This window comes from Bufo bufo, chromosome 6 (genome assembly GCF_905171765.1).
Source record: "Bufo bufo chromosome 6, aBufBuf1.1, whole genome shotgun sequence".
NCBI classification, from domain to species: Eukaryota; Metazoa; Chordata; class Amphibia; order Anura; family Bufonidae; genus Bufo; species Bufo bufo.
This window is the reverse complement of record NC_053394.1, coordinates 298,297,076-298,369,164: the sequence shown is the minus strand read 5'-3', so window position 1 is coordinate 298,369,164 and position 72,089 is coordinate 298,297,076. Positions and strand designations below refer to the sequence as shown.

Genomic DNA, 72,089 nt, shown 5'->3' with positions numbered 1-72,089 from the left:
AGAAAGCCAGACACATAAAGAACATGAGCCCATAAAACAGAGGTTCACAACATCCAAAAAATATTTTTTATTATAGATGACTCACAACAGAAAAAAAGCCACAATCAATTGTGCTGGGGCATTAGGGCCTAGTTCCCTGAGCTAACAGTGTTCAGAAGGCTAGAATACACTATCATACACGCCAAGAGAAAGGGGGGCTCTGTACCCCAAAATTAATGGGGAAGCTCATCTCTATGCACTAGCGAAGATAGCTGTGTACGGTGTTCTGCTATTTCTGGCAGTCCTATAGAGAATGAATAGAGCGGTAGGGCACATGCTTGTCTCTTTTCTGGGTGGGAGGCCTCATTCTTATGATGGGTGGTGGTGCCAGAAGTCAGACCCCTACCAATCTAAAATATTTCTCCTATTTACTTCTCTAAAGTATAACTAAAATGTATTCCAGCTTCTTAGCTAATGCAGGTTTCAGTTTCTGGCCAACAGATATTAGGCTACTTTCACACTTGCGTTCGGAGCGGATCCGTCTGGTGTCTGTACAGACGGATCCGCTCCTATAATGCAAACGCTTGCATCCGTTCAGAACGGATCCGTCTGCATAACTGTTTTTTTCAGATCTGATTTTTCACTTCGTGAAAACTCAGATCCGACAGTATATTCTAACACAGAGGCGTTCCCATGGTTATGGGGACGCTTCAAGTTAGAATATACTAAAAGAACAGTGTACATGACTGCCCCCTGCTGCCTGGCAGCAGGGGGCAGACCCCCCCTCCCTCCCCTGTATTTAACTCATTGGTGGCCAGTGCGGCCCCCCTCCCCTGTATTTAACTCATTGGTGGCCAGTGCGGCCCCCCTCCCTCCCCTGTATTTAACTCATTGGTGGCCAGTGCGGCCGGCCCTCCCCTGCATTTAACTCATTGGTGGCCAGTGTGGTCGGCCCCCCCTCCCTCCCCTGTATTTAACTCATTAGTGGCCAGTGCGGCCGGCCCCCCCTCCCTCCCCTGTATTTAACTCATTAGTGGCCAGTGCGGCCGGCCCCCCCCCTCCCTCCCCTGTATTTAACTCATTAGTTGGCCAATGCGGCTGGCCACGCCTCCCACCCCACCCCTAATTAAAATGACCGACCCCCCATCATTGGTGGCAGTGGAGAGTTCCGATCGGAGTCCCAGTTTAATCGCTGGGACTCCGATTGGTAACAATGGCAAGCAGGACGCTACTGCAGTCCTGGCTGACATGGTTACTTAGCAATTTTAGAAGCATTATACGTACCTGCGATGTCTGTGACCGGCCGGGCGCTCCTCCTACTGGTAAGTGAAAGGTCTGTGCTATAAGCAATGCGCCGCACAGACCTTTCACTTAATAGTAGGAGGAGCGCTCGGCCGGTCACAGACATCGCAGGTAAGTATAATGCTTCTAAAATTGCTAAGTAACCATGGCAGCCAGGACTGCAGTAGCGTCTTGGCTGCCATGGTAACCAATCGGAGCCCCAGCGATTAAACTGGGACTCCGATCGGAACTCTCTGCTGCCACCAATGATGGGGGTCGGTCATTTTAATTAGGGGGGGAGGGAGGGGGGGCCGGCCGCACTGGCCACCAATGAGTTAAATACAGGGGAGGGAGGGGGCACCAGCCGCACTGGCCACCAATGAGTTAAATACAGGGGAGGGGGGGTCTGCCCCCTGCTGCCTGGCAGCACCTGCCAGGCAGCAGGGGGCAGTCATGTACACAGTTCTTTTAGTATATTCTAACTTGAAGCGTCCCCATCACCATGGGAACGCCTCTGTGTTAGAATATACTGTCGGATCTGAGTTTCACGATCTAACTCAAATCCGATGGTATATTCTAACATAGAGACGTTCCCATGGTGATGGGGACGCTTCAAGTTAAAATATACCATCGGATTGGAGAAAACTCTGATCCGATGGTATATTAATAGGGACTCCTGACTTTACATTGAAAGTCAATGGGGGACGGATCCGTTTGCAATTACACCATATTGTGTCAACGTCAAACGGATCCGTCCCCATTGACTTGCATTGTAAGTCTGGACGGATCCGTTTGATAAGAGGAGAAGGAAGCATCATTCTATTATAAAGATGATTACAAAGTTTCTTATATTCACCTGTACTATAAAAAAAAAACATATCAGTTTTTCTTGCAGCCATCTGTTTATTTTTTTTTTACCAAGACTGCTATGTGAAATGCCAGTATTTGGTAAATGAGCCCCATTTTGTCTATTGACAATTTTAGTGAGGTTCGTAAAAGTTATACATTAAAGTGAAGCAGAAAACGTGACTCGTCAAAGAAAGCAACCTTTTGCCAGTCAGCGGAGGTCCAATTCACATACTGCAGCGAAAATTGAAGCCTTTTCTGCCGATGCAGCTTCATTAGTAGAGGTGCAGTGACCATCCATCTGCTTTGGAGACCCATACGCAGTAAGCAGCAGTGAAGTGTTGTTTTAGTCGCACGTCCGGTTGCCCCCTGGTTCATTTTGGCAGTGAGCTGCTCCACTGTAGCATGTTGGTCCGCCCTCATGCACCTTCCTAGCTGACATTCACCTCTCACACAGCTGGTGAGCCACGGTATGCCCATCACTGGACTAGCTGCTTACAAGGAATCCTGATCTTGATTTATGAGATGATGGTAAGAACTAACAGAAAGACAGTTAAGCAGGTTTCTTTTCATCAACGGTCTTCTTATTTTCTGAGAGATTGTGATTAATGTGCTAGAGAGCTGAGACCTGGTCTAAAACCTTCCCAGACACCTGATGTACATGTGTGCCAAATTTCGTGATTGTAAATGCGACGTTGCGGATTCCTTTAGCGGACATACACCCACAGATACATACACTTAGCTTTATCTCTTACTAGCAGAAGGACCCGACTTCGCACGGGTATATTTCATCTATTTCATTTTATGTTTCCGTGTGTTGTAAAAAAATATCAACAGTTTCCCCCATAACAGTGACCTCTACAGTGCCCGCCCCTTTAACTGTGACTTTCACTGTGACTGCCCCTTTAACTGTGATATTCACAGTGACCGCGGTCACAGTGAAAGTCACTGTTAAAGGGGCAGTCACAGTGAAAGTCACTGTTAAAGGGGCGGTCACAGTGAAAGTCACTGTTAAAGGGGCGGTCACAGTGAAAGTCACTGTTAAAGGGGCGGTCACAGTGAAAGTCACTGTTAAAAGGGAGGTCACAGTGAAAGTCACTGTTAAAGGGGCGGCTACTGTGAAAGTCACTGTTAAAGGGGCGGCTACTGTAAAAGTCACTGTTAAAGGGGCGGTCACTGTAAGTCACTGTTAACCTGTTCTGGACATAGGGTGTACATGTACGCGCTGATGTCCTGGTACTTAAGAACACAGGGTGTACCTGTAAGTCCTGAGAAGTTCCGATCAAAGCCGCACGGCGGGCGGTGATCGGAACTGGGTGCAGGCTCAAATCATTGAGCAGGCACCCTGGGACAATGCGCTGTGACCCCCCTCTGTGTCGGCAATCGCAGAAAACCGCAGGTCAATTCAGACCTGCAGTTTGCTGCGTTTCCGGGTTATTCGCTGGGGACCCGATAACCCGGAACAGGATGGTGATCGGTGGTGTGATAATACACCACCAATCACCATCCTGCGATCCTGAAAGGTGGTGACATCACCTCTCAGGATCGCCTCTCATTGGTCGGGCGGGCATTTCAAATTACAGCTGCACGTCAGATCCTTCACAGATCATCAGCCAGCACCCCCATCTGTGCACCACCTGCGAGGTATTTAGGGAAGGGTTAGGGACAGGTTAGGTTGGGCAGGGATACTCAGGGAAAGTTAGTGGAAGTTTTTGATTGCATCACCCTAAATCAGGTGTCTGGGGTCCACAGCACAGCAGTGTGACCCTAGACCCCCCCAGGGGTGCTGCAGCTTGCCCCCCACCCCCAACTTTTTTTTGGGGCGCAAGCAGTTTTTTTTTTTCTTTTCTGCGTACGCCGACTGTGGATGGCACTCTTACCGTCCGGCCACTGTTAGCGCATCGCACACCCTACTGCTGATCAACATCGTGGCTCGTACTAGTTTTCTGGCCCACCAGTTAAGTGCACTGGAGCCCCCTGCCGGTGAACTTGTCTGGTGTACCCCAGAGCATTTTGAGCCCCCGATTCCTGATTTTGTAGGCCAACCAGGAATACAGATTTCCACAGTGGGCTTCACTAATTACGACCACTTTGTAAACCTGATGGTGGAGCAGACGAACCTGTACGCCCAACAGTTTGTTGCTCAACACCTGGGCTCCTTTTTGGCTAGGGCCGGTGGCTGGACTCCGGTCAGTGCAGCCGAGATGAGGACGTTTTGGGGCCTCGTGCTGCACATAGGCCTAGTCAAAAAGCCTAGTGTCAGGCATTACTGGAGCGGGGACATCCTCTACCAGACCCCACTTTACAGTACGGCCATGACACGTACCCGGTTTGAGGCCATCAGGAAATGCCTGCATTATGCAGATAATGCAGCATGTCTCCCCCCCCCCCCTTCTCCCCCCGAGGTGATCCTTCCCTACCTGGAAGGGAGGTGGATGAGTCTCTCATTGCTTTCAAGGGGAGACTCATTTTCCGCCAGTATGTTCCCTCTTAGCAGGGCGAGGTATGGCGTGAAGCTGTACAAACTTTGTGAGAGTACCTCAGGGTACACTTACAAGTTTTGTGTGTACGAGGGGCGAGATTCCCGTATTCAACCCCCAGAATGTCCCCCACTCTGGGTGTTAGCGGGAAACTTATGTGAGACCTTATGCACCCACTGCTAGATAAGGGTTACCACCTGTACGTGGATAACTTTTATACTAGTATCCCCTTGTTCCAATCCCTCGCCGCCAGATCCACGTCCGCTTGTGGGACCGTGCAGAAAAATCAACGTGGCCTCCCTACTCACCCCCTCCAGGTACCTATCCCCAGGGGTGCGACACGTGCCCTTACCAGTGGAAACCTGTTGCTGGTCAGATATAAGGACAAGAGGGATGTCCTTGTACTGTCCACAATTCATGGTAACTGCATCAACCCTGTCCCTGTGCGTGGTACCGCGGCAACGGTCCTCAAGCCCAATTGTATCGTCGACTACAATTGGTATATGGGAGGAGTTGATCTCTCTGATCAAGTCCTCAAGCCATATAATGCCATGCGCAAAACCCGGGCATGGCACAAAAAAGTTGCGGTCTACTTGGTACAGGTTGCCTTGTACAACTCTTTTGTGCTGTCCCGGAGCACTGGCAACACAGGGACATTCCTTCAGTTCTATGATGCAGTCCTCAAGGCCCTGATCTTTTCTGACCGGGAAAGAGCAGGCCGGAGTACCTTGGGAACTGGAGGCGCCCGGATCGTCCCTGGCCAACACTTTCCAGGTGTGGTCCCCCATACTGGAAAGAAGGCACGGACCCCAAAAAAGTGCAGAGTGTGTCACAGGTGGGGGATACGGAAGGACACCACTACTCAGTGTGACAAGAGCCCCGATCATCCGGGCCTCTGCATTGACGGTTGCTTCAGGGAGTACCACACTTCCATGGAGTACTAAATTTATATCCCAATTTAGCCACTGACAATCGGATTAAAAAACTATGGTTCTCAGACTTCAGACACTAAAACAAAAAAAATTAATTCAAAAATGATTTTGTCAAACTAAAATAAATTAAAAAAGACATTAGGTATTGCCACGTCCGTAAGAATCTGCTCTATAAAAATACCCCATGACCTAACCCCTCAGATGAACACTGTCAAAAAAATAAAATAAAAACGGTGCAAAAAAAGGTTGTTTTTATTTGTCACCTTACATCACAAAAATTGCAATAAGCGATCAAAAAGTCATATGCCCCCCAAAATAGTGCCAATAAAACTGTCCTCTCATCCCGCAAAAAATGAGCCCCTACCTAAGATAATCGGCTAAAAACTTTAAAAAAAACTGATTCAGACTATGGAGATACTAAAATGTTTTTTTTTTTTTTTTAAAGGATAATATAGTGTAAAACATAAATAAATATATGAACATATTAGGTATTGCCGCGTCCCTAAGAATCTGCTCTATAAAAAAAATACCCCATGACCTAACCCCTCAGATGAACACGGTCCAATTTTTTTCTTATAAAAACGGTGCCAAAACAGCAATTTTTGGGCAAATTTTGCATTTTAATCCATTTTTTTTCCAGTAACAAAGCAAGGGTTAACAGCCAAACAAAACTTAATATTTATTACCCTGATTCTGCAGTTTACAGAAACACCACATATGTGGTCGTAAACTGCTGTATGACCAAACAGCAGGGCGCAGAAGGAAAGGAACGCCGTATGGTTTCTGGAAGGCAATTTTGATGGCCTTTTTTTTTTGGGCACCATGTCCCATTTGAAGCCCCCCTGATGCACCCGTAGAGTAGAAACTCCATAAAAGTGACCCCATCTAAGAAACTACACCCCTCAAGGTATTCAAAACTGATTTTACAAACTTTATTAACCCTTTAGGTGTTCCTCAACAGTTTATGGCAAATGGAGATGAAATTTCTGAATTTCTATTTTTGGTAACCTTGCCTCACAAAAATGTAATATAGATAAACCAAAATCATATGTACCCTAAAAATAGTCCCAAAAAAACTGCCACCTTATCCCGTAGTTTCCAAAATGGGGTCACTTTTATGGAGTTTCTACTCTAGGGGGGCTTCAAATGGGACATGGTGTAAATAAACCAGTCCAGCAAAATCTGCCTTCCAAAAACCACACAGCGCACCTTTCCCTCTCTGTAGTTTCTAGAATGAGGTCATTTTTGGGTGGTTTCTATTATGTAAGACTCACAAAGTGACAAAAAATTGAAATTCTCAAATTTCATCTCCATTTGCCAATAACTCTTGTGCAACACCTAAAGGGTTAACAACATTTGTAAAACCAGTTTTGAATACCTTGAGGGGTGTAGTTTTTTAGATGGGGTCACTTTTATAGAGTTTCTACTCTGGGGGTGCATCAGGGGAGCTTCAAATAGGACATGGTGTAAATAAACAAGTCCAGCAAAATCTGCCTTCCAAAAACCACACAGCGCACCTTTCCCTCTACGCCCTACCGTGTGCCCGTACAGTAGCTTACGGCCACATATGGGGGGTTTCTGCAAACTACAGAATCGGGGCAATAAATATAGCATTTTGTTTGGCTGTTAACCCTTACTTTGTTACTAGAGAAAATGGATTAAAATGGAAAATTTGCCAAAATATCTAAATTCTGAAATGTTATCTCCATTTGCCATTAACTCTTGTGGAATACCTAAAGGGTTAACGATGTTTGTAAAATCAGTTTTGAATACCTTGAGGGGTGTAGTTTCTAGAATGAGGTCATTTTTGGGTGGTTTCTATTATGTAAGACTCACAAAGTGACTTCAGACCTGAACTGACCCTAAAAATTGGGTTTTTGAAAATTTCAAGATTTGCTTCTAAACTTCTAAGCCTTGTAACATCCCCAAAAACTAAAATGTAATTCCCAAAATGATCCAAACATGAAGTAGACATATGGGGAATATAAAGTAATAACTATTTTTGGAGGTATTACTATGTATTATACAAGTAGAGAAATAGAAATTTAGAAATTTGCTAATTTTTCCAAAATTTTTGTAAATTTAGTATTTTTTTTATAAATAAAAAATTTTCTTTACTTCATTTTGCCAGTGTCATGAAGTACAATATGTGACTAAAAAACATTTTCATAATGGCCTGGATAAGTCAAAGCATTTTAAAGTTATCACCACTTAAAGTGACACTGGTCAGATTTGCAAAAAATGGCCTGGTCCTTAAAGGGATTCTGTCACCAAGTTTTGGGCTATAGAGCTACGGACATGCACGGCTAGATCGCCGCTAGCATGTCCGCAATATACAGGTCCTATAGGGCTGTGTGCTTTTATTTTCTTTAAAAAAGGATTTTAGAGATATGTAAATTAGTCTTGTATGTGTCCAAGGGGCTGTACGAACCTTCCTGGAGCCCAGCCACTCCCGCCTGTGAAGGAGCCCAGCACCGCCTATGTCCTCCGAATCTCCTCCTTTCATCAACGATAGATTGCCGTAATCTCGCGATGCACAGTTCTTTCCCTGAGGCTGATGCACAGCACAGCACAGGGAAGGAACACTATACAGGCACTGCACATCGCGAGATTACGACAATCTATCGTTGATGAAAGGAGGAGATTCGGAGGACATAGGCAGAGATGGGCTCCTTCACAGGCTGGCGTGGCTGGGCTCCAGGAAGGTTCGTACAGCCCCTTGGACACATACAAGACTAATTTACATATCTCTAAAATCCTTTTTTAAAGAAAATAAAAGCACACAGCCCTATAGGACCGGTATATTGCGGACATGCTAGTGGCGATCTAGCCGTGCATGTCTGCAGCTCTATAGCCCAAAACTTGGTGACAGAATCCCTTTAAAGTGGTGTTCTCATCTTCCCTTTTCATACTTACCTTCCTTGAGCAGGACGTTCACTTCCTGGGCTGCGCTTGCGCAGAAGACTGAAGATTTTCTCCAGGCCGGGCAGCGCAATGTCCTGAACGCGCACGCCGCCGCGCATGCGCAATGGTGACTTATTCGTGGCCTGTATAGTACAGAGCCGGCGTGCGCGTTCGCGGCTCTGTACTATACTGGCCAGGAAGAAGTCATCATGGCGCATGCGCATTCAGGACATTGCGTGGCTCGGCCGGGAGAGAATCTTCAGTCTTCTGCGCAAACGCGGGCCGGCGGGATTTGATAGGAGAGGTGGCCGTAACCAGGGGAGACCAAAGACAACATCAGGTAAGAGGGGACTTATTTTCTAAAAAAGGGTGGGAATTGGGTGATAACATGTATTTAGAAAAATAATCACTGTCAAATCATTAACAGATTTAACAGTGATCATTAAGATGAGAATACCCCTTTAAGGTGAAATATGGCTGTGTCCTAAAGGGGTTAAAGGGGGGGTCACTGTGAAATTCACTGTTAAAGGGGCGGCCACTGTGAAGGTCACTGTTAAAGGGGCGGCCACTATGAAGATCACTGTTAAAGGGGTGGTCAATGCTAAAGGGGCAGTCACTGTTAGAGGGACGGTCACTGTTAAAGGGGCGGTCACTGTTAAAGGGGCGGTCACTGTTAAAGGGGCGATCACTGTTAAAGGGGCGGTCACTGTTAAAGGGGCGGTCACCACTGTGGAGGTCACTGTTAAAGGGGCGGGCACTCTGAAGGTAACTGTTAAAGGGGCGGCCACTATGAAGGTCACTGTTAAAGGGGTGGTCAATGCTAAAGGAGCGGTCACTGTGGAGGTCATTGTTAAAGGGGTGGGCACTGTGGAGGTCAATTTTAAAGGGGTGGGTACTGTAGAGGTCACTGTTATGGGGAAAACTGTCTATCTTTTTACGGCACATGGAAACATAAAATAAAATAGATTAAATATACCTGTGCGAAGCCGTGTCCTTCTGCTAGTAAATATATATATATATATATATAGATAGAGAGAGAGAGAGAGAGAGAGAGCGAGCAGTGTATTGATATGACACATACAAGCTATAATAGATGCAGTGTGTACAGACATATGTGGTAAGTTATGTATTTATGGTCACTATGTGTGAGGTAAATGAGGTAATGATGATTGTAACTGTCTGCAGTATTATATATGAGTGAGCAATGTGTAAAAACAGGGCATAGGTGGGGGGGAATGAAGAGAAAAGGGGAGGACATCAATGGATCAATGCAGAGCACATTGTTCACTTCTAATCCTCGCTGTTAGGGTTGAAGGGCCTGTGATTATGTCATCACAGGTCGTGGCAGATTTCAAACCTGGAAGCTACACTATTCTCGGTGCAGTTCCCTTGCTAGATGTACAGGATCTATGATGACATCATCAAAGGTCCTTTAGCTTTCTACATTGCCGATTTTAGACTGAAGATGGATGGCAGCCAGTATTGAAGGTAATTATGGGGCGGGGCCTATCCTCCACTGCGGGCCCCCTTCCCCACAGGCCCCATAGCAGCTGCATAGTCTGCCTGTATGGGAGGTACACCAATGCCACCAATTTCAATTTTTAAGAAATGAAAGATATACATGGTATATACCTGGAAATATTGAGACAGGGTGTTGATATAATTGATATAATTTGGGGGGGGGGGGGTATTTATAAAGACTGGTGTTTCATACAGAGTGCGTTAGAGTAAGATGTGCCAAGTCTAATAAGAGGTGCAGTCACTGGGTCATTTATCATGGTTTCCAGGGCCCCTGCACTCAATTGTGTCTGGGATTTTCATTTAAATTTCTGCTCATTCTGGGTTTGAAGTCAAGGAGATGGTCCTATCAGTGATTGACGGCCTTCCCCCTATGAGTGTGTATACTGAGGTAGCTGTCATCATGAATAGGACCACCTACTGGACATCAAAGCCCAGAATGAGCAGGAATTTATACGTATAAAATATTAGTTAGGGTACGGTCATACAGTCAGGTTTCTGAACGCAGTTTTGAAAGCCAAAATCAGGAGTGGATCATAAAAGAAGAGAAAGTATAAAGGACAAACCTAAAAAACGGACTGTGTGGCCATACCCGTATACTGAATCTTTTACTACAACACTATATATAAATCTGCTCAGCTCCTCCTGCTCTATAATATGCTGTTGGCACACTACTTTGCATTTTCATCCTTTAAAAGGGAATATGTCATCAGAAAATAAAGTATGATGTTACTCAATTTTCCATGTCAAAATCAATGTCATTCTAAGGCTACTTTCACACTTGCGTTGTTGTTTTTCGGTTTTGAGATCCGGCAGAGGATCTCAATACTGGCAAAAAAAAATCTGTTTAGTCCTCATGCATTCTGAATGGAAAGAGATCCGTTCTGGATGCATCAGGATCTCTTCCGTTCCGGCAGCATTCCGTTTTGTGACTGGATTAAAAACCGCAGCAAGCTGTGGTTTTGTGTCTGGTCATAAAAACTGAACTGAAAACAATGTAAATCAATGGTAACGGATCTGTTTATTTAAGAGCCTATAAAAACGGATCCGTCACCCATTGACTTTCAATGTATTTAGTGACGGATCCGTTTTGATTTCACACAACAGCATCCTAACAGAACAGATGCATCCTTATGTGCAAAATTGACACGGATCCATTTAATTAACAACGTAAGTGTGAAAGTAGCCTAATCCTGCCTTTAATGATGTCTCCTCTGAGTATAGAGCTCATCTATTCTTTCCTTGTACACTGATCTCTGCACAGGTCACAGATCATACCTAGAAAACTCTCCCATAGTAGTCAATGAGGTCCCTCCTGACCATTGCGTCTATGGACCATGGGACTGCCAAAAGAAAATTTCTTAATGTTTTCTAAATGCTGTTAAGAACATCTCAGGCAAGATGGCCGCCCCCCATAATCATGTCCAGGAAACAGAATCAATAAATCTGCAATCAGAAAATAAAAACAGATTAGAAAAAAAGGATGTGTGCCGCTATCTGGTTTTAAGTGGCAGATAACATTTTTGGTGACACATTTCCTTTAAACTTGGATATTATACTGTAGTTTGATCTAATAATATTTATTTACATCTGCATTGGAGGCGCCGTTAGGGGCCTCCGTCACATATTGTTAACCCCTTGAGTCCTGGAAGACTTATTGCTTCAGCGTTTTTGTTTTTCCTACTTGTCTTCCTGGAGCCCTAAGGCCTCTTTCAGACGGGCGTTGCGGGAAAATGTGCGGGTGCGTTGCGGGAACACGCGCGATTTTTCCGCGCGAGTGCAAAACATTGTAATGCGTTTTGCACTCGCGTGAGAAAAATCGTGCATGTTTGGTACCCAAACCCGAACTTCTTCACAGAAGTTCGGGCTTGGGATCGGTGTTCTGTAGATTGTATTATTTCCCCTTATAACATGGTTATAAGGGAAAATAATAGCATTCTGAATACAGAATGCATAGTACAATAGCGCTGGAGGGGTTAAAAAATAAATTTAAAAAAATTTAACTCACCTTAATCCACTTGATTGCGGAGCCGGCATCTCCTTCTGTCTTCATCTCTGTGTGGAGGAACAGGACCTATGGTGACGTCACTCCGGTCATCACATGATCCATCACATGATCTTTTACCATGGTGATGGATCATGTGATGGACCATGTGATGACCGAAAAACGTCACCACAGGTCCTGTTCCTCCACACAGCTAAGATGAAGACAGAAGGAGATGCCGACTCCGCGATCAAGTGGATTAAGGCGAGTTAAATTTTTATTTTATTTTTTAACCCCTCCAGCGCTATTTTACTATGCATTCTATATTCAGAATGCTATTATTTTCCCTTATAACCATGTTATAAGGGGAAATAATAATGATCAGGTCTCCATCCCGATTGTCTCCTAGCAACCGTGCGTGAAAATCGCACCGCATCCGCACTTGCTTGCGCTTTTCACGCAACCCCATTCATTTCTATGGGGCCTGCGTTACGTGAAAAACGCACAAAGAGGAGCATGCTGCGATTTTCACGCAACGCACAAGTGATGCGTGAAAATCACCGCTCGTGTGCACAGCCCCATAGAAATGAATGGGTCAGGATTCAGTGCGGGTGCAATGCGATCAACTCACACATCGCATCCGCGCGGAATACTCGCCCGTGTGAAAGAGGCCTAACTTTTTTTTATTTTTCCATTCATATAGCTGTATGATGTCCTGCCTTTTGCAGGACAAGTTGTAGTTTTTATTGATACCATTTTGGATTGCGTGTGACTTTTTGATCACATTTTATTAAATTATTTTTGGTAAGTGAAGAAATGAAAAAAATGGCAAATAGGTCATTATTCGCCGTAGGGGGATAAATATTTTTATATTTTGGTAGGTTTTTCTTTTACCAGCAAAGATGACCACAGCTACATTGTGAGCTTGAGTCTGATCTACAGAGGAGTGGCTTGCACGATATTAGAATCGGAGATCAGGATATGTTCTATATGTAACCCGTCATATCTATCAAGATGTAATTAGTTAGTTGTATTAATGTTTAATGTTTGCCTTTTTTGGAGTCAGGAAGGAATTTTTCCCTGTGGCACAAACTAGCCAACCATGTCCAGGTTTTTTGCCTTCTTCTGGATCATCAGCTTTAGGGATCATGCACACCATTGTAATTGTTTTAGTCTGCATCTGATCCGCATTTTGGATGCGGACTCATTCACTTCAATGGGGCTGGAAAAGATGCGGACATCATCTGTATGTCTGTTAAGTTGCACCAGCAAAAAAATGTAACATGTCCTATTCTTGCCCGTTTTATGGATAAAGGTAGGATGGTTTTATTATGGGCTGGATATTCCGTTCCACTTGCACACGGACGGTATCCATGTTTTGTGGACTGCAAAATTGGCTACCACTATGTGCGAGAGCCCTTAGGTCTGGGCATTGTATGTAAAATAAATCACGTTAAATTAGTAAAGCTCTGCCTCCTAGTGATTTCTTAAATCCTTCCCGACAGCCACCATTCATGTACAGCGCGCTCGCTTGATCAGCTGTTCCTGACAGCCGAGCCCCAGCTGCATCCGCAGGCATCGGTGAAAACACAGATTCGGCGCATTAACCCTTTGTATGCCATGGTCAACACTGACCGCGGCATGTTAAAGGGTTTGCGGAGGGAGGGGGCTCCCTCTCCAACCCCATCAGGTCCCAGATGGCTGGTAAGGCAGCCCTATGCTTTCCACAGAAGCCTGTGAGACCCAGCCCCACTGTCTATGTATTAGGCCTCCTGCACACGACAGTATTTTTTCACGGTCCGCAAAACGGGGTTCCGTTGGTCCGTGATCCGTGACCGTTTTTTCGTCCGTGGGTCTTCCTTGATTTTTGGAGGATCCACGGACATGAAAAAAAAGTCGTTTTGGTTTCCGCCTGGCCGTGCGAAGCCAAACGGATCCGTCCTGACTTACAATGCAAGTCAATGGGGACGGATCCGTTTGACGTTGACACAATATGGTGCAATTGCAAACGGATCCGTTCCCCATTGACTTTCAATGTAAAGTCAGGAGTTAATATACCATAGGATCTGAGTTTTCTCCAATCCGATGGTATATTTTAACTTGAAGCGTCCCCATCACCATGGGAACGCCTCTATGTTAGAATATACCATCGGATTTGAGTTAGATCGTGAAACTCATATCCGACAGTATATTCTAACACAGAGGCGTTCCCATGGTGATGGGGATGCTTCTAGTTAGAATATCCTACGAACTGTGTACATGACTGCCCCCTGCTGCCTGGCAGCACCTGATCTCTTACAGGGTGTGTTTAACACAATTAACCCCTCAGGTGCCGCACCTGAAGGGGTTAATTGTGCTAATCATAGCCCCCTGTAAGAGACCAGGGGCTGCTAAGCAGCAGGGGGAAGACCCCCCTCCCTCCCCAGTTTGAATATCATTGGTGGCCAGTGTGCGGCCCCCCTCTATTGTTTTAATATCATTGGTGGCCAGTGTGCGGCTCCCTCCCTCTATTGTTTTAATATCATTGGTGGCCAGTGTGCGGGCCCCCCCCACCCCTCCCTTTATTGTTTTAATATCATTGGTGGCCAGTGTGCGCCCCCCCCTCCCTCCCTCTATTGTTTTAATATCATTGGTGGCCAGTGTGCGCCCCCCCCCGGCCCCGCCTCTATTGTTTTAATATCATTGGTGGCCAGTGTGCGGCCTCCCCTCCCCCCCCCCGATCATTGGTGGCAGCGGAGAGTTCCGATTGGAGTCCCAGTTTAATCGCTGGGGCCCTGATCGGTAACCATGGCAACCAGGACACTACTGTAGTCCTGGTTGCCATGGTTACTTAGCAATATTAGAAGCATCATACTTACCTGCTGCGCTGTCTGCGACCGGCCGGGAGCTCCTCCTACTGGTAAGTGACAGGTCTGTGCGGCGCATTGCTTAACCGCCTCCGGACCGCCTAATGCAGGATCGCGTTCCAGAGGCGGCAGCCCTACGCAGAGTCACGCATATATGCGTCATCTCGCGAGACGCAAGATTTCCTGTGAACGCACGCACACAGGCGCGCACGTTCACAGGATCGGAAGGTAAGCGAGTGGATCTCCAGCCTGCCAGCGGCGATCGTTCGCTGGCAGGCTGGAGATGCGATTTTTTTAACCCCTAACAGGTATATTAGACGCTGTTTTGATAACAGCGTCTAATATACCTGCTACCTGGTCTTCTGGTGGTCCCTTTTGTTTGGATCGACCACCAGAGGACACAGGTAGCTCAGTAAAGTAGCACCAAACACCACTACACTACACTACAACCCCCCCCTGTCACTTATTAACCCTTTATGAACCCCTGATCACCCCCCTGTCATTGATCACCCCCCTGTCATTGATCACCCCCCTGTAAGGCTCCATTCAGATGTCCGTATGATTTTTACGGATCCACTGATACATGGATCGGATCCGCAAAACGCATACGGACGTCTGAATGGAGCCTTACAGGGGGTGATCAATGATGGGGGTGATCATCCCATATAGACTCCCTGATCACCCCCCTGTCATTGATCACCCCCCTGTAAGGCTGCATTCAGATGTCCGTATGTTTTTTACGGATCCTTTGATACATGGATCGGATCCGCAAAACACATACAGGCGTCTGAATGGAGCCTTACAGGGGGGTGATCACCCCATATAGACTCCCTGATCACCCCCCTGTCATTGATCACCCCCTTGTAAGGCTCCATTCAGACGTCCGTATGATTTTTACGGATCCACTGATACATGGATCGGATCCGCAAAACACATACGGACGTCTGAATGGAGCCTTACAAGGGGGTGATCAATGACAGGGGGGTTAACCCCCCATATAGACTCCCTGATCACCCCCCTGTCATTGATCACCCCCCTGTAAGGCTGCATTCAGATGTCCGTATGATTTTTACGGATCCACTGATACATGGATCGGATCCGCAAAACACATACGGACATCTGAATGGAGCCTTATAGGGGGGTGATCAATGACAGGGGGGTGATCACCCCATATAGACTCCCTGATCACCCCCCTGTCATTGATCACCCCCCTGTAAGGCTGCATTCAGAAGTCCGTATGATTTTTACGGATCCACTGATACATGGATCGGATCCGCAAAACACATACGGACATCTGAATGGAGCCTTATAGGGGGGTGATCAATGACAGGGGGGTGATCACCCCATATAGACTCCCTGATCACCCCCCTGTCATTGATCACCCCCTTGTAAGGCTCCATTCAGACGTCCGTATGATTTTTACGGATCCACTGATACATGGATCGGATCCGCAAAACAAATACAGACGTCTGAATGGAGCCTTACAGGGGGGTGATCACCCCATATAGACTCCCTGATCACCCCCCTGTCATTGATCACCCCCGCTGTAAGGCTCCATTCAGACATTTTTTTGGCCCAAGTTAGCGGAATTATTATTTTTTTTTTCTTACAAAGTCTCATATTCCACTAACTTGTGTCAAAAAATAAAATCTCACATGAACTCACCATACCCCTCTTGGAATCCAAATGCGTAAAAATTTTTAGACATTTATATTCCAGACGTCTTTTCACGCTTTAGGGCCCCTAGAATGCCAGGGCAGTATAAATACCCCACATGTGACCCCATTTCGGAAAGAAGACACCCCAAGGTATTCGCTGAGGGACATATTGAGTCCATGAAAGATTGAAATTTTTGTCCCAAGTTACCGGAAAGGGAGACTTTGTGAGAAAAAATAATAAAAAATCAATTTCCGCTAACTTGTGCCAAAAAAAATAAAATTCTATGAACTCGCCATGCCCCTCATTGAATACCTTGGGGTGTCTTCTTTCCAAAATAGGGTCACATGTGGGGTATTTATACTGCCCTGGCTTTTTAGGGGCCCTAAAGCGTGAGAAGAAGTCTGGGATCCAAATGTCTAAAAATGCCCTCATAAAAGGAATGTGGGCCCCTTTGCGCACCTAGGCTGCAAAAAAGTGTCACACATCTGGTATCGCCGTACTCAGGAGAAGTTGGGCAATGTGTTTTGGGGTGTCATTTTACATATACCCATGCTGGGTGAGATAAATATCTTGGTCAAATACCAACTTTGTATAAAAAATGGGAAAAGTTGTCTTTTGCCGAGATATTTATCTCACCCAGCATGAGTATATGTAAAAAGACACCCCAAAACACATTGCCCAACTTCTCCTGAATACGGCGATACCACATGTGTGACACTTTTTTGCAGCCTAGGTGGGCAAAGGGGCCCACATTCCAAAGAGCACCTTTCGGATTTCACAGGTCATTTACCTATTTACCACACTTTAGGGCCCCTAGAATGCCAGGGCAGTATAACTACCCCACAAGTGACCCCATTTTGGAAAGAAGACACCCCAAGGTATTCCGTGAGGGGCATGGCGAGTTCCTAGAATGTTTTATTTTTTGTCACAAGTTAGCGGAAAATGATGATTTTTTTCTTTTTCCTTACAAAGTCTCATATTCCACTAACTTGTGACAAAAATTAAAAACTTCCATGAACTCACTATGCCCATCACGAAATACCTTGGGGTGTCTTCTTTCCAAAATGGGGTCACTTGTGGGGTAGTTATACTGCCCTGGCATTTTAGGGGCCGAATGTGTGAGAAGTGGTTTGAAATCAAAATCTGTAAAAAATGGTCGGTGAAATCCGAAAGGTGCTCTTTGGAATATGGGCCCCTTTGCCCACCTAGGCTGCAAAAAAGTGTCACACATCTGGTATCGCCGTACTCAGCAGAAGTTGGGCAATGTGTTTTGGGGTGTCATTTTACATATACCCATGCTGGGTGAGAGAAATATCTTGGCAAAAGACAACTTTTCCCATTTTTTTTTACAAAGTTGGCATTTGACCGAGATATTTATCTCACCCAGCATGGGTATATGTAAAATGACACCCCAAAACACATTGCCCAACTTCTCCTGAGTACGGGGATACCAGATGTGTGACACTTTTTTGCAGCCTAGGTGGGCAAAGGGGCCCACATTCCAAAGAGCACCTTTCGGATTTCACCGGCCATTTTTTACAGATTTTGATTTCAAACTACTTCTCACGCATTCGGGCCCCTAAAATGCCAGGGCATTATAACTACCCCACAAGTGACCCCATTTTGGAAAGAAGACACCCCCAGGTATTTCGTGATGGGCATAGTGAGTTCATGGAAGTTTTTATTTTTTGTCACAAGTTAGTGGAATATGAGACTTTGTAAGGAAAAAAATAAATAAAAAATCATAATTTTCCGCTAACTTGTGACAAAAAATAAAAAGTTCTATGAACTCACTATGCCCATCAGCGAATACCTTAGGGTGTCTACTTTCCGAAATTGGGTCATTTGTGGGGTGTTTGTACTGTCTGGCCATTGTAGAACCTCAGGAAACATGACAGGTGCTCAGAAAGTCAGAGCTGCTTCAAAAAGCGGAAATTCACATTTTTGTACCATAGTTTGTAAACGCTATAACTTTTACCCAAACCATTTTTTTTTACCCAAACATTTTTTTTTTATCAAAGACATGTAGAACAATAAATTTTGAGAAAAATTTATATATGGATCTCGTTTTTTTTGCAAAATTTTACAACTGAAAGAGAAAAATGTAATTTTTTTGCAAAAAAATCGTTCAATTTCGATTAATAACAAAAAAAGTAAAAATGTCAGCAGCAATGAAATACCACCAAATGAAAGCTCTATTAGTGAGAAGAAAAGGAGGTAAAATTCATTTGGGTGGTAAGTTGCATGACCGATCAATAAACGGTGAAAGTAGGGTAGGTCAGAAGTGTAAAAAGTGGCCTGGTCATTAAGGGTGTTTATGCTAGGGGGGCTGAGGTGGTTAATGATCTGTCACTTACCAGTAGGAGGAGCTCCCGGCCGGTCACAGACCCCTCCGCACCTGAGGGGTTAATTGTGCGGATCACAGCCCCCTGTAAGAGATCGGGTGCTGCCAGGCAGCAGGGGGCAGTCTTGTACACAGTTCGTAGTATATTCTAACTAGAAGCGTCCCCATCACTATGGGAACGCCTCTGTCTTAGAATATACTGTCAGTTCTGAGTTTTCTTAGTGAAAGTAACCTACGGCCACAGATGCGGATGCCAATCTTGTGTGCATCCGTGTTCTTTCACGGACCCATTGACATGAATGGGTCCGTGAACCGTTGTCCGTCAAAAAAATAGGACAGGTCATATTTTTTTGACGGACAGGAAACACGGATCACAGATGCGGCTGCAAAACGGTGCATTTTCTGATTTTTCCACGGACCCATTGAAAGTCAATGGGTCCACGAAAAAAAACGGCACAACGGCCACGGGTGCACACAACGGTCGTGTGCAGGAGGCCTTACACTGACAGGCAATGCATTACAATACACAATGTACTGCAATGCATTGTAGAGGGGATCAGACCCCAAAACGTTGGTGCCCTACAGTGGAACAAAAATAAAAAGTTAAAAATAGTGCTTTAAAAAAACAAAAAAAAAAAAAACACCCTTTCCCCTCATCAAGCAATATACAATAAAAAGAAGAAAAAAACACCAAAATGGTACCCCACACAAGATGATTGGAAGAAGAATAAATAAAAAAAATATGGCTCAGAAAATGGCAACACAAAAACAGCATTTTTTTTTCAAAAAAAGCTTTTATTGCGTAAGATTGCAAAAAAGAAAAAAAATAGACATATTAGGTATCGCCACGTCCGTAGCAATCGACTATAAAAAAAAAAAGCGTAAGAGCAATCAAAAAGTACTATGTACCCCAAAATGGTACCAATGAAGACATCCAACTCATTCCACCAAAAATGAGCCTCCACACAAGACAATCAGCAGAAAACGTAAAAAGAAATATGGCTCTCAGAAAATGGATACACAAAAACAGGATTTTTTTCCCCAAAAAAAATGCTTTGTGTAATAGTGGTAAAAGATAAAAAATTATAATAATAAAATTGGTATCCCTATAATTGCAATAACAAAACACAAAAAGCAATGGCAGAGTTGCCACCTTTACTTTATCCTGCTTCCCGAATAGCTAAATAATAAGTTATCAAAAAGTCGTATGTACCCCAAAATAGAACCAATGATAAAGCTCCGTTGAGAGAACAATAAAATATATGTTTGTTAGAAAATGGCTGTACTGGTCTCCAGAGGCTGATCAATAGCAACATGGTCCCCGTAAACCATTCCACCAAAATCTGCCCTCCAAAAACCATGCCGTGTGCTCAAACAGCAATTCACGACTATATATGGGGTATTGTTGTGTTCTGGATGAAATGCTTTACATAATTTGTAATGCTTTTTCTCCTGTTACCTCTTGTGAAAAAAAAAAAAGAAAGGGGAGCTTATGCAACATTTTATTGGAAGAAATTAAAATTTTCATTTTCACAGCCAAGTGTTTCTATATTGTATTAAAAGTCTGTGGGATCAAAGCGGTCAATACACCCCTCAATAAATTAGTTGAGGAGTTTAGGGTTTTCTACTGTACCTTGGTGTGCCTTCAAATGTAACAATGCCCCAAAACCATTTCAGCAAAATCTGCTTTTCAAAAATCATATGGCACTCCTTTCCTTCTGAGCCCTGCCGTGTGCCCATACATGGGGGAATTCTGTAAACTGCAGAATCAGAGTAATAAGTATTGAGGTTTGTTTTGCTGTTAACCCTTGCTGCCTTACAGGAAAAAAATTATTAAAATGTAAAATCTGCAAAGAATGTGACATTTTGCCTCCATTTTCCTCTAATTTTCCTTTAATGAAATATGTAAAGGGTTAACAACCTTTGTAAAATCAGTTTTGAATAACTTGAGGAGTTTAGTTTCTGAAATGGGGTCATTTATGGGTGGTTTCTACTACGTAAGCCTCACAAAGTGAGTTGGTGTGTAAATTTGTGATTTTGGAAATTTTTAAAAAATGGCTTCTAAAATTCTTAGCCTTTTTTCTAGCCTCCTAAAAAAACGAAATTACATTTACAAAATGATGAAAACAAAGTAGACATATGGTGAATCTTAATGAATAACTATTTTATGAGGTATCACTATCTGTCTTAAAAGTAGAGAAATTCAATATTAGAAAATAGCACATTTTTCTAATTTTAAAGTAAATTCTGAATTTTTTAAATAAATAAAAAAACATTTTGACTCAAATATATTTTTAACATAAAAAACACTGTGACACGTCAGATTTGCAAAAATAGGCTCTGTCAGGAAGGTGAAACATGGCTGTGACCTGAAGGGGTTAACATTATATAGTAGTATTATGGGAAGTTATCATGGTAATTTTCTTCTAAAAATACAATATTGCTCTATCCATGATAAATTAGATGATGCACACATACAGAAAAGGTATGTTTGCATTATAGGAATAGTAAAGGTAGAAAATACATAAAACATAAGAACTTCCTACTGTATAAAGAATTCTGCTAAGTGTCTTTCAGGAGGTCAGCCATTTTCCCCTCCTTACAAGCCTGTGCCTGACTTTAGAAGGACTCTTTCCCCACTGAGCTGTCTACAATAGGAGGGCAGTAAGACGTCACCCCTCATTTGTCTGGCAGAAGTAACCTGTGAAAAACACAGAAGTGATGTAGCGTTTGATTGCTCTGCAGCGCCACAACAAGGGAAATAAAGGCATGGGATGTCAAGATGTCACAATTTTCCCATATACTTTAGGTTCCCATCTACTTTAGCTAGCGGCTCCCTGACACAATATATCCTGGAAAGGTTTACTGATAGCAGAGCAGAGAGATAAGAGAAGTGACAGGACACAGAGTTTAGATTACAGGTTGAATTAACCCTTTAGGTCAAATTGGCTTCTCAAGGAGATATATATATGTTAAAGGCATCCCTTCTTCTGTCTCATTCAGTAGCTATATAACTATTGAGAGAGATGTATTTTTTTTAAATACATTTACACATTTAACCCTCCATTTTAATAATATTATTTACCCCAGTGTTAAATTCACCCCCCTGGATGCTTGTTTTTTTCCTACAGTGGGGTAAATAATTACACACAAGGTTTTAAAGAATAAACTTCCTGACTCAGACCAAGAGCCGACTCGGCGAGTCAGCAAGTGAATGGAAGCATCCGCGCATGCGCATTGCGCAACCTAAGCTTCGGTTCGCTTGCTTCTTGTCAGCTCAGCGAATGAACAGAAGATTTGATTCATGATTCGGTTCATTTGAATGAACTGATTCAAATGAACCCATTCATGTGAAAGATCCGAACTTCCCATCTCTAGTTTACTCGCAGTAAACCTTTCCGGCAACCTGTAGCAGTGTCCCCTTCTCGGCGCGTGCGCACAGTGCAAGAAGAAGCCGATGCGAGCAGTCCTCAACGGCGCATCAGGCTGAGCATGTGCGCAAGCGTGGGATCTCAAAGCGGGAGGAGGGGGAGAGACGGCACTGAGGAGCAGAAGGCGGCGCTGGGCACGAACGGCGATGCGTGCGGCCGGGCACCAGGCATCCACAGACCTCCCCTGCTTGGGCACCTTAATTCAATGATTGACAGGTTAGTAAAACCTTTTTTTCCGCAGAATAAAGCCACAAATAGCTTTTATAAGGCCACCATAGAAATCAGAATGCTACCCTGGACATGAGCATATGTTTAGCTCACAGGGCTTATAGGTGGTGACAGAATCCCTTTAATCATATACATAAATATGATAATTTGGGGCAGGGTAATGAGCCCAGTTCTCCACACCATGGAGCAAAGTGTGCAGATACTGCATATGTTTGGAAAATGTAATAAAAAGTTTGTGAAAGAAAAAAAAAGAAAACCTCCCTGAAATGAGTTTTTGCAGGTTGGGATGTCTGCTTTAGGTTTCACATCCTCACCATTTTCTCACCCACACATGATCTAACCAGCAATGGCTTTCCTCATGGATTATTCTTGTCCCTTGTGCAAATATCATTTGTGCTCTACTCATGTGTATTTTCTCAAACCCTACAGCTTAGGCCAATTTCACACAAGGGTGTTTGCTTCGGGAAACGCACCCTGTATGATGGCTGCATTTCTCGGACTGAACACTCTTCCTCTGACCAGACCTCACAGCATCATATTGACTTATGAGGCAGTTAGTTCCTGCCAGATCGCAGGTCTGTTCTACTGTACTCACGCAATGAGTATGCCATCACATTTCCCGCACTGAATACACTGGTACGAAACTGGTCCTAATCTTTATGGAAGTAGATGATAGTAGACCCACAGTCGGACAGGAAGTCACAGCATCATAGATCATTATGATGCTGAGAGTTTGGGGAAAAGTAGTGTTCTGTCTAAGAAATGCAGCCATCACATGGAGCACATTTCCCACACCGAATACACTGGTATGAAACTGACTCTAATCTTTATGGAAGTAGAGAATAGTAGACCCATAGTCGGGCAGGAAGTCACAATGTCACAAACCAGCGGGTGTTAACCCACTGTGCCACGTTTCCAACCTCCTCTAAGGGCGTTGTCTAAGTGAACCCCTCAATCTTCACAGTACCCCTGATGGTGGGGATAGACTTTCCCGAGGGGAACACCAGGTCGCTACTACTTGAGGAGGATTGGCACACGAAGCAGCTGGTCCAGGCGGACCAGGAGTTACCTGAGAAAGGTACCAGAGATGCAGACGACGTCAGCTGGCCGAGTCATAACCAGGAACAACAGTGCAGGACCAAAGGTTGAGTCAGAGGTGTAGTCAGACAGGCAAAAGGTCAGGGCAGGCGGTACAGGTACGGCAATCTGGGTTGGCAACAGGAGAGTCAAGGCAAGCAGGCAGGGATGTAACAGGTAGCAGAGTCCAGGAATACAGGTACGAGTCAGGAACAAGCAGAAATCAGGAACCTTAGCAGGACACAAGAACCCTGACACTGAGGCGGCTGGGAAGGGGGCTGAGCCACTGATATATGCGCAGGAGGGCTAGGATTGGTCAGCGAGGTCACATGACCTAACCCATAAAGCCTAGAAAGTGACGCGCGCCAGTCCTTAAGGAAGGGTTGCCGGAAACAAGCATGCTGTGGCCAGGGCTGAGAGGAAACTGTGGAGCGGATCCCAGAACAACAGCACCTACACAGACAGAGCCCAGGACTGCAGCGGTGAATGGGAAGCACTGGCCGCAGATTACTGCTGAACACAGCGCCCGGGACCACGGTGGTAAGCAGGGGAACAGCGGCACACAGCAGCTGCTGTTACACACAACATCATAGACCATGATCATAATTCTGAGAGTTTGGGCTAGAGTAGTGTTCGGTCTGGGAAATGCAGCCATCACATGGAGCACATTTCCCACACCAAATACACTTGTATGAAACTGGCCCTAATATTTAGGGAAGTAGAGTATAGTAGACCCACTTTTGGGCAGGAAGTCACAGCATCATAGATCATTATGCTGCTGAGAGTTTGGGCTAGAGGAGTAGTGTTTGGTCTGGGAAATGCAGCAATCACATGGAGCCTATTTTCCACACCGAATACACGGATATGAAACTGGTACTAATCTTTATGAAAGTAGAGTATAGTAGACCCACAGTCGGGCAGGAAGTCACAGCATCATAGATCTTTGATGACGATGATAGTTTGGGCTAAAGGAGTAGTGTTCAGTCTAGGAAATGTGGCCATCACGTGAAGCACATTTCCCGCATTGAATGCACTGGTATGAAACTGGCCCTAATCTTTATGAAAGTAGAGGATAGTAGACACAGAGGCGGGCAAGAAGTCACAGCACCATAGATCATTATGATGCTGAGAGTTTGGGCTAGAGGAGTAGTGTTCGGTCTGGGAAATGCAGCCATCACATGGAGCACATTTCCCAAACTGGTCCTAATCTTTATGGAACACATTTCTATAAACTGAAAATGATTACTCAACCAATTTTTCTTAAAGGGGTTATCTGTTATTAGCAGAAAATGTTTTTTTTCCCCCCTTTCAAAAACGGGACCATTCTTTTTCAGAGCAGTGTATGGTATTGTAGTTCATCCCTAATCAAGTAAATGTGGATGAGCTATAATACTAGACACCCCGCCATCAGACTATGCTGCCTTATGTCTGTTCTATTGCCCAAACAGTAAAGAAGCAAGTGTGCCATTTGGATAATAGGAGTGATCAGACACCTATTTTGAGTCCAGAGCATTCATGAAACGTGCACTCCTGCCCTTGTCTCTCACAGCAGTGACTGATGGCGGACTGTTGAGTATCTTCACACACAGCAGCCCATCACTGTGTGGAGGATGGAGGGGTTTACTGCACTTCTCATGAATGAAGCAGACTCCTGACTAGGTGTCTAGTGTATTCCGATTGCTCCTGTATCAGCAAAATGATACAATATTTTTTGCATGTTTTTGGTTAATAGGACAATGGACCTGCTATTACAAAGGGCAGATCTGCTTTAATAAATGTGCCCGTCCAATTCATAGCATTGTAGTTATATGTTAGCACCACTAGATGGCGATGAGGCTCTGTATGGAGTCAGCATTAGTTGGAGCAGAATTAAATTTAAAAGTAAAACAATAAGAAATAATAAGTTACTTGAGGAAATAAGAGATCTGTAAAATCTATAGACAACGGTCTTCAATTTCATCTTTTAGTAGTGACCGGTAACTTACTCCATTGCCCATGCCTCATTTGTGCTCCTCATTCTTCTAAGGGCTGATGCACACGATCGTTCTTGTTTTGCGGTCCATTTTTCACTGATCCGTTGTTCCGTATCAGAGTTTTTTCTTCTTCTCAGATTTAAGTCCTTTTCTGTTATTGCACAAAACATATCCATATGGTTTCCGTATTTGATCTGTTTTTTGCGGATTATATACAGAAACAGTAACTTATTAATCACCAAACACATGAGCAATATGGGCTGGGCATAGCATTTCTACAGCATTGATCCGCAAAATACGGATGAAATATGGATGACATACAGATGTGTTCCGTATTTTTAGTGAACCCATTGACTTGAATGGAGCCTCAGACCGTGATTTGCAGACAATAATAGGACATGCACTACTTTTTTGCGGAACGGCCATGCGGACAAACAGAAACGGAATGCACACGGAGTAACTTCTGTATTTTGTACAGCTCCATTGAAGTGAATGGCTCTGCATATGGTCTGCAAAAAAAAGACGGAAGCAGAAAGAAAATACGTTTGTGTGCATGAGCCCTTAGACTGTTAAGGTGTCATGTATGCTCTGATGGTTTGTCACATCCGCAGAAACATTTCTCTACTGGTGAAGTGGGAGTTCTACCCCAAATTATCTTGGAATACATGTGCTGCTCTGCGGTTAAGGGCTCATGCACACAAACATATTTTCTTTGCGTGTCCATTCCATTTTATTTTTTTTGCATACCATATGCTGAACTGTTAATTTCAATGGGTCCGCAAATAAACAGAAGTTACTCTGTGTGCCTTCTGTATGTCCTTTCCACAAAAAAACCCCCAAAAAAACGAACATGTCCTATTATTGTCTGCATAAAGAACAAGGATAGGACTGTTCTATTAGGGGCCAACTCTTCAGTTCCACAAAATATGGAATGTACACGGACGCCATCCGTATTTTTTGCAGTGGCTGCTGGAATTATAACCTTCATACATACATTACATAACATATAGGCCTCATGCATACAACAGTTTTGTTTTTTTTAAGGTCCGCAAAAACGGGGTCCGTAGGTCCGTGATCCGTGACCGTTTTTTCGTCCGTGGGTCTTCCTTGAATTTTTGTGCGGAGCCAAACGGATCCGTCCTGAATTACAATGCAAGTCAATGGGGACGGATCCGTTTGACGTTGACACAATATGGTGCAATTGCAAACGGATCCGTCCCCTATTGACTTTCAATGTAAAGTCAGGAGTCCCTCTTATACCATCGGATCGGAGTTTTCTCCAATCGGATGGTATATTTTAACTTGAAGCATCCCCATCACCATGGGAACGCCTCTATGTTAGAATATACCCTCAGATTTGAGTTAGATCGTGAAACTCAGATCCGACAGTATATTCTAACACAGAGGCGTTCCCATAGTGATGAGGACGCTTCAAGTTAGAATATACTAAAAGAACTGTGTACATGACTGCCCCCTCCCCCTCCCTGTATTTAACTCATTGGTGGCCAGTGCAGTAGCGTCCTGGTTGCCATGGTTACCGATCGGAGCCCCAGCGATTAAACTGGGACTCCGATCGGAACTCTCCGCTGCCACCAATGATAGGGGGGGGAGATTTTAATTAGGAGGGGGAGGGAGGGGGGCCCACTGGCCACCAATGAATGGACAGTAATACAGGGGAGGGAGGGTGGGCCCACTGGCCACCAATGAATCTACAGTACTACAGGGGAGGGAGGGGGGCCCACTGGCCACCAATGAATGGACAGTAATACAGGGGAGGGAGGGGGGGCCCACTGGCCACCAATGAATTTAAAACTGGGGAGGGAGGGGGGTGTGCCCCCTCCTGCCTGGCAGCACCAGATCTCTTACAGGGGGCTATGATACGCACAATTAACCCCTCAGGTGCAGCACCTGAGGCGTTAATTGTGCGGATCACAGCCCCCTGTAAGAGATCTGGTGCTGCCAGGCAGCAGTCATGTACACAGTTTAAAGTATATTCTAACTAGAAGCGTCCCCATCACTATGGGAAACCCTCTGTGTTAGAATATACTGTCGGATCAGAGTTTTCACGAAGTGAAGTGAAAACTTAGCTCTGAAAAAGCTTTTATGCAGACGGATCTGTGGATCAGTCTGTGTGAAAGTAGCCCACGGCCACGGACGCGGATGCCAATCTTGTGTGCATCCGTGTTTTTTCATGGACCCATTGACTTGAATGGGTCCGTGAACCGTTGTCCGTCCAAAAAATAGGACAGGTCATATTTTTTTGACGGATAGGAAACACGGATGCGGCTGCAAAACGGTGCATTTTCCGATTTTTCCACGGACCCATTGAAAGTCAATGGGTCCACGAAAAAAAAACGGAAAACGGCACAACGGCCACGGATACACACAACGGTCAAGTGCATGAGGCCATAGGGTGAGGGAAAAGTCTGGACACGCTTTAAACTGGTTTAATTTATAGAAAATTTACTTAAAAGGGGTAGTTTCACTTCAGCAAATGGCATTTATCATGTAGAGAAAGTTAAGGCTACTTTCACACTAGCGTTTTAGTTTTCCGGTACTGAGATCAGTCATAGGGGCTGAATACTGGAAAAAAAACGCTTTAGTTTTGTCCCCATTCATTGTCAGTGAGGACAAAACTGAACAGAACGGAATACTCCAAAATGCATTCCATTTCGTTTAGTTGCATTCCCATACCGGAGAGCAAACTACAACATGTAACATGTTGTAGTTTGCTTACCGTCCTGGGATGCGGAGCAAGATGGATCCAGCTTTACCCCCAATGCAGGTCATTGGGGACGGATCTGTTTTCTCTGCCACAATAGAAAACGTATCCGTCCCCATTGGCTTTCAATGGAGTTCATCATGACGGATCAGTCTTGGCAATGTTACAGATAATACAACCGGATCCGTTCATAACGGATGCAGATGGTTGTATTATCAGTAACGGAAGCGTTTTTGCTGAACTCTGATGGATCCAGCAAAAACACTAGTGTGAAAGTAGCCTAATACAAGCCACTTACTAATGTATTGTGATTGTCCATATTGCCTCCTTTGCTGGCTGGATTCATTTTTCCATCACATTATACACTGCTCATTTCCATGGTTACGACCACCCTGCAATCCAGCAGCAGCGCCCGTGCTTGCACACTATAAGAAAAAAGTGCCGGCCTCTTTGGTGGCTGGGACCGTGGGAGCGCACATAAGCTGGTGCTTTTTTTCCACCTATAGTGTGCAAGCACGACCACCACTGATGGATTGCAGAGTGGTCATAACCATAGAAACGAGCAGTGTATAATGTGATGGAAAAATGAATCAAGCAAGCGAAGGAGGCAATATCTATATCTCTTTAAAATCTGTGTATATTGGGCCTTACTAACCAAGTTTATCTTCCTTTTTTCATCGTCGCCTTCCAAGAGCTATAACTTTTTATAACTATATTTCCATCTGTGTAGCTGTATGAGGGCTTGTGTTTTGCAGGACAAGTTGGAGTTTTGGGGTACACAAAACATTTTGATCAACTTTTATTAACTTTCTGGGAGGGAGATAGGGAAAAAACAGCAATACTGCTGTTTACGTTATAAATTTTGCAGTGTTCATTTTTCAGCATAAATCGCTTTTTTACGGTTTACCACTTTTGTGCAATAAACCCCCCCTCCCCTTTTTTTATTTATTCATTGTCGAATCCCAAGACCCATAACTTTTTTTATTTTTGTTTCTATGGAGTTGTATGAGGGCTTGATTTTTGCGTGAGGACTTCATAGGTATCATTTTGGCGCAAAAAACATTTTTTGATTGCTTGTTATTAAGTTTTTTTGGTGGCGACTAAAAAATTAGATATTCTTAACTAGATATTTATATATGGCGTTCACCTTAGGGGATTATTTACATTATAGTTGTGTAGTGCAGTTTGTTATGAATATGGCGATGCCAAACTTGGGGGAGATTTTACTTTTGCAATTTTTTTTTATTGAAAAGGGTATTTTCAACGGGGGAAAAAAAGCGTATTTTTTATTGGAATTTTTTTATTACATTTTTGTATCCACTTAATAGTCCCACAAGGGGACTATCACAGGCAATCTTTTGATTGCTTCTTAAACACAATGCACTATCCCTGCTGGGGAATACTCAAGGCAGGCTTGGGGCCTACACCAGGTCCCAGCCTGCCTATACACACATCGGCACCCTGCAATCTTATTTGCGGAGTGCTGATGGGAGCCAGATGGAGTCCACTCCCTCTGACACCGCTTACATGCTGCTGATCGGGGCTGCTAGAGCACAAGCGCGGCTCTCATGTGAGAGCCAAACCCCTACTCTCCGCTGCATGGGGGACCGATGCAGCACTTAGACCGGACCACCATGAAAAGGCATCTGTTATGCACATTTGGCATCTGTTTTAGCCATTTTGTCCGAGATCCATTAAAATAACGGCTCTCAGACGGAAATTGCTAAAATGGATGCCAAATGTGCATAAATGAGCATAATGAATGCTTAAAATACATGATCATTTTTTTTTTCATTTTTCTGCTCTTCTGACGGATCAGAAGAACAGAAAAATAAACGGTGATGTGCACCCAGCCTAAGCTGTAGGCAGCATGTTATAGAGCTGAGCAGATTGATATAGTTTTGTGGGAAAAAAAAAAAAATATATATATATATATATATATATATATATATAAAAAAGAAAAAATAATGGCGGCACTGGAAACAGGTAGTATGGGTGCTACGTCCAGGGATATAGCTGCTTACCCCAAATAGACAAAGTAGAAACACGGACAGCACTCCAAGTGGAAAAGTGGTATTTAATCACCCATGCAGATGGCAACGTTTCAGCTCAAACAAGAGCCTTTTTCGCTTGAAAAAGGCTCTTGTTTGAGCTGAAACGTTGCCATCTGCATGGGTGATTAAATACCACTTTTCCACTTGGAGTGCTGTCCGTGTTTCTACTTTATATATATATATATATATATATATATAGACGTATATGTGCGTGTATGTATGTTCCGCAATCACTCAAAAACGCAACCATCCATTTCAACGAAACTTGGTATACACATTCCTTGCTACCTGGAAAGAAATCTTGTGGGGGTCTCAGCTCTCTAGGATGTACCGTTCCTGAGATATTCCCCAAAAATGGCCTGCATTAGCCAATACATGCCTGCAAGTCTTTCTCTTGATATCCCAACTGCCATACACACGGTCACATGTGCCTTATCAGCCAATAGAAGCTCACAGGCCCTTGGTCTCCGCATACACACAGTTTTACTCCAGGTTTCCATAACAACCCAGCCATTTTTCTTCACTGCTGTAGGTCAGCTTTAAGCCTCATGCACACGACAGTGGGAAAAAAAAAACGTCAGTTAAAAACGGACACAGTCAGTTATTTATGGCGATTTTGCATCAGTGTGTGCATCCATTTTCTGTCCGTGTGTCCGTTTTGCATGTTCGTTAAAAACGGACATGAAAAGTGGATGAATTTGATTGGCAGTTATTTCTAGACCCACCCTTCTGAGAACACCCACAGGATAGTAGGCCCCCAGATAAAATAATGTCCCCCATACTGCAGGATATTTTTTTTACTGCTCCCAGCTTTAATAATGCCCCCAATGTAGGCCCCCATTTTAAATAATGTCCCCCATAGTGTAGGATTTTATTTATGTCCCCATTTAATAATGCCCCCAGCTAAATAAATGTCCCCCACAGAGTATATAATTTTTTTAACCGCCCCTAGCTTTAATAATGCTCCCAATGTAGGGCCCCATCTTAAATAATGTCCCCCATAGTGTGTGTGTTTATTTTTTTTAGGGCCACCAGCTTTATAATGTCCCCCATGGTTTTTATAATGCCCCCATAGTGTCCCGCAGCCCAAAAAACAAACAAAAAAACCCTCATCTTATCCACTTGCTCGCGCTGCAGCAGTCTCTTCTCTCTTCACAGAACGGGACCTGCCGAAGGTGCGCGATGATGTCACTGCGCACTCCCACGTGGTTACATCACCACGCAGATCGCAGGTCATTCAGCAGGTCCTGCTCAATGAAGAAAGAAGAGACTGCCGCACCGCAAGCAAGTGGATGAGGAGAGGTTTTTGTTTAACCCCTAAATGGCCTATGTACCCGTTTTTAACGGCCGTTAGACAGGTGCACTTCTGTCAATCGGCCGTTAAAAACTGTCCCATTGATTTCAATGGGGTCCGTCCGGCCGTGAAAACGGCGTAAATTAGGACATGTCTATTCACTGGCCGTTAAAAGAACGGCCATGTGAATAGCCCAAAGACTTTCACTGGTGCTAAAAATGTTACACAGCCATTTTTCGTGTGCATGTAGCCTTAGGCTAGGGCTGCACGACACACAGGGCACAACTAAACTGCTACATGTGTTGCGCAACATAAATGTCACATGACAATTTTTAGGCTACGTCTACACGACGACATTGTCACGCGACAGATAGGGCACAACTACACTGCAACATTTGTAGCGCAACATTTTGTTGCACTAATGTCGCGCGACAATTTTTATAATGGCAGTCTATGGTGTCGCACTGCAACCTGCAACATGCTGCGACTGCGACACCATAGACTGCCATTATAAAAATTGTCGCGCGACATTAGTGCAACAAAATGTCGTCGTGTAGACGTAGCCTTATAATGATAGTCTATGGTGTTGCACTGCGACACATGACATGCTGCAACGCGACAGTCGCAGAAAAATCCATCTTGGATGGGTTTTTTGCAACTGTTGTATCGCAGCATGTCACGTGTCGCAGTGCAACACCATAGTCTATCATTATAAAAATTGTTGAGACAAAATATTGCGCGACACATGTTAGGGCTCGTTCACATGACCGTGGTTTTGGTCCGCATCCGAGCCGCATTTTTTGCGGACCCATTCACTTCTATGGGGCAGCAAAAGATGCGGACAGCACTCCGTGTGCTGTTCGCATCTGTTGCTCCGTTCCGTGGCCCCGCAAAAATTATAAGTCATGTCCTATTCTTGTCCGTTTTGCAGACAAGAATAGGCATTTCTATAAAGGACCGTCCGTTCCGCAAATTACGGAAGGCACACGGGCGGCATCAGTGTTTTGCGGATCCGCAATTTGTGGACCGCAAAACACGGCACGGTGTGTGAACAAGCCCTTAAAGGGGCGGGCTGCTGTGAAGGTCAAAGTTAAGGGGATGGGCTGCTGTGGAGGTCCCATTTTAAAGTGGCGGGGCACTGTGGAGTTCACCGTTAAAGGGGCAGGGTACTGTAGAGGTCACTGTTATGGGAGATACTGTCGATATCTTTAAATGACACACACAAACATTAAATGAAATAGATGAAATATACCCGTGGAAAGCCAGGTCCTTCTGCTAGTATTTAATAAAACTTGTATTTCTTTAATTTAAATTCCTGTTCATTCTGAGCTTTGAAGTCCAGGAGGCGGTCCTATCACTTTCCCTCTATAACTGTGTATACAGAGATAGATGTCAATCACTGATAGGACCCCGCCTTCTTGACTGCAAAGCCCAGGATGAGCAGGAATTTAAATGAATACAAGTTATACTGAATCTTTTCCCACAAAACGATATATCAATGCTCAGCTCCTCCTGCTCAATAACATGGTGCCTTGGGAGCAAACATGTTCACCGTGACAGGTTTCCTTTAATTTAATGTATTTTGATAGTCACTATCAAAATACATATAAATTTATTATGATCTGTTGTGGCATTGGGTGAGCCAGCAGGTAGAGCACCCTCCAAAATATCAGTGATAAAGAGGTGAGTTACTATGATATAGAATATATATTTATTCCTTTCAGCTGCAATACCACACACAACCCATCAACAAGAGTGGAGCTATTTCAGTGAAAATAAAAAAACTTTTTCTCTAATGCCAGAACCCCCTTTAATTTCCCCCCTCCACGGTGGTTACATGTCACAATAAGGTTCAACTTATGCACAAGTTCCTCCAAAATGTTTTGAATTCTTTAAACGCCCAGACAGTAGGTAAGATCTACCAGATGACGCATTCTGAAGAGGATTTCAGTACACGTCTGCAGTAATTACTATCCCTTGTCCTTTTAATGAGATGGGTTGATCTCAGCTATAAACTCTCATGTCTTACACCTGCATTGTATGCTCTGGTGTATTAACCACTTAAGTCTCATCAGCAGAAAATGGTCAACACCCATAAAAAACTGCAGACACAGGAGATTAAAGGCGGCGTAATCCAACCATGAGGCTTAATCTTTCACAAAACACTGCCTACGTGTACCACCATTAGGACAGTCTACACATCATACTGCAGATCTGCCCTTGGCTCCTTATGTACTATAAAGGTCACTTGCAGACGTTACGGAATTAAAGCGGAGAACACAGTGTGTGAGATTAAACAAATCTCATGTATACTTTCAAGGTTTTTTTTCTGCGCAGATTTTTTTATTTTTATTCCCAGCGTGTCAATTATGCTTGTGGATTTCATCCTTTTCAAAAGAAAACCACATCAAATTAGCACCAAAAAGTGCAGTTTTTGCTGGGGTTTTTTTTGGGTGGGAAATGCCCAGAAATCTGCAAGGAAATCTGCATGGCTCTTCACATTCACCTGGCCCCATGTGCAGGTTCTCTAACTGTGGGATAACCTTCTCTGGTAAGCTCAGCTGCTTCTGTCCTCCACACTTCTCCTGTACCTCGTGCCGGGCACATGAAGTTTCAGTCCCACAACTACCACCGTCAGCTGTATTACCTCTCATGGTGCTGTACTTTTCTGTCAACCAGAGGATACGATCACTGCAAGAGAACATTCCCATCCCTGCACTTCTAGGCAATTGCTGACCATATGTCCTAATAGGTCAGATGGACATCAAGGAACCCCTTGTATAAGGCATAACTCTGAGAGGGGCTCAAGCTCTGGTAGACTTGAGCTGTCCATTTATTACATAGACGAGCATGGATCTGAATTCAACTTGCAGCCAAATGGGCAAGATGAAAGACCCCTTCAACTTACATCACACAGTAGGTGTCCAAACCTACGCCAAACAGTACAGCTTCTCTTCAAGGACTGAAAACATGTACAATATACTTTTCATAAACATATTTTGGTAGTTCTCTATTAAAGGGGTTATCTGAGACTATAAAATGTCAACCACACTGAATCTACTTTCCTGGCTCCCCACGCCGCTCCTGGTCCCTGCACCGCCACTTCTCCCCGTGAGCGGATGAAAACATCCGGTGTCTGGGGGGAGCAGCCAATGGCCGGCGGTGATGGGGACGAGCCTCCCTAATGTCACCCGCGATGCTAGAGAGGCTCGTCCCCATCACTGCTTGCCATTGGCTACTCGGATCTAAGGTAGTAGTTTGCATCCTGCAGCTCTCTAGCATTTCTAAACTATTCCTCCTGGCATGCCCTATAGCTGTACACTGGCATCTGCAAAGTCACAGCATGCACAGAAGCTAAGGCCACACATTCAGGTTTCTGCATGCAGTTTTGGAAGGAGTGAATAAAAAATAAAAGAGAAGTGGCATCTGTCTTTTATACTTACTCTCCTTTTATAATCCACTCCTGATTTTGGCTTCCAAAACTGTGTGCAGAAACCTGTTACCGTACCCTAAGGGTTCCTGCTATTTAGTCTTAAAGGGGTTGTCACACCTCAGACATTGGGGGCATATAAGCTAGGATATTCCCAACAATGTCTGATGGGTGATAGGTCTCCTATCTTTAGCCCGGAGCCCGCAAAGTGAAGAGGGTGCACAGCGCACACGCAGTTGACCTCTATTCATTCCTATGGGAGCGCCTAAAATAGCCGAGCACTAGCTCGGCTATTTCAGTCAAACCCATAGAAGTGAATGGAGCCTGGCCGCGCTTGCGAGGGACTATTTGGGACTATATTTGTGGCACTCCCATTGGAATAAATGGAGGACGACTTCACTTTGCAGGCTCCGTTCTAAATATAAGTGCGGGTCCAAGAGGTGAGACCTGCACCTATCAGACATAGGAGGCATGTTGTAGTGATGAGGTGAGACAACCCTTTTAGGTAGCAATGGAATTTGCGACAATGTATTACAATGCATACAACTTGGATAGTCTTCAGACCCTTTCACATTATGTTGCGGCCTGTTCGAAAATAAAAGTATTCATGTTTTTCCTCCATCATTCTGCAATCAGTACCCCATAATGACAAAGTGAAAACATAATGTTCAAAATCTTTGTTAATTTAATGAAAAGGAAAAACTAAAATCTTGCATTGAGATAAGTATTCAGACCCTTTAACTCAGCACCTTTGGCAGAGATTACAGCCTCCAGTCTTCTTGGGTATGATGTCACAAGGTTTGCACACCTGGATTCAGAGATTTTCTGCCATTCTTCTCTTTGGATCCTCTCAAGTTCTGTCAGATTGGATGGGGCCCTCAGTGGACATTTTCAGGTCTCTCTAGAGATGTTCGATAGGGTTTAAGTCAGGGCTTTGGCTGGGCCACTCAAGGACATTCAGAGTTTTCCTTTGTTGTCTTGGTCATTATCTTGATGGAAGGTGAATCTTTAGCCCAGAGCACTCTGGATCAAGTTTTCATTAAGAATATCTCTGTACTTTGCTCCATTCAGCTTTCCCTCAACCCGGACCAGTCTCCTTATCCCAGCCGTTGAAAAACACCCCCACAACATGATGCTGCCGCCACCATGCCTCACTGTAGGGATGGTATTGGGCAGGTGAGGAGTAGTTCCTGGTTTCCTTCACACACTGCACTTCGAATTCAGGCCAAAAGTTATTCTTGTTACTCAGTCCTTTAGTTTTTTTGCAAACTCCAGACTGGCTTTTATGTACTTTTACTGAGGCAACGCTTCTTTGGTCACCTGCAGTAAATCCCAGATTGGTGGAGTGCTGCAGTAATGGTTGACCTTCTGGAAGTTTCTCCCATCCACATACAGGATCTTTGGAACTCAACCAAAGTGACCACTGGGCTCTTGGTTGCCTCTCATACCCAGGCCCTTCTCCCCTGATTAGTCTGGTGGGGTGGCCAGCTCTAGTAAGAGTCTTGGTTGCTTCAATCCTCTTCCATTTAAGAATTATGGAGGAGACTGTGCTTTTAGGAACTTTCATGCAGCAAAAATGTTTTTCGTACCCTTCTCCAGATCTGTGCCTCCACACAATCATGACTCTGGACTCTACAGGTAGTTCTTTCCTCCTTATGGCTTGGTTTTTTATCTGATATGCATTGTCATCTTTGAGACCTTATACAGACAGGGCTGTATATTTCCAAATCATGTCCAATCAACTGAATTTATCACCAGTGGACTCCAAATCAGAGTAGAAACATTGCAAAGATGATCAAGAGAAATTGGAGGCGCCAGAGCTAAACGTCAAACGTCATGGCAAAGGGTCTAAATACTTATGTCCAAGTGAAAAATGTTTCCTTTCTAATAAATAAGCAAATATTTCTAAAATGTATTTTCACTTTCTCATTATAGGGTATCGAGTGCAGATTGATGGGGGAAAACTTAACAAGGTCGCAAAATAACAAAATGTGAAAAAAAAGTGAAAGGGTCTGAAGACCTTTCGAACGCACTATATGTGGTAAGATAGTTACTGAACCATTAGGATCTTTTGTCCCAGTACACGAAGAGATGAATGCAAATCTAGTATTTAATTCTTCTTTATTTCATTTTGGTTGCATAAAAATAAAAAATAAAGTACTAAAAAATATCAATTGATACATTAGATTTTATAACACAGCTAACAACTGTGTTTACGCCATATCAGCTACGAAGCTGCAGTATGGTGGAGAACATTAAAATTAAGTTTAGGTTGAAGAATTAAAAAAGCACAGAACTTGAACATGGCTGCATTACTGAATCAGTACTGAAGCTAGTCCATACCCACTGTAAGGACACTATCTAATCCCACTGTCTGGTTACAGTACACTGAGGACAGTCAACAAGACTTGTGTCCTCTAGCTAAAATGCTACTAGACACCATTTCTATGGCGCAGATGCCCATCCACCACCATACTGAATTAGAACTGACCATAACAGATAAGGTAGTGTTGACAAGTGCTCCACATAGACAGCTGTCGAGAAGCAGCAATACGGTGGGATTATAATGTAGGAATGATCTGAAACATCTTTCCTGACAAACCTATGAGTGACAAGAAAACATGACCCTATGCACACTGAGATCAATCTTTGCGGTCCGTTTCCTCTGTGGCTTGATCTGTGGTGGGTTCTTCTACGGTTCCACTGTTACTCTCAGACCCAGTGTTGCTGTCACTTGTTCCCTCATCCAGTGTGCTATCCACTGCCTCTTGTCCGCTTTCCTTGTCATCGGGGGTAGATGTTCCTTCTTCTCCATTCTGCTGGCTTTCACTGGTCTCCTCTGGTGGTGGCAAAGAAGGGGTGTCCTCTGGAAAAGTAAACCGCACATGTACAATGCTCATATAGAAATGAATAGTTGCCAGCATTAATGTGATTTTTAACCAATTATTTTGTCCTTTTCCATAGAGGCAAGAAAAATATTCTGTGTGACAATAAACTGAGGCACAAACAAAAACCATGCCCAGAGGTACCAGAGAGCTACAGTAGATGGAAATGTTTCTTATTTACAGCAGGTTACAGGTCAATGCAGCTAGTGGCTGCCACATGCACAGTTGAAGGCAGTTATGAAAAGCCAAACTATATGTAAAAATATTAAGAATGCGGAGACTTACATGGAAGAGCCTTTGCTAAATGCATATAAAAAAGCTAAGCAAAGACTATGCAACCCTAAAGAGGTTGTTCCATTTATGAAAATGTATCCGTGGCCAGCAGCCGTCATTCACATTTGGTCATTCGATTCCCCACTGTGTCCAGTCCTCCCGAATGGGCCTGTATAATCCACATGACCGCTTATATTGTGGAGACACTGGTGTCCAGTGTATACAGACATTACATCGTTACAACCAGTAAAACGAAGTCATGGCTGCAAGAGTGACAGGAAATATTTTAAATACAGTTGCAAGAAAAAGTATGTGAACCCCTGTGGAATTATATGGATTTCTGCACAAACTGGTCATAAAATGTGATCTGATCTTCATCTAAGTCACAACAATAGACAATCACCGTCTGCTTAAACTAATAACACACAAATAATTAAATGTTACCATGTTTTTATTGAACACACCATGTAAACATTCACAGTGCAGGTGGAAAAAGTATGTGAACCCCTAGACTAATGACATCTCCAAGAGCTAATTGGAGTGAGGTGTCAGACAACTGGAGTCCAATCAATGAGATGAGATTGGAGTTGTTGGTTACATCTGCCCTGCCCTATAAAAAACACACACCAGTTCTGGGTTTGCTTTTCACAAGAAGCATTGCCTGATGTGAATGATGCCTCGCACAAAAGAGCTCTCAGAAGACCTACGATTAAGAATTGTTGACTTGCATAAAGCTGGAAAGGGTTATAAAAGTATCTCCAAAAGCCTTGCTGTTCATCAGTCCTCGGTAAGACAAATTGTCTATAAATGGAGAAAGTTCAGCACTGCTGCTACTCTCCCTAGGAGTGGCCGTCCTGTAAAGATGACTGCAAGAGCACAGCGCAGACTGCTCAATGAGGTGAAGAAGCATCCTAGAGTTTCAGCTAAAGACTTACAAAAGTCTCTGGCATATGCCAACATCAAAGAAGTCCAGCAATGAAGATACAAGTATTATACCGAATCAGAGTATTAGTATAGAAAACCAAAAAGTCCAGCAAGGGTACCCTGTTATAATATAAGATGGCTAAATTTAATAAGAAAAATGGAAGTATACATAAACAAAAGTCTAAATATTATATCCGAGGTAAGAGGCCAGTATACAGCCAGATGCACTGGGTAAGTGGTGGGGAACAAAATCCCTAGCACTGATACCCTAAACTGGTCCTCTGCCCAGGGACGTCTCCTGATGGTGGGGACGCCCTGTCCACGTGCCTATTCTCAACCTCCTGGCTGTCCCTAGTAAGGTGAACAGTGGAGGGAGATAGGTAAAGAGTGGTATCCTACCGGATAACTAGCACACAATAGGAAATTGAGAAAGGTGTCCACTGTATACTACCCTCGTGACAGTTAGCCAGGAGGTACAGGGTCCACCGAGAGGATAAAAAATATAGAAACAGACACACGCACAGATAGACACAAATATGATGACAATAGGTGACCTACAACCCCGACGCGTTTCACCCACAGCAGTGGGATCATCAGGGGGTGATAAGGGGTAGGTTTGCTGGGGACCGGAACCCGTGACAGTGGTGATAACAGGCCCAATCCAAAGAAGTGTGCGTAAATAAATGCGTAGATATACAAACACTTATAACGCGGAAACAGACCCAAATTACTAAGTAGTTGCCGAATGGCAGATTACATAAGGTAAATCAGCGGCACGATTAGTGAATTCAAACGCCCAGATGCAGACTGCAATTCTGAGATTGGCGATGGCAATCAGATCGCGTCAGGATAATATGTGAAGAGGCACATGCAGGGGCATAAATAATAATAATCAACCCCGAACCTAGTAAACACTCCAGGAGTATGATAGCGAGGTTCGTAGCTCCTCAGGTGTAGGGCTACCCGCCAGGGAGATGCATGCTGCTGCCGTAGGTGTCGGAGGGTGGGTCTGAGGCGGCATCCCTGTTAGCGAATCTACAAATACGTAACACACTAAACAAGAATGAATTTCATGGGAGGATACCACAGAGGAAGCCACTGCTGTCCAAAAAATAATAATTGCTGCACGTTTACAGTTTGTACAAGAGCACCTGGATGTTCCACAGCAGTACTGGCAAAATATTCTGTGGACAGATGAAACCAAAGTTGAGTTGTTTGGAAGACTGTGTGTGGAGAGAAAGAGGCACAGCACACAAACATCAAAACCTCATCCCAACTGTGAAGTATGGTGGTGGGGGCATCATGGTTTGAGGCTGCTTTGCTGTGTCAGGGCCTGGACGGATTGCTATCATCGAAGGAAAAACGAATTCCCAAGTCTATCAAGACATTTTGCAGGAGAACTTAAGGCCATCTGTCCACCAGCTGAAGCTCAACAGAAGATGGGTGTTGCAACAGGACAACGACCCAAAGCATAGAAGTAAATCAAGAATGGTTTAAACAGAAGAAAATACGCCTTCTGGAGTGGCCCAGTCAGAGTCCTGACCTCAACCCGATTGAGATGCTGTGGTATGACCTTAAGAAAGCGATTCACACCAGACATCCCAAGAATATTTTTGAACAGAAACAATTCTGTAAAGAGGAATGGTCAAGAATTACTCCTGACCGTTGTGCATGTCTGATCTGCAACTACAAGAAACGTTTGGTTGAAGTTATTGCTGCCAGTTATTAAATCCAAGGGTTCACATACTTTTTCCACCTGCACTGTGTATATTTACATGGTGTGTTCAATAAAAACATGGTAACATTTAATTCTTTGTGTGTTATTAGTTTAAGCAGACTGTGATTGTCTATTGTTAAGACTTAGATGAAGATCAGATCACATTTTATGACCAATTTGTGCAGAAATCCATATCATTCCAAAGAGATCACATACTTTTTCTTGCAACTGTAAGTCGGACAACCCCTTTAAACAGTTCTGGCACAATGAAAATGCAATTGTCATCAAATCACTACTCTCAACTAGGAAATGTTTTAGCATAGACTTGGAAAAAGATGAATCATCTATAAGAGTGCTCATACCAGTCTCCATTGCCACCTCCTCCTCTCCATTCTTCTCTTCATTCTTCACTTCTTCCAGCTCCTCCTCAGCAGCAGCAGCAGCAGCAGCAGCGGCGGCGGCAGCAGCAGCAGCTGCAGCGTTCTGATTGCGTTCAGCTTGTTCTGCCGCTTCTTTCTCTCGTTCTTCCTGACGTTTTCGAGCCTGTTCTTCTGCTTGAGCTATTTCTGCTGCAATTTTATCCATATCTACTTCTACTTTCAGGCTGCATAGCTGTAAACGGCAAACAAGAATAAAGACAAAAGCCACATAATAACAGAACAAAACTCACATGCTATGTAAAGGGTTACCCTACACTTACTAAAATACTCTGCTATCATTTATTTTATAGAAATAATTGCCTGTACAATGTACTCTGGTTCACACAGTAGCCTCAGTACAACCAATGTCCTAAGGTAAAAAAGGAGATTACTTGGCAACAGGGATAAACTTCAATAAAAAAACAAAACAAAAAAAACAAAAACAGCAGATAATGTAGGCACCATTTTGTGAGACCCTTTTTAGATTTGGTTCAAATAGGTTCAAGCTGTTTTGTGAAAGCAGATATCGCCGTCTAAACTAGACCAGGGAGATCCATTGTAGTCACGTGCCAGTTAGCAGAAGAGCTGCCCAGAAGATTATTAACAAGTACCCGTTTTAGCTCATTGTTGAAGGCTTCAGTACTTTCTAAGAACTTTCTCTTCTTTTCCTGGTGACGATCTTCAATTTGTAACAGCTCAGCCTCCAATTTGCGCTGATGGAAAATACAGAAATGTGAAGAAATAATGGGCATCGCTAATCTCTACTATTTGCTACAGAAACACAGATGCAAAACTTTCAAACCCAGAAGGTATTACTTGCCCTTTACAGAGGAAAGCCATAGACCAGGGACAGGATCCGCCCGGTGATGATGAGCTATAGAGGGCCATAAATATCCCCCGTTACACTAGGACTAGCCAAATTCACCTGAGCTTCTCTGTTAGCAGGTCTCCAATTTAACAGCAGGGGATCTTCAGCAAGACACAAGGTCATAGTTATCAACTAAAACTGTTAGGCCCGTTTTACACATTCAGTAAACAGGCCAGGAACAGCCTGCCAGATCCGTGAATACCAGGCGCAACCATGCTCTGCCAAGATTCCGTCCAGCCCCATTCCCTATAATGGGGACTGGTGGAGAACAGATCTGGGCATATTTGCCAGGTTGCAGCCAAATCTCCCCATTATAGTGAAAGGCGCTGGACTGTATCTGGGCAGTAGAGCCTGCTGGATTTAGGCATTAGGATAGGCTTCATAGGATTAGACATAGGATTTAGGCTTCAGGCATTAGGGGACACTCCCATTCACCACACCTGCGGATTGGGGCGAGATTAGTTTCTACCCAGCGTGTTCTTTCACGATTCCATTCAGAAAAAGGGATAGAACTTTAAGACAGGAAACCGCAACTCATAAAAGGGACTACGGTGTCAGAAGTTTTTAGCATTTTAACTTTCCATGTTTCTATCCCTATTAAAACCACTTCGGGCTTTTTTATTTTTTTTATATATCCAATAAAAACAAATGATTTTATATAGGTTTTCTTTTAGTAGTATTTTTATTTTCACACGTGGAACCTACATTTTTTTCAGGCTTTTCCCACTTAGGAACCCGTAAGGGTTCCTGCTATTTAGTCTAAAAGGAAATCTGTCACCAGGATAATCGCTATTGAAGTAAAGCCATGGCCTAATAGCACTTAGTACCTTATTTCCAGATGTGCCATTGTTTCAGCAATAGAGGTTTTCTATCTTCTGAAAGTGCAGTTTATTTGGTATGCAAATGAGCCATCACTCTTGTAGGAAGGAGTCCAGGCACACCTCCTGCCACAATGTATCCACCCACCCCTCCTACATCACATTCAAGCCATAACTCTGCCCCCCTTTTCCCTGCTCCCAGCATGAGGGCACTAGCAGGAGGCGTGCCTGGGCTCCTTCCCAGTAATGGAAAAATGCAGCTTATTTGGTATGCAAATGAGCCAATAAAGGTGCCCAGAGGAACGTCACTCTTGTAGGAAGGAGCCCAGGCACACCTCCTGCCACAATGTGTCCACCCACCCCTCCTACATCACATTAAGGGGAACCTGTCACCGGGATTTTGGGTATAGAGCTGAGGACATGGGTTGCTAGATGGCTGCTAGCACATCCACAATACCCAGTCCCCATAGCTCTGTGTGCTTTTATTGTTTAAAAAAAACGATTTGATACATATGCAAATTAACCTGAGATGAGTCCTGTCCCTGACTCCTCTCACGTACAGGACTCATCTCAGGTTCATTTGCATATGTATCAAATCGTTTTTTTACACAATAAAAGCACACAGAGCTATGGGGACTGGGTATTGCGGATGTGCTAGCAGCCATCTGGCAGCCCATGTCCTCAGCTCTATACACAAAATCCCGGTGACAGGTTCCCTTTAAAGCCATAACTCTGCCCCCCTTTTCCCTGCTCCCAGCATGTGCTATTAGGCGATGGCTTTACTTCAATAGCGATTATCCTGATGACAGATTCCCTTTAAAGGGGTTGTCACACCTCAGATATTGGGGGCATATAAGCTAGGATATCCCCCCAATGTCTGATGGGTGATAGGAGACCTATCTTTAGAACAGAGCCCGCAAAGTGAAGGAGGTTGCACGGCGCACGCACAGTCGACCTCCATTCATTCCTATGGGAGCGCCTAAAATAGACGAGCACTAGCTCGGCTATTTCCATCAACCCCATACAAGTGAATGGAGCATGGCCGCGCTTTCGAGATGCGCTTCCCATTCATTTCTTTGGGACTGCTGAAAATAGCCGAGCATGCCGTTTGGCTATTTGTGGCACTCCCATAGGAACGAATGGAGGACGGCTGCGCATGCGTGCTTCACTTTGCGGGCTCCGTTCTAAAGGGATAAGTGCGGGTCCAAGACGTGGGACCAGCACCTATCGGACATATAGGGAAGGGTATGGAAAAACACCTGAAAAATGATATGGACACAAGAAATGCACCTGAACTGAACTCAGAGCGCCGTTGCCTTCTTAAAACAGCTGATCGTTGGGTGTCCCGGGTCTCGGACCCCACCGATCAGATACCAGAGGATAGGTCATCAGCAAAAAAAATATTAAATCTCGGAAAAACCCTTTTAAGTATTTTCAGTGAATGCTTGTTCACTGGATGATTTCTACAAAAAAAAAAAACGATCAGGCAATTATCACAAATGTTTGCTTCAATTATCTGCCAAATCATCAGTTCATGTAAAAGGACCTTAAAGGGAACCTGTCACCAGGATTTTGTGCATAGAGCTGGGGACATGGACTGCTAGATGGCCGCTAGCACATCTGCAATACCCAGTCCCCATAGCTCTGTGTGCTTTTATTGTGTTAAAAAAACATTTTGATCCATATGCAAATGAACCGGATATGAGTCCTGTGTCCGGAGAGGAGTCCAATTTTCTGAGTGCAGCACCGGCCCGCGTCCTCCGAATCTCCTCCTTGCTGGCGTCACAGAGCTGGAGCGCCGAAATCCCGCGATACGCGAGCTAGCGCATGCGCAGTGTCGGCATCATGTTCACAGAACAGGGAACGAACTACGCATGCGCTAGCTCGCGCATCGCGAGATTTCGGCGCTCCAGCTCTGTGACGTCAGCCAGCAAGGAGGAGATTCGGAGGACGCGGGGCGGTGCTGGGCTCCTTTCCGCTGGACTCATCTCTGGACAGAGGACTCATATCAGGTTCATTTGCATATGGATCAAAATGTTTTTTTAACACAATAAAAGCAGAGAGCTGTGGGGACCGGGTATTGCGGATGTGCTAGAGACCATCTAGCAGCCCATGTCCCCAGCTCTATGCACAAAATCCTGGTGACAGGTTCCCTTTAAAGATTTATTCTGGTTATATTAAGTTATTCTCTACCAACAGCAACAACGGGAGCCACCCCAAAATGAATGGCACGCACATGGCCACTCCATTTCAGGGGGGTTCCTCAGGATACGGGGCCCCGTTCTTGTGATCGGTGGGTTCCCAGTGGTAGGACCCCAACCAATCTAAGAGTTATCCCTTATTCTGTAGGTGCCAATTTTGGGGTATGGCCACACGTTCAGATTTTCTGATGCAGTTTTGGAAAAGAAAAATCAGGAGAGGATGATAAAAAGGAGAGAAAGTGTAAAGGACAGATAAGACTTCTCTTTTTTAATCCACTCCTGGTTTTGGCTTCCAAAACTCCATCAGGAAGCCTGAATGCATGGCTGGACCAGAACCCTTAAATGCAAGTGTCAACCAACACGTATAGGTAAGGAATTTTACAACAGACTGTGCTTCTCCATAGAAAGAATATAGTAATCATGAACAGTAAAGCTACTTTCACACTAGCGGCACGGACCTCCGGCAGGCTGTTCCGTCGGGTGAACAGCCTGTTGGATCCGTCCTGCCGCTAGTGAACATGTGCCCCCGAGACTGCCGCTCCGTCCCCATTGATTATAATGGGGGAGGAGTTCCGGCGAGAAGCTGCCGGAATGAAACAACATGTCCGACATTTATTCCGACAGCCTCTCGCCGTGCCCCTGCCCCCATTATAGTCAATGGGGAAGGAGCGGCAATCCAGGGGCACACGTTCACTAGCGGCAGGACGGATCCGACAGGCTGTTCACCCGACGGAAGAGCCTGCCAGAGGTCCGTGCCGCTAGTGTGAAAGTAGCTATGCTATCATATACAAGGATAATACTGTGAGATATATAAATCTAGAGATGACATCAATAACTAATTCCTTCCCTTCCCACCATCTGCTGTGTCAGTCAAAAGTAAGAATCTGTATGAAAAGTCTGAGACTCAGATTGAGGTGCTTATAGACTTGCATAAGGAGACTTACTTCCGGCTGACACAGCAGAGGCTGTAGCAGTCCAGTGGTCAGATCACAACCATGCAGCCGATAAGGTCTTTTGGACTTCACAACCGCTCGTTGTATAGGTTACAAATTGGCTCTAGTATAAAAAACAGGAGCACTACTTTATTGCAGAAATTATGTACTAGTGACCCTTCTACACACGTACCTGGTGAACCATAAGAGACTGGACTTGTCTTTTAAGGACCTGCATTCTGGCCGTGGTAACCACGGATCTCACGTCTGGCACCACGCTCTCACTCAAGATCTCACTAATTAAGCGGTGATTCCTCTGGAAACGTGCTGCCGCCGTATGCTTCATGGAAAAACCGTCGTCATAGTCTGGAAGGCAGAAACAAAGTATGAACAAGTTGGGGACAATTATTACATGCCATAAGCAATAAAATTGCATCGCACTGCCCTCCAAGATTCTGTTTTGTAGGACTAGGAAAAAAGAGTGCTGCACGTGAATTATGTGAAAAGACATGAATCAAACACATGCCATTTTACTGGTGCAGGGCTATGTGAAGACATGACAACCTCGGACAGAGCAGGATCTAGTTGAAACACAGCACTGCATACTTATTTTCTTACACTAGGGGGAGCTGGACTACCTGCTAGGAACTCATTCATAATATTTAGGACATCTATGAAAGCCTTCACCATGTGCCTGCCACCTGGGCACCTGCTGCTCAGACCTACCATTATTAACATTTACAAGGACAAACACTTAAGTCAATTTCCCCAACTGGTTGCTGTCCGACTGTAGAATGAACAGCTTCTAGACAGAACATGGACCCTTTAACCCCTTAATGACCAGCACAATTTTTCAGTTTTTTTCTCTATGCATTTCAGCATCCATAACGTTCTTTATTTTTCCACTGACGTGGCTGAGGGCTTGTATTATGTGGGAGAAATGCTATTTTTTGGTGTTTAGTACATAAAAATGACAGTCTCATTTATATTTCTTTTTTTTTTTTTTTGCTGCGAAAATCTAGAAAAAGCAATTTTTTTTTGCGGTTCACATTTTACACCAAGTAACCTGATAAAGAAATTCTTCAGGTTATTACAGATGTTCGGATACCTAACATGCGTAATTTTTATTTAATGTGCACACAGCAAATTCATTTTACAGCAAATGATGGTGATTTTTTGGACTGGGCGGGAAGGAGTGTGAGGTCTTTTTAATGTTATTTATAACTTTTAAATCCCATTATGGGATTACTATTTTATGACTTTCACACTTATAGGGGGGAGATTTATCAAGCTGGAGTAAAGTAGAACTGGCTTAGTTGCCCATAGCAACCAATCAGATTCCACCTTTCATTTTTCACAGCTCCTTTGGAATTATTTGATTGGTTGCCAGGGGCAACTAAGCCAGTACAACTTTACACAAGTTTGATAAATCTCCCACATAGTGTATTGGCCCCCTCCTGTATGCTAATACGTTATACACTGCATCACGATGACACAGGCTTATTGCACAGACAGCCCTGGGGTCCTTCAGAGGACCTCAGGACTGCCTTTGGACCGCTCCACCAATCTCTGATCAGGACATTGGGAAACCCAGGGACCCGATTTGGGGGGGGGGGGGGGGGGGGGGGGGGGGGGAAGGGTTAGTCCCTATTGATCATGCCGCAATACAGCTGCAGCATGATGGAGTCTGAACTTCCGCCAAACAGGATGCGCTAAGAACCCAGGCTGTTCGTAATAGCCAGTTCTTGGCACTGGAGTGCTCCGGTTGCTTTTAAACCCTCCACACTGGGGACCTGCACCGCCTGTGGGCACAGTGGGCGGTCATTAAGGAATATTTAAAAGGATGGCTACTCTTTCAACCTGAAAAGCTAATTAAGGGTATATAAACGTGAATGACGTCTTCTCCATAGCACATGTGTGTATTTTTGCAGATCTATGGAAGAGTCTCAAACTTCTGCTACAAATCTGCCGAATGGGAACCTACCTTACCCAAAGTCAGATGCACTAGGCTTTATTTACTTACCATCAGGATCCTCTGCAGGCTGGATGCTCATGTACGGCTCTCCCTTATCAATGCGGGACTGGCGCTGGCGGCTTTCTTCTTCCAGGGCCGCTTCAGCTCTGCTTTTGGCATTGATATAAGCGAGATAAGCAGGAGAGTTGTGGTAGGTCTTCATAGATTCATTGTACTCAATCTGCAGGAAGAGCACACCAGTAACCACAATTACAATCATATACAAGACAGCCATTAACTTTGCTACAGATTTATTCGGAGAATGACCTCCATCGTACAGCAACTCTCACTCCTATTCTATTGACATTTAATCGGATTGCTCTAGGGCTGTACTTACAAGTTATGCTCAATGTGAAAAAAAAACCATTAGCAGTCCATTTTCTTGCTGCCGTGCCTGGCATGTTTTCTATTTTTAAAAGGGTCATAAAATCCCTGCTCGTCAGACGCCATTGTTTGCTGATACACCTAACTCTACTGATAAGGGCAGTGTACGGGGTTATTAAGAAAAATGGTTAAATTTTTTCCCCAGAAAGAAGTACGGTGTCTGATATTTCAGTATATTCCCTCACGGTAACCTCTGATTATGTGCTCTGCAGACAGTTCAGGTGTAAGGCAGGTACAAACACTGGCTCAGGCATCCAAAGACTGCACAGCTAGACTCACAGTGCCCCCAGTTCTAGTGCCCAGTGAAAACCCGGCTTACCCCAACTTCTGACATGTTTCTTCTTCTCCTGGGGAAATCTTACTATCCCTTTCCTACTGTTAAGGCTTCATTCACGTGACTATATTTTTGGTCCGCATCATCCAATCCATATTTTTTGCTGATCGGATGTGGACCCAACGGGGCTGCAAAATATGTGGACAGCACACTGTGTGCTGTCCGCATCTGTATGCCCATTCCACAGTCCCGCAAATAAATAAAATAATAATATTATATAGAACATGTCCTGTTCTTGTTCCTTTTGCAGAAAAGAATAGGCATTGTTACAATGGATCCGCAAAATACAAAAAAATAAATAAAAAAAATACAAAAAAGATAAAAAGAACTATGTTGATCTTGTAATTTGAATAACTCCATAACTTTTCCTTTTTAGTGTTGCCATTTCAATGTTCAGGAGTGTATTAAAGGAGGATATAATTAGGATATGCAGTAAAAGTTCAATAGGTCAGGGTTCTACAGCTCATTGTCATCGAACGGTATCAATAGTCCTTCAGAGCAAGTTCTTTGTTCTGGCTATCACTGTATGCAGCCATGAAATCAAATTCAATTCACACATCGCTGCAGTAAATGGATATGCAAATTAGATCTCTTTCCAAAAAGAGAAGAAAGCTGAGCCACCAGACGTAAGGCAGCTATCCTGGTCGACCTTTTAAACAGGCCCTGAGACATAACTAAGCCGGTACCTCATCTGCAGACAGCTGTTTTGGGGTGGTTGCCCCTCATCACTGGCTCAAGTAAGTGAAGCTGTCACATTAGCTGTAAGTGGTAAATGTCACAAATCAGCAAAACACAAGCGTCATACACAAAGCGTAAAACAAACACAATATTTGTAGAGCAGCAAAATAAACGGAGCATATGAGAGCACCACTGACGGCATTCACCAGTATAAGGAAGCGGCTCACCATTTTCATATATGGGGCAAAGTCTGGCAGAGAAGTTTACCAACACTAGACAGAGCTGCAATTCATTTAAAGGGGTTCTCCGGGCTTTTAATATTGATGACCTATCCTCAGGATAGGTCATCAATATCAGATCGGTGGGGGTCCGACACCCATCCGAGATGTCAGTCTACGTCATGATGGTTCAGATAAACACGGCCAAATATTACAATTCTGACTCATCAGTCTAGAGAACCAGCTGCGTTTTTCTGCAACTCAGAGTCGCTTAGCCTTGTTTCCACTCAACTATGCAAGAAAACATAGGAACTGGGGGGCAGAAAAATGGCAGCAGGTGCTAAGGACTGATAAGTCAAAATGTGAAGTACAGAGGTCCCTCAAGTTACACTATTGATTGGTTCCAGGACAACCATTGTAAGTTGAGTAATCGGTTCCAAAGCCCCAAAATAGCATTCAAAATAAGAGAAAATTAAGATTTAAGAAAAATAAGCAGATAACTAAGATAGATAAAACTAGTCCTTACATATACCAGTCAGGGATAGCTGCTAACTAGCAACTAATCCAGCCATTTTACCAGAGAAGTGGCCTTGATTGGTTGGTTGGAGTCTGAGACATTGTATGTTGAGTCTGGTTTCACCTCATGATGGGTCAGAACAGACCATTGTATGTTGAAAATATTGTATCCTGAGGCCATTGTATCTTGAGGGATCACTGTATTTGGCAGTAACAGAAGACAGTTGTTCGATGAAGGGCTGGAGAGCGGTACAATGAGGGTCTGCAGGGAAGCATGGTGGTGGTTCTTTGCCAGTTTGGGGCTGCATTTCAGCAAATAGGTCGTTGGTCAGGATTAGAGATGAGCGAAGTGACTTCAGATGCTTCATCCAAAGTCGCTTCACTAAAAGATTTGTTATAATACTGTACGGAGATCCGTCCCTGTACAGTATTAGAATATATGAGCTCTGATCAGCAGAAGTCCGTTATGCAATAAGTTGTTCGTGACTTCATTAAATAACTTCGGTAATTGATTATTAGTGAAAAACCATGGAACCGAACTCAGCTTCGGTTCCAAGGTACCATTAGGAACCAAAGACAAGTTCGGTTTGAAGTTCTGAAGTGTTTTTTCACTGTAATAATCAATTACCGAAGTTATTCTACGAAGTCTCATGCAACTTTGTGAATAACTAACTTCGGCTCATCGGAGGCCATACATTCCAATACTGTACGGAGACGAATCTCCATGCAGTATTATAACAAATTTATCGAAGCTGCTTCGGATGTAGCATCCAAAGCTCGCTTTGCTCATCTCTAGTCAGGATTAATGGTGTTCTTAATAATGATCATCAGGAAGGTGTCTGATTGGCTTCAAATTTATTCTCCAACCATACAGCCAATGGGATAAAGAGCTATCTCCAATGTAAAGATAACAAGACCTGCAAATGACAATATGGCCCCCACAGAGCCCTGGTCTCAACATCACAGGATTTGAGCAAGCCTACATCCAAAGCAGATTTCCAATATGTTTGGAACAACCTTTGTGCAGAATTCCCTCAAAAACTGTGTGCAAATGTTCCTAGAAGAACTGATGCTGTTTAGAAGGCAAAGGGAGGTCACACAGAATATTGATTGGATTTAGATTTCTCATTTGTTCATCCACTTTGCACCTCGTTAATCGACAGTAAATTATTAACACGTCCATTTTTAAAAGCATTGTTAAGTATCCCTTTCTTTTCTCTCATCCCTTCTTCCTCCCTCCTCTATCCCTTTTCTCCTTTCTATTATCGTTACATGTGCATGCATTAAGCAGTACTATCCCACCTGCATAGGTTTAACATCATATTGCACTATGCAGGTCTCCGGTAACTCAGCCATAGTACAGGATGGCAGTGATGTCATCATTTACTGGTTCACTCAATTATTTGTTACTCTACAGGTAAGTTATACACTGTTTATTCTGTTAAAGGCATGGTACACTAATCCCAATATTGCAGCGCAGAGGGTATGCAAGAGAGGGTCTGAGGAAATGGGTCCTTATTTGCCTGAGGATGGAGGGTTGATCTGTTTGGAGAAAAAGCTGATGAAATACAAATGGCAGATTTAAACGTTGTATCTTGGAATGTAAGGGGACTGGGTAGCCCTAGGAAAAGGATTGCTGTATTCTCTCATCTCCGACAGTACAATCCCCACATCTTGGGGCTGCAGGAAACCCACCTGACGCCAGAAACAGGGAATAGAATCAAGAAGCCAGGGGTCTCTGAATGCGTTTGGATCAACGCACTCCAGAGGTGTAGCTATACTGGTTCACAAGAACATTAGATGGGAAGTCCAGCAATCGGTGGTGGATCCTAAGGGGCGGTATATTCTTGTGTATGCATTCATCAATTGTGCTCCGTATGTTGTGGTCAATATATATAATCCCCCCCCCCGCCACTATAGCCATATTCCAGGTGGTGTTGGGCTTTGCTGCGCAATATCCCAATGCTAAACTCCTTTGCATGGGGGATTTTAATCTAGTGATGCATGAAGACATGGATAGATTTCACTCAGTGGGGAGAGAGGGTGAGCACACTCAGCAAGACACTAACCTATCTAGAATATCTAGATATGTGGAGGCTGCAGCATCCACTTCAGAGGGAGTACTCCTGCTTCACTCCAGCCAGGGGCGCACTGTCCAGAATTGGCAGTGCTGCAGTATACACAGATCTCAAAGATATTAGGTATGGATCACAGGGGCCCCCGGACCATGCACCGGTTTTTGCTCAACTTAGACTTTATGATGGTATCAAACAGAGTGTCAAAATGCGTGTTCATCCATTCTGGTTGTCTCTTATGACCACGAATGATAGAATTCCTGATCAGCTTCAGATATTTCTGGAAGTGCAGGATGAGATGACGGACGATTTGTTTCTCTGGGAGACATTGACAGCCTACTTGAGGGGATGCCTCAAATCTTCTATATCCTATATCAAAAGAGATTCGGCACGCAAAGAACTGGAACTACATGCTAATTGCAAGGAGGCAGAGAACTCGTTCAGGTCTGATCCCACTGAGGTGAATAGGCAGGACTGGATGCTTAAGGGAAGGCTTTATATGATGCATCTCAGGGAAAAGAGTGAGCGTAAATTATTCTTTTTAAAGCAGCAATCCTTTGAGTCAGGTAATCAGGCGGGTAAATTACTTGCTCACATTGTGCGCAGTAATAGTATGTCCCCTCCGGTCATCAGAATAAAGAACTCTGAGGGCGCGGTGGTAGAATCAGTCGGCGATATACTGGAAAGCTTCAAGGGGTTCTACCAAGATCTCTACAAGTCCGCGACTCAATACACCACTCAGGAGTTAGGGCTTTATTTAGCGCAGGTAGCACACCCCCAGCTTAGCGATGAGGACAGGAACTTACTAGAGGCCGATATTTCACTAGACGAAATTCAAATGGTAATAAAGGAGCTGCCTGCGGGAAAAGCGCCTGGCCTGGACGGAATTCCGGTAGAAGTGTACACTAAATATGCTGATGTATTGGGGCCCGACCTTCTTAAACTATATTAAGGGCTCTTTCACACTTGCGTTGTTGGGTTCCGGCATAGAGTTCCGTCGTCGGGGCTCTATGCCAGAAGAATCCTGATCAGGATTATCCTAATGCATTCTGAATGGAGAGAAATCCGTTCAGGATGCATCAGGATGCCTTCAGTTCCGGAACGGAACGTTTTTTGGCCTTAGAAAATACCGCAGCATGCTGCGCTTTTTGCTCCCGCCAAAAATCCTGAACACTTGCCGCAAGTCCGGATCCGGAATTAATGCCCATTGAAAGGCATTAATCCGGATCCGGCCTTAAGCTAAACGTCGTTTCGGCGCATTACCGGATCCGACGTTTAGCTTTTTCTGAATGGTTACCATGGCTCCCAGGACGCTAAAGTCCTGGTTGCCATGGTAAAGTGTAGTGGGGAGCGGGGGAGCAGTATACTTACCGTCCGTGCGGCTCCCGGGGCGCTTCAGAGTGACGTCAGGGCGGCCCACGCGCATGGATGACGTGTCGCATGGATCACGTCATCCATGCGCATGGGGCGCCCTGACGTCATTCTGGAGCGCCCCGGGAGCCGCACGGACGGTACGTATACTGCTCCCCACTACTACTATGGCAACCAGGACTTTAATAGTGTCCTGGGTGCCATAGTAACACTGAACGCATTTTGAAGACGGATCCGTCTTCAAATGCCTTCAGTTCACTTGCGTTGTTACGGATTCGGCGGGCACCTCCGGCAAATGGAGTGCACGACGGATCCGGACAACGCAAGTGTGAAAGAGCCCTTAGCTTCTCAGCAAAGACATCGGCTACCAGAATCTATGTATGATGCTACTATAGTGGTGATCCTGAAGCCAGACAAAGACCCTTTGGAGTGTGGGTCTTATAGACCGGTGTCGCTCCTGAACCTAGATGATAAAATACTCACAAGACTACTGGCTACTAGATTAAACAAGGTAATCACCACTATAGTGCATAAAGATCAGTCAGGATTTATACCGGTTAGGTCGATGTCTGATAACATTAGGAGAGCGCAGGCCATCGCGCAGATAGGTGTGGCAGGGGATAAGCACTGGGCCCTGGCCTCGCTGGACACAGCCAAAGCTTTTGACTCAGTGGAGTGGGTGTACTTAATAGAAGTGCTGCAGAGTTTTGGATTTGGCCCTAAGTTCGTCAAGTGGGTGGAGATACTATACCAAATTCCCAAAGCTAATATACTGGTGAACGGGTTGCTCTCAGAGTCCTTCAAACTTCATAGAGGCACTAGGCAAGGATGCCCCCTGTCGCCGCTCTTGTTCGCCATAGCGATAGAACATCTTGCCCTAAGAATCAGGCAGGACCAGGTCTTTAAAGGGGTGTGCATGGGAGACAGAACAGATAAAGTTGGATTATACGCGGATGATCTCCTTTTTATGGATGAACCTGACACTACGCTCCCCAGAGCGATTGATATAATAGAAAGGTTCGGGGAATACTCGGGTTTGCACATAAATTGAATGAAATCAGCAATTATGCCCCTATAGACACATTCGTGGCCCTCGCAATACTGTAACTTGCCGGTTGTAGACCACTTCAAGTATCTGGGAATTTTGATCACCAGGGACCCACAATTGGCGTATTCATTAAATATAGCACCCCTGGAACCCCTGTTCATCGATAAATTCAGAATATGGAAGACCCTACCGTTATCAACCATGGGGAGATTAAATCTGGTCAAAATGATCCTCTTACCCAAAGGGCTATACCTCCTAGCGCATGCATGCACACCGGTATCACAGGGATTCTTTGGTCGCATCCATTTACTGGTAGCTAATTTCATTTGGGGGGGGGGGGGGGGGGGGGGGGAGTCTAGACGGAAACTTTCCCTTAATGTTCTGCAGAGATCCAAGCTAGAGGGTGGTGCTGCCCTGCCTGATTTCTTCCTATACTATTTAGCTGGTCAGCTGAAATTCTTAACCCCCTGGATTCTAACGTCAGAATTGCCAAATGTGGAATATTATCTCAAGGAATATTTAAGCATGTCTTCTCTGTGGCCAGCGCTGGAAGGATCACGTTCTGTTCCTATGCGCTTGCTCCCTATACACAAATTGGCCCACCAGGTATGGAGTGCTGCCAAGATGCAATCATTTAAGGATCTCTTGGATGATATACCGATATGAGATAACCCTATGTTTGGCCATCTGAAAGAATTGGAGGGAGTGAATCTCTGGAAGGCCCACGGGGTCCTTACCCTGAGAGACCTATATGTTGGGGGCACTCTATGCTCTTTTTTGCAGATGCAGGAGAAATTTGAACTACCTCGCAACTTTTTCTTTAGGTATCTGCAACTGAGGCACGCGTTAACAGTTCAATTCAGGGCAGGAAAATTTCAAAAATACCCCCTAATAGGTGTTCTAAGATCACAGGGTCCGAGAGGTATTATCTCTGTGCTTTATACGCATCTGCTCAACAACCGAATGCTGATGAACCCTCTTGTTGTTGAGGGAAGGTGGAGGAACTCAATACCTTCTCTAACGGCTGATGACTGGAATGAAGCCCTGATGGCTCCAACAAGGGTCTCTCCATCAATTAATAACAGGCTGATTCAGCTGTTTATTCTGCACAGAAGTTATCTAATGCCCACTAGACTACACAAAATGGGCAGGATATCACACAATAGATGCCATAGGTGCTCGCAGGATGGTGCTGACTTCTGGCACCTCATGTGGGATTGCACATACTTAAAAGGCTTCTGGAATGCAGTAATAGAGGTGCTGACAACTATGGTTCCCACTGCAGTGCCGTTATGCCCAAAAATTTGTGTTCTGGGGATATTAGATGAAGAGGTTTGGGGGCATCACTACAGGGTATTCTTGAGTGAGACTTTATTCTTTGCTAGAAAAGCCATTGCTCTGAGGTGGATGGCTGATAGAGCACCCACACTAGGTCAATGGAAATCATTGGTCAATCACGCTGTGAGTATGGAAAAAAAATTGTATATATTCACAGAAAATGTCCACAAAAGTTTCACAAGGTATGGGGAGAGTGGTGCTCATCTCCTTTGACATTGCACAATGCATGTATGGATTCGGTGGCCGATATCGTCCATATGCCTGCTGTATGATAATGTGTGGATTTCGGGCTCTAGATTAATGCCTCAATACCCCCGCTGTTTCCTTATGTCTGATCGAGAAAAGATTCCTCTTTAGACCTGATGCAAGATTCTTGAGTTATATTATGATGTCAATGTATCCCCTGCATGGGATTTACCCCTGCTTTGTCCTGATGTAACATATGCCTTACTTGTTAAACTTCAATAAAACGAGTTAAAAAAAAAAAAAAAAAAAAAAAGCATTGTTAAGGTGGATTTATATCGCACAATTGTCCGGCTGATTATCAGAAAGGTGCATGCGTTCCTGACAACAGGCCTGTTCAGGTAAAATGACCCATTTCTGGGCAGTAGACTGTGCTGTGTGCTCAGTTACCTGCTGTCTAGAAACAACGAATCTGTATAAGCCAGCGATGGCAGAAGCCATTGCTCGTCTCCATACAGTGGAGGTGACCCTTGCATGTAAGAGCTGCTCTTTAACCACACCGACAAGCAAGCAGTTATCGTAAAGGAACTATCCCTTGTTTTTCCATACCTGCCTAAAACTTTTACACAGTACTGTATGTAAATGGTTATAGGCATTGCCTGACTCTGTCTTGCCACAGATGTGCTTTGCAAGCTGTCCTATAAAAAGACTCTCAGAGGCTACTTTTGGGTCGTGTACCTCTTGGTGAGAGATCATTAACCGCTAGACATGCCTCTACGACACACTAGAAAACATTTTGCCCAGTTGAAGACAGAGGGGGGTGCGTCATTGGACTGAGAGAAGCAGGACAGTCGTTTCAACAAACGGCCACCATCTAGGCCGTTCTGACTTTGCTGTTAGGGAGTTGTTGGGAGCAGTGATTACATGAGGGCCCGCACATGGTGAACAGGCTCCTGGATCATTTAATCCGCTGACATGCATGAGCAGCTCCCACAGTTTCATTGTCCACCATCCAGACATAGATGGTGCCTTCATTACACACCACTGCCTCTACTCGGACTATTTCCAGGCACTCAGCAGATGGAAATGTATGTCTTCGTGCCAATTACATTCCCTGCTAATGATATCTAGCCACCATCGCCTTTGCTTGCAGTGGAACGAGAAACCTGGAGTGCTAGAGACTGGAGTGTATTGTCTTTAGCAACAAACGCTAAGTCTCTTTAGATTTGACAACCGTCAGGTTCGAGTAAGGAGGCCCTGTGGTGAGCGCTCCAATCCTACCTTTGCTATGGCGTGACACACTGCCCCAACTGTTGAGTGATGATCTAGGGAGCCATTGCATATGACAGTCGGTCAGCCCTAGTAGTGATACCAGGGACACTAACAGCTCAGCGATATGTGCTGGACATCCTGCGGACACATGTGTTCCCCTCAAGGCAGGGTTTCCAACTGGCATTTTTCAGCAAGACAATGCTCGCCCACACACAGCAAGGGATTCCCAGGAATATCTCTGCCCAACACCAAGGCTTCCATGTCCTGCTTAGTCACCAGATTTATCACCAGTCAAGCAGTTATGGGACCAGCGGGGACGCCAGCTTCAGCAACCTACAAGTGTGCAGGACCTACATCGGTGGGCAAACGTGCCGCAGGATACCATACTGAACCTGTATGTCTCCATGTCCAACCGTATCTCATCTTGTATCCAGGCTACAGACGGCACAACAGGGCACGAATATTCTGCAATAATTGTAGCCTTTCGCTCTAAGACTGTAATCACTTACATATATCAGCATTACATTCACACATAGAAATTATCATTCTAATCCAACAACTTTCTGGTGTGGTATTTTTTTATTTATTTTTTCCAACAAGTCCATTTAGGGTACTTTCACACTTGCGGCAGAGGATTCCGGCAGGCAGATCTGGTATTAATTTTGTTTGCATTTTTAAAGGTCTGCGCATTTGCAGACCGGAAAGTCGGATCCGTATTGCCGTAACACTTAATGCCAGATCCAGCACTAATACATTTCAATGTAAATTAATACCGGCAAGTTGCTGCGGTATTTTCTCAGTCCAAAAAACGTAAGAGGGACTGAACTGATGCATCCTGAATGGATTACTCTCCATTCAAAATGCATTAGGATAAAACTGATCAGTTTTTTTCCGGTATTGAGCCCCTAGGACGGAACTCCGTGCCGGAAAACAAAAACGCTAGTGTGAAAGTGCCCTAAGATATTGTAAATGTTGGACAAGTGACATTTACAAGTACTGCTGACTATATTTAAAGTGGTACAAATATCGATGACCTATTTTCCAGATAGGTCATCAATATCAGATCAGTGGGGGTCCGACAACAGCAGTCCCACCCATCAGCCTTTTCGGGCTGCTGTGGTGCCAGAAACTGTACAGCATATGGGGCTGGAGGCAGAGAGCTCTGTATACTGCATAGTGGCAATGCCAGCATACTGCAGCTCATTTCCTATTCAAGTGAATGGGAGATGAGCTTCAATAAACAGGAGACTGCACAGTGTATGGAGCCTTGTGCTTCCGCTCTGGAGACAATTGGTTACCCCTTAAATCATATACATTGATGAACTTTTACTCTTGAGTCACTATTTATCCAAGCTCCAGCTGAAAAACCACTATGTCTACAAGGCCAAGGAGGAGCATTATAATGCCTAAAGAAGTCTCCTAACTCTTATATTTTATATGGGGGACGGAGATGGAGAATATGTAAGCGTCACAGATGTAAATACATATCTAGCAGGTGACGCCAAATGCTACTGCTATCTAAACCTAATTATAAAAGTAGTCAATCCCACCTTACATTATCCAGCCTGGGACCCAGTGAACAGCCAAGACAACCCTCACACCTCAGAAGAAACAGCAGCTGAAGCCTTCAGTGGCACCCGAGGCTCTAATGTGAGGTTTTCTTTTAAGGGATATTTTTTTAAACACTAATTCCTCGTACCTTTTCAGCTTCATATTCGTTCAAGTACTCTTGCTTCTCCTCATCGGTTAGGTCACGCCACATCCCACCAATGATCTTGCCAATCTCCCACAACTTAAGGTCAGGGTTGGAAGCCTTCACTTGGTCCCAGACCTATTCAGAGACATTAAGGGTGGTGGAGAGTTGTTGTTTTTTTTCTTTTATTATGTAGATGTCTACAGGTTTTTCTAGGTACAATGTTTATCCTACATTTTTTCTATGGGAATAAACAGGGCGTTTGGGGAAGCTACTGACATGGAGACAGATCCATCACTCACCTTCCTGCTGTATCTCATGTACGGCATCAGTGGCTTATCTGGAGGTTTTGGGGGCTTTGGGATAGTAATCCCTGATGAAGCCTGAAAGAGAAAAATCACATAAAATCAAGCTTAGGGCTTTGTAGAGTATTTCCCGCGACTTACTAAAGCATGCATGTCACAAACACCACTTAATACCAGAATTTACACTGATGTCAGCAATAAAGGTGTCAGGTCTTCCCTACTAAACAATATTGGTGACACTGGGCAACATAAGAGAGGAGGCTGTGATGTGATAAGATTCATTGCAATATTCTTATAGCTCAAGAATACTCTATTACTGGATCTGTGGCAGAAGACAAGCCACGGGGGATTTCCAATAAAAAAAGTAAGATGAAAGTCAAATCGAAGCTTCTTCTATATTTAACACCTCCCCCAATTACAAGGAATCAGGGTTTTATCCTGGGACAGTATTCTTGTATAGAGGACTGACTAGACCATGCAACTGTAGCAAACATTCAGGTTGCAGGTATTGTACCAAGACAAAAGAAAAGTACTGTTCTGCAATCAGAGGAGTCCGCAGGACCAGCTTCTCTAACTAGGTCAGTAGTTGTCACTGGGGCGAGGAATGGATGGCCAGGTCCTTACTGACTAGTTCTGCATTTTGGCTCATAAGGGATAGTTCCAAGTGAGGAACCCCTCTGTATGACCTGCATATGTCCTCTTTATGTCTATGGGTTTTAAGACACTCGTCTCTTATGTTGCAGATAGGGTCATTCTACAAGCAGAAGCCTTACCGCAGAGGATTATTAACACAATCTGTGTTCTTTGGGTCAGCAGTCGGAATACTTATCGGAGTCCCACTTACACATAGTGGCATCCATGCCTCTCGTCCCATGCTGGTTAACCAGTCAGTGCCTTCAGCAGACTGCACTGTTAACCCTGCTTCAGGAGAGAAACGCAAGCCCAACATCCGACTGCGCTGCAAGGCCTCCGGTCACACATAATTACAATCTCCTACCGTTACCCTGCTGTTGCTGCCTGGGTTCCCTCCCAGCCTGTAGTTGTTGTAGGCAAGATGACTGTATGGATTGTATCCCACAAACCCTGGTGTGCTGGGCAATTGCTGATGGAAACAAATGAGACAAAAACACGAATGAGAAATGAGCTCAAACGAAAGAAAATAAAAGTATAGAAAACAAAAAGAAAGAAAAGAAAAAATAAAAAGTCACAAAATGAAAATGATTTGCATATGGCGTGTCGAAGCTGTGAAACGCATGTACCATCGGATGTGGGAAGACAGTGGTGCATCCCACTCACTATAAAAGGAAGCACGATTACTGAATGGCTCTCATAAAAAAATGGGAAACTTTTAAAAATGGTGCTGCTCACAGTATACTACTTATTTACTTGAGCCAAAAGTTGGCCACATGCCAATGGGCCATAGGAAGGGAGGGCAACCCGTCACCAGGTTAAACCCGACTACAGTAGTGATGCGGACACTGATACCATACGGCACAATGCCTGCACAGTGCTTGTGAGATCTGGACGTGGGAAGCTGAATGTATAAATTGTGATCGGTATCATAGTGACGACGGGGAAGATTAGACACTACCAATGTACCCGCAGGCAACGCAGGGAAGCAGTAAGCACACGGGTGCCACAAACGTACACGATGACCGCCTCACCTGACAGACAAACAATATGTAGTCATATGGATAAAGCAGGCAAGGGGAGTCACTTCATATACAAAGCTGAGCAATCAGAGGGAAGGGATGCCCAAACACAAAAAACAATGGAAAATAAAACAAAAAAACTAATTTTAACACACAGAAATGTGATTAAAATTAGTGCACATCCATTTTCTGGGTTTTGGCGTTAATTTCTAACTCTGGTTTCTCACGAGAGTGCTGTATGAGGCCAGAAAGGTGCGAGTGCATCAGGTCTACTGCAGGTCCAACAATAAGGCCTCTCTATAGTATGGTACTGACGTATAATATGAGCTGTATGGGAAATAACAGAACGGATTTACTTACTGTTGCGGGTGCCGGGGCCGGCGGCGGAGCATATGACGGGCGCTCTGTGGAAAAGAACACATGGTGGTAAATTGGCAGCAGGTAAAAACAAGCGCCAGAGGATAAGGCTAGGGCTACACAGGGTATGTATTGTGCGACTGCAAGTCTCAGACGAATCGCCCCAAGTCATCAGAAACTTGTGTTCATCCAACTATTTTAGAGCTGAGATTTGGCTGAATGCAGAGAAGCCGCGTGCAAACTGCTTGTGGTTTACGATGGCACAGTCGTGTGCGATATGAAACCAAAAATCCATCAGTGTCACATCACATCAATGGCTGCGACCTGCCTTAGCCACAGTGGAATACTTCTGTGACCGTGGACACATTGAGCAGGATCAGTAAGGGATGGTGCTTTGTGTTATAACTGTAAAAAGCTATTATCACCAGATCGACACAAGACGCACTGTACGAACTTAGGCTGTAAACGGCTGCTTTCTGGCCTCCATTTTGAATGGAGGGATACCGACACTGCCCAACGAACCTCACCGAGTGACAACGTGGTCCACAGCGGCTAACAAATCTGCAACAGATGCTCCAGAAACAGCCGCTGGCACAAATGTGAACAGAACCTTACATTCGGCTGGCTGGTCTGATTTATAAATAAATGGAAGACAAAGGCTGGGTTCACAGATCGTTGCCACGTTTTGGCATGATTTCGGAAAGCCCTGTGGCATACCACATCGTGCCTGCAATGTGTGAACCCAGTCATATAACTGAGTATATGATCTGTGGGTGAAACCTTTGGATTGGTTTTCAGCTACTGCACCGTCTATAAAAGTGATGGCTAACCTCCGGCACTCCAGCTGTGGTGAAACTACGACTCCCAGCATGCTACATTCATTTCTATGGAGTTCTGAGAACAGTCTAGGGTTGTCATGATACCAAAATTTAATTCGATTTCAATACCATGAAAAAGTATTGCGATGCTCGATACCATGCGAAAAAAATTATAAAACAAAAAAGCCGCATGCTTTCTGCATTTTATGGAACGTCCGGCCCGTGACAGAACAGTCCTATCCTATTATTTTGGTGGGACAAGGTGAAAGAAAAAACACGCAATTTGCCATTTTTTCTGTAAACAGCATTTACCACATAGGACATATTTTAATAGTTTGGACTTTTTCGGACATGGCAATATGTAATTATTTTTTATTGTTTATATAGTTACATTTGAAATTAGGAAAGGGGGTTGTTTCAACTTTTAATATGTTGGTGTTTTAAAAATTAATAAAAAAATTTTTAACTTTTATTTAGTAACAATTTTTCCTTTTTAGGGGCTAGAACCTGGGATCTTTTCATCCCTCGTCCTATTCACCCTGATAGAGCTCTATTAGGGTGACTAGGACTTCACACTGTCCCTGCTGCCCTGTGCATAGTACACACAGCAGCAGGGAGATTACCATGGCAGCCAGGGCTTCAGTAGCGTCCTGGCTGCCATGGTAATCGATCGGAGCACCGCAATTTCACTGCTGGGGCTCCGATTGGAAGCTGCCACCAATGACTATAATACTGGGGGGGAGGGGGGCACACTGCCCCATTCAATGAAGATGATTAACCAGTTAATACAAATGTGGGATGCGGGTGCTGTAATTCCCGTTAATTGACGCGGTTCAGCACCTGTCAGAGGACGGGTGCAGAGTATGCGATACCGTCGGCACCCGCATCCTACATTTGTATTAACAGATTATGTTCATTGGTGGCGTAGTTGCCACAGCGCCTCCCCTCTCTTCTCATTGGCAGCCGTGTCACAGTGGGAAGGGACTGTCGCCTCCTCCACTGTGCTGCTGAGGAGAACATGGCGCGCACTGAGAGTGGCGTGCGCCATGTTCTCTAACAGATACCAGGCTGCGCGGCCTAGTATCGGAAAATAGTAAAACCCGGTATCGATCCGCGTCTAAAAGCAACGATACTTCGATACCCAGTGCAACCCTAGAACAGTCAACCAAGTGTACATCTTGGGAGTTGTAGTTTTACCACAGCTGGAGTATCGGGGGTTAGCCATCCCAGGCTATAATATCATACCATCTGCACATTTCTCAGGGGAATTACAATAAATCAGGGGACCTTCAGAGAAAGAGAGAGAATTCCCTGTTTTCCCTGGATTTCCTCAATGTATCTATAACATTAGTGTCGGAACATCCTATTCATTTTTGTAGGATCCACCAGAACTGTTCATAATGGTGGATTTCACTGAACACAAAGAGCGGTCATGTTTGATTCCACCTGGGGCTGAAATGATTACTCGATTGAATAGAGTAATTCGTCACAAAAAAATCCTCGATGCACCGTGCTGCACTGTATCCTGACACATTGTCAGGTCATAGCGCACGTAACGCTGTGTGACGTCAGGAGCTGTGGAGCGGCAGCCCTACAGGAAAGGTAAGTACTGGCGCTGGGAACATGGCTAGGAAGGGGAGATGGTGCCACTGGGGGGCAGATGAGCTTTTATAAAGAAAAACGTTTTAATTAATTCGTTTTTTGTTATTAGAGCACTCGATTAATCGTTAGAATACTCGATAGCTGCAGCCCTAATTCCACCACGCCTGATCTATTGTTCTGTGGGGAGATATGTGCTGCCAGGTTCTTCTTCCTTTGTCCCATGTAATAAACTGTATGCAGTAAACAGCTATCTTATGTGTACCGCCAATATTCACACATGGTTCTGCCCGCTAATATTTTTGTCTGCAAAGGTTTTTGAAAAGCCGACACAGGGAATCTAATAATAGCAAACATACCACATTTTAACGAACATCATGAAATCTATAACAAAATCACTTACTTGACATGTTTGCCGATCACTTCTCAGATCCCAACAATGAACCTTAAAAAAAAAAAAAGAAAAATGATTAACAACTATTAAACCCCACTACACAAATACCTTATGCTGTAAAAGGGAACCTGTCGGCATGAAATGCAGTGCGATCTGCAGACAGCATGTTATATGGCAGGAGGAGCTGAGCAGACTGATAAGATACATTTATGGGAAAAATCTGAAAAACTTGCAATTTATTCACATAGGGTTTGGCTACACGTCATGCCCATGTACCGCAGTGTAGCTCTGCTGGCACAGAAAAGAATGGAGTTGTAGAGGAACTCAGACGTAAGGCAGAATCACTGCACACGTGTGAACCATGCTGCAAACCCATTAATTTCTATGTTAGCACAGCTACATTGTGATACATGGACAAGACAGCAACCAAGATCGCCCCGTGGCCAAACCCTGCTCATTCTGGGCTTTGAAGTCCAGGAGGCGGTCCTATCAGTGACTGACAGCCTTCCCTCTATGACTGTGTATACAGAGACAGCTGTCAATCACTGATAGGACCGCCTCCTGGACATCGAAGCCCAGAATAAGCAGGAACTTAAATGAATAAATTACAAGTTTTACTGAATCTTTCCCCACAAAACTAAATATCAATCTGCTCCGCTCCTCCTGCTCTATAACATGTGCCTGCAGACTGCACTGCATTGTGATGGTGACAGGTTAGATGATCCCTGACCTATCCTCTAACACCCCCACCTATCAGTGGGCTTGAATTAAGCACGTTCTAGCCCGTAATTCTACAGATAGGTGAATGCAGGCGAACTAATCTAGATAACCCTTTACTGCATCCTCAACCTCCGTGTCCTGAAAGCAGGAACATTTTTAATATAAAACACCAGCTGTTTTCTATAAAAGATCTTTGGCAGGAGCTGGGGCACATCACCAGGCATGCGGTATGGTGACGATGTCACTGGGGCACGTATGGCAGCACAGCTCTGGGGACGCAGCCTGGAACGTAGTATTCATGGACACAACCAAACTCCAAAATCCGAAGCCGAGCTCGGCTGTGTTAATGAGATTTAGAAACAAGACCAAGCAGGTCTCGCGTTATTTGCAGCAAGATTTTCAAGGCCTCGGCGTAGCCCATACATTTTAGCACACGACGAGGAGGTACTGTAAACAAAGTTTCAAACAAATCGGGTTCGGATAGAGCTATCCGAACCCGATTGGCTCAGGCCTAATCCTGGGGATAGGTCATGAGTATTAATGCACTGGATAACATTTCCCAATGCCATGACACTGGTTTAGACAATTCACACAGCAGCACTGGTGCTCGGATGCCACCACATTCATGTAGATGTGATCTGAAGCTGGCCAAACCATCAGTCCTCCCATACAGTACATATGCAGGCTCAGTCAGCGGGTGATGGCACTGCCAGACTCCAATGGCAGAGACTTATTCCTTTACCACCACCCCCCAAACAAGAATCTGCTGCTGAATAGTGATAAGCGGCATAGGCAATATTTTTGGGCAAATATTCGCCATAAATTCTCTAATTCGTGATCTCCAGTCGTTGTTTACTTGATTGCAAAAATCAGCAATGTAATATATTCGCGATTAGAATATTCAACACTATTTGTGAATACGAATATATAGCACTATATTCAAAATATTTGCGAATTCTTAAAGTGGCGATATTGGCAATTAAAATTTGTGTGGGGAGGGGAGGGGCTGTAGCCACTGCGCCACCAATGAAGATAACTGACCTTTTAATACAAATACAGGAGGCGGGAGCCGGAATCAAATAGCCGGCACCCGACCTCTATGACAGGGAACTGCGATTAGCGGCAGTTAACCCTTCAAGTGCCGCACCTGAGGGGTTAACTGCAGCGGATCGCAGCTCCATGTCATAGAGGTCGGGTGCCGGCTATTTGATTCCGGCTCCCGGCTCCTGTATTTGTATTAACAGGTCAGTTATCTTCATTGGTGGCGCAGTGCGCCCCCCCCAAACACCCCATTATAATAAACATTGGTGGCGCAGTGTCCCCCCCCCCCCAACACCCCAGTATAATAAACATTGGTGGCGCAGTGTGCCTCCCCCCAGTATAATAAACATTGGTGGCGCAGTGGGCAGTGCCAATGAGGGTTAAAAAATAAAATTAACTCACCTCCTCCAATTGATCGCGTAGCTGCCGGTCTCCTGTTCTTTCTTCAGGACCTGTGGTGACGTCACTGAGCTCATCACATCTCGTCAATTACCATGGTGATGTACCATGTGATGAGCACAGTGATGTCACCACAGGTCCTTTGACAGGTCCTGAAGAAAGAACAGGAGACCGGCAGCTACGCGATCAATTGGAGGCGAGTTAATCTATTTTTTATCCCTCATTGGCACTGCCCACTGCGCCACCAATGTTTATTATACTGGGGTGTCAGGGGGGGGGGGGGCGCGCTGCGCCACCAATGTTTATTATACTGGGGTGTTAGGGGGGGGCGCACTGCGCCACCAATGTTTATTATACTGGGGTGTTAGGGGGGGGCGCACTGCGCCACCAATGTTTATTATACTGGGGTGTTAGGGGGGGGCGCACTGCGCCACCAATGTTTATTATACTGGGGTGTTGGGGGGGCGCACTGCGCCACCAATGTTTATTATACTGGGGTGTTGGGGGGGCGCACTGCGCCACCAATGTTTATTATACTGGGGTGTTGGGGGCGCACTGCGCCACTAATGTTTATTATACTGGGGTGTTAGGGGAGGGCGCACTGCGCCACTAATGTTTATTATACTGGGGTGTATATAATATTTATTATATTGACCTTCTACTTAGCATTCTGTATTAAGAATGCTATTATTTTCCCTTATAACCATGTTATAAGGGAAAATAACACAGTGAATAGACTGTCATCCTAGCAACCATGCGTTAAAATCGCACCGCATCCGCACTTGCTTGCGATTTTCACGCAGCCCCATTATCTTCTATGGGGCCTGCGTTGCGTAAAAAACGCACAACATAGAGCATGCTGTGATTTTCACGCAACGCACAAGTGATGCGTGAAAATCACCGCTCATGTGCACAGCCCCATAGAAGTGAATGGGTCTGGATTCAGTGCGGGTGCAATGCGTTCACCTCACGCATTGCACCTACGCAGAAATCTCGCCCATGTGAAAGGGGCCTAAGGGTGAATAGGACAAGGGTTTCAGCCCCAAAGGGGGCTAATAGTAAGAAAAAAAAACCCACAAAAATATTAAGTTTAAATCCCCCCTTTCCCAATTTTACATATAAAATATATAAACAATAAATAAATAAACATATAACATAGCGCTGCGTCCGAAAAGTCCAAACTATTAAATTATTAAAAAATATCTCCTATGCGGTGAGCATTCGCCATTTTTTAGTCACCTTGTCACCCCAAAAAATAGGATAGGACTGTTCTATTATGGGCCGAACGTTTCATAAAATGCGAAATGCACGCAGCTTTTTATTTTTTTTTCGCGGTATCGAGTATCGCAATACTTTATTATGGTGACGAAAGCAAATCAACATTTTGGTATCGAAACAACCCTACGCCGATCTGATCGGCGTAGCGTTGTCATGATACCAAAATTTTGATTCGGTTTCGATTTGGCGACAAAAAATTTAATTTGGCTCCTAAATTTTTCAGTTCAGGAGCCAATGGCTACTAGGTATTTTTTTTGTCTGGCGCAGTGCCCATAGCAGTGAATGGAGGGTGGCTGTGCATGCACTTCGGGGGTCTTGGATTTGGGACCTGCACTTATCTAACATCTGCATATTTTAGTAATACGCCATCAATGTCTGAGATGGGAATACCCCTTTAAAAGGTTTTTCTGATATTTTAAAGGTGTTGTCTCATCATAGACAATGAGGGCATATCGCTAGGATACGCCCCCATTGTCTTATAGGTGTGAGTCCCACCGCTGGGACCCGCACCTATATAGAGAACGGAGCCCCGAAAATGAAGGAGGGCGCACTGCGCATGTGCAGCCGCCCTCCATTCATTTTCTATGGGGCTGGCGAAAATATTGGCTATTAGAAGTGAATGGAGGCGGTGACCGGTCATGCACAGTGCGCTGCCATTCACTTCTATGGGGTGGTGGCCGGACCGGAGTCCTCCAGCCACCACCTTTGCGGGGCTCCGTTCCAGATATAGGTGCGGGACCGGCACCGATAAGACAATGGGGGCATATCCCAGCGCTATGTCCCCATTGTCTATGATGAGACAACCCCTTTAACACTGATGACTTATCCTCTGGATGGGTCATCAGTATCTGATCGGTGGGGGTCTGACACCAGGGACCCCAGCCGATCAGCTGTTTGCACCAGCACGCCTGTGAGCATCGGAGCCTTCTCTGTGCTTACCTATCACAGGCTGTGTCTGGTATCGCAGCTCAGCCCCACTCACTTCTATGGGGCTGAGCTGCACTTAGGCCACGTGATAGATAAACTTGTCACATGGCCATGGCGCTACTGCAAGCTGATTGGCGAGGGTCATGCGTCACGGATCAGATACTGATGACCTATCCTGAGAATAGCAATAAACAAAGTGTAGAAGCAGCACCACTCGGTCCTTGTTGATGTATCCTGACAGATGCAACAGCCTCACCAATGGCCCTGGATCCAACGGCCGGAATATATGGATAAATGTAGACGGTATCAGCAGCATCTCACATCATCGACTTTTATTTGGACTTCAAAGCATCGATACACATGGCAACATTTCGACTCATACACAGCCTTTGTCAAGCCTATTCACATTGTGTTACATCCATATATTTATGGTAAAAACGAATGCGCCACCCCCATCCAGATTCTCAGATTACAGGCAATGGTATAGACTGACCAATGAGAATGCGTATTCACACAACAATCCTGGATGGGCCTTTTCCCCATCCAGGATTGTATATGGTAATTCTGTCTTGTGATAATGGCGGAGCAGGAGATGTTGATGCCCGCATGTGTTTTTGGGGGCACAGAATTAAGCGATGAGTTGTGTATATAGTGACATTTGGACATGGATAATGCCCCTGGAAATGGGAATATACATAGGGTGCCCTGATCGCACTCGTGAGTCTGACATCAATTGCCTGGACAGTCTGGGGTCACTATCCCATAATCTATACTCTATAGTGTGGATTGGGATGACTGGGGGCTCCCCCTGTGTAGGTGGTGGATCGCAGTCTATATTCATGGGACTTCTGTAGATTCCTAGATACCTTCGGTGGCGCTGTGGACGCCCACTGTGAGGTCAGTTAGTTGCGCGTCGACGCCAGGATGATGTAGTTGGGAGCGCTTGTCGGCAGTGGAGGACGGAGCGACGTGACACCTATGGGCGGACCCACGGACGCATTACAGGGATCATAGACGAGGACGTGAGTGATTAGACAGCTGTGTATACATGCGCACTGAGCAGTAAAAAACGCTGAACATGGCAATTGATGTTCTGCTCTGTATTTGGTGCACAGCAATTACAGACGTCGTGCGTTGATAGGGTTGACCTATAGGGCGATTGGTGGACACTCAGGTGAGACATATAGGTAAATTAGGCTAAAGAGTGGTTGTGTGAATACGCATTCTCATTGGTCAGTCTATACCATTGCCTGCAATCGGAGAATCTGGATGGGGGTGGCGCACTTGTTTTTACCATAAATATATGGATGTAACACAATGTGAATAGGCTTGACAAAGGCTGTGTATCAGCCGAAACGTTGCCATGTGTATCGATGCTTTGAAGTCCAAATAAAAGTCGATGATGTGAGATGCTGCTGATACCGTCTACATTTATCTATCCCGAGAATAGGTCATCAGTATTAAAATCTCCGAACACCCAGACGAGACCTATGAATATATATGCACTGGGTCCCATTTAAAGGGTTCCCCAGTGAGAAACATTTGTCACCTGGCTGTTACAGTAAAGCCTCTTTCCCACGGCCGTTGTCCTGCCGTGCCCGTGCTGCGGTCTGCAATGCACCAGCACTGACCGTGGGCCAGCCGCATGCGGATCGCAGACCCAGTCACTTGAATGGGGTCCGCGATCCATCTGTTCCGCAAAATGATAGAACAAGTTCTATTTTTTTTGCTGAACAGAAGCACAGAACCAATACATAGTGCTTCCGTTCCATATCTCCAGATTTGCGGACCCATTCAAGTGAATGGTTCCGCGTCCGTGATGTGGAACGCACACGGCCGGTGCCCCGTGTATTGCGGACTCGCCATACGGCCACGGCAGGGCAATGGCCGAGTGAAAGAGGCCTAAGGGCGAGGTCACATCTGTGTAGAGGCTCCATTTGGGGCCTTCATCACTGACCACATTAAAAAGAAAGAACAGAAAAGTCTTGCATGCAGGACTTTTATGGTCCGACAAAAAACGAAAACAGGAGTATAAAGAGTTGAATGGAGTCCTTTGTAGTCAATGGAGTCTATTCCAGTCAGGTATGTGCCCCATCCAGCACTTCCGTTATGTCCGTTGCTCTGCTGCTCCAACGGAAGAAGAAGGGGAAGAAAAACCAGCGGTGATGTGGACCTGGCCTAACTCACATCATGTTGGTATAGGAGATAAACATCTGATCTGTGGGGTTCCAATCAACGTGACCCCCACCGATCAGGAGTATGGAGATCCTGTGCAGTGATAGGACTGGAGCGGCAGGTTAAAAGGGTTGTCCAGGTTCAGAGCTGAACCCAGACATACCCCCATTTTCACCCCCTCCCCCAATATGAGCATTTCTTGCTCCAATGCTCTCCTTGGCATCACGCATGGCAATGGCATTTTATGGAGATCCGGTGATGTACCGGGCACTCCATAGAGTAAGCTAGGCTGTCAAACATCTAGGGCAGCTCTAAAGACCGCCCATCAGTGCCGGTGACATCACCAGCAACACTGCTAGGCGGAAGCCTCCACCTAGCAGTGTGGAAATAGAAACAAACAGCCCTTGCCCGCAGAAGGGAGAAGATCGGAGCATGAAACGCTCATGTCAGGGAGGCCGGAGTGGGTGACGATGGGGGTATGTCCGGGTTCAGTTCTTAATCCAGGCAACCCCTTTAAGGGACTACCTGAGATAGCGGAGTACAGCGATCTCCAGCAGCCCTGTAGAAAATGAATGGGCTGGTTGCACGTCCTGCCTCATGGCGCCCCCAATCTGGTGACTGTGGGGGTCCAATAACATGGCTGCTGGTCCTGGTGATAAAGCAACCAGGGGAGTCCCAGTATTCAGACTACCATCAGCCTGGGTATGATGGGAGGTGTAGTTTCACATCAGCAGATTGCACTGTGTCCATACAGTGATTATATATACATATATACACACACAGACGGGTGGAAGCCGCTTCTCTTTGTACCACGACCTGTCATGTAGCGGGCGCTGACTATACGGCCCCGGAGCTCCCGTCACCCGCCGCCCCGCACTCACCTCGCCGCCTCCGCTCCGGTCTATTGTCCCTCTCTCACAGGAAGAGGCAGAGTCTTCACTTCCGCTCTCGCACTTTCCACACAATAGCGCTGGGTCCGGCACATTCACCAGAGGCTCCGGGGTGTGCAGTAAATACAGGCGTGCGCAGTCACACAGGGGACCAGCGTGTACATTGTTAGGAACTCATTCATTCATTATACATTTAGATTTGTTTTATATATGGGGGAGCTTTTTTTTTTTTTTTTTTGTGTGTGTGGCGAATCTTCTCCAACGAATGTGTAGCTGATGAGAAAGAGTGGCTGGTGCTTGCTTCCTCTTTTGAGATTTAGGGCCAATGAGGCAGATTTTGGGCCAATGAGTGCATGTGGAGTAGCATCATCTGACCACTATTTTAATTTTA

At 44.7% G+C, this 72,089-nt stretch overlaps 1 protein-coding gene across 2 annotated transcripts; it reads right to left on the bottom strand.

The window, feature by feature from the left end:
- Positions 1–37,086: 37,086 nt before the first annotated feature.
- Positions 37,087–71,789, bottom strand: SMARCE1 (SWI/SNF related, matrix associated, actin dependent regulator of chromatin, subfamily e, member 1). 2 transcript variants are annotated; one of them, XM_040435588.1, is made up of 11 exons: positions 71,690–71,789; positions 64,278–64,319; positions 61,461–61,504; positions 60,446–60,550; positions 59,446–59,526; positions 59,150–59,281; positions 48,043–48,214; positions 46,213–46,385; positions 41,812–41,913; positions 41,144–41,393; positions 37,087–37,848 (listed from the first exon to the last, which is right to left on the bottom strand). In XM_040435588.1, exons 2-11 carry the CDS (start codon positions 64,282–64,284, stop codon positions 37,625–37,627), a joined length of 1,290 nt encoding a protein of 429 aa, XP_040291522.1. In that variant the 5' UTR covers positions 64,285–64,319; positions 71,690–71,789; the 3' UTR covers positions 37,087–37,624. The 2 variants fall into 2 exon arrangements, with proteins under 2 accessions (XP_040291522.1, XP_040291523.1); XM_040435589.1 differs by having other exon boundaries at positions 60,452–60,550.
- Between the last annotated feature and the right edge of the window lie 300 nt (positions 71,790–72,089).

Coding starts and splice junctions, on each gene's coding strand:
- SMARCE1 (XM_040435588.1), bottom strand. Junction 48,215..59,149: donor ACGAATATGAAGCTGAAAAG/GTACGAGGAATT, acceptor CTCTTCCTGCAG/ATTGAGTACAATGAATCTAT. Junction 41,394..41,811: donor TCAACAATGAGCTAAAACGG/GTACTTGTTAAT, acceptor TGCCGTTTACAG/CTATGCAGCCTGAAAGTAGA.